Source organism: Semicossyphus pulcher, unplaced genomic scaffold, assembly GCF_022749685.1.
Source record: "Semicossyphus pulcher isolate SPU_LCO1_2020_fin unplaced genomic scaffold, fSemPul1.0.p SCAF_3, whole genome shotgun sequence".
NCBI classification, from domain to species: Eukaryota; Metazoa; Chordata; class Actinopteri; order Labriformes; family Labridae; genus Semicossyphus; species Semicossyphus pulcher.
The window spans coordinates 11,101,686-11,172,177 of NW_027211704.1; the positions used below are offsets into that span (position 1 = coordinate 11,101,686).

At 40.5% G+C, this 70,492-nt stretch overlaps 4 protein-coding genes across 6 annotated transcripts; all 4 read right to left on the reverse strand.

Moving 5' to 3' along the window:
- Positions 1–7,823: 7,823 nt before the first annotated feature.
- elf3 (E74-like factor 3 (ets domain transcription factor, epithelial-specific)) lies at positions 7,824–11,235 on the reverse strand. The gene is made up of 9 exons (XM_069677411.1): positions 11,151–11,235; positions 10,901–11,046; positions 10,093–10,326; positions 9,856–9,963; positions 9,623–9,769; positions 9,436–9,522; positions 9,227–9,346; positions 8,848–9,043; positions 7,824–8,765 (listed from the first exon to the last, which is right to left on the reverse strand). Exons 2-9 carry the CDS (start codon positions 11,037–11,039, stop codon positions 8,660–8,662), a joined length of 1,137 nt encoding a protein of 378 aa, XP_069533512.1. The 5' UTR covers positions 11,040–11,046; positions 11,151–11,235; the 3' UTR covers positions 7,824–8,659.
- Positions 11,236–16,465: 5,230 nt separating this feature from the next.
- On the reverse strand, positions 16,466–37,651 carry LOC138605410 (integrin alpha-7-like). Of its 3 annotated transcripts, none has more exons than XR_011309322.1 (22): positions 37,599–37,651; positions 32,384–32,591; positions 31,933–32,129; positions 31,579–31,667; positions 31,318–31,445; positions 30,532–30,627; positions 30,357–30,418; positions 29,935–30,104; positions 29,674–29,823; positions 28,108–28,223; positions 27,577–27,763; positions 27,419–27,493; positions 27,234–27,313; positions 27,020–27,097; positions 25,556–25,658; positions 25,245–25,460; positions 24,858–24,974; positions 24,555–24,668; positions 23,370–23,468; positions 23,018–23,143; positions 20,123–20,370; positions 16,466–16,500 (listed from the first exon to the last, which is right to left on the reverse strand). XR_011309322.1 is itself a non-coding variant. In XM_069677651.1 (21 exons), exons 2-21 carry the CDS (start codon positions 32,569–32,571, stop codon positions 20,215–20,217), a joined length of 2,547 nt encoding a protein of 848 aa, XP_069533752.1. In that variant the 5' UTR covers positions 32,572–32,591; positions 37,599–37,651; the 3' UTR covers positions 18,053–20,214. The 3 variants fall into 3 exon arrangements, 1 of the variants encoding a protein (XP_069533752.1); XR_011309323.1 differs by lacking the exon at positions 16,466–16,500 and adding an exon at positions 22,418–22,582 and having other exon boundaries at positions 20,291–20,370; XM_069677651.1 differs by lacking the exon at positions 16,466–16,500 and having other exon boundaries at positions 18,053–20,370.
- On the reverse strand, positions 36,737–40,843 carry LOC138606045 (integrin alpha-7-like). Its single transcript, XM_069678504.1, has 5 exons — positions 40,830–40,843; positions 40,558–40,685; positions 39,386–39,465; positions 38,917–39,172; positions 36,737–36,852 (listed from the first exon to the last, which is right to left on the reverse strand). The coding sequence occupies exons 1-5, from the start codon at positions 40,841–40,843 to the stop codon at positions 36,737–36,739; spliced, it is 594 nt and encodes a 197-aa protein (XP_069534605.1).
- Positions 40,844–63,849: 23,006 nt separating this feature from the next.
- Positions 63,850–67,156, reverse strand: LOC138606374 (protein shisa-4-like). The gene is made up of 5 exons (XM_069678840.1): positions 67,039–67,156; positions 66,593–66,749; positions 66,340–66,488; positions 65,928–66,062; positions 63,850–64,961 (listed from the first exon to the last, which is right to left on the reverse strand). Exons 1-5 carry the CDS (start codon positions 67,103–67,105, stop codon positions 64,834–64,836), a joined length of 636 nt encoding a protein of 211 aa, XP_069534941.1. The 5' UTR covers positions 67,106–67,156; the 3' UTR covers positions 63,850–64,833.
- Positions 67,157–70,492: the final 3,336 nt, after the last annotated feature.

Here is a 70,492-nt window from a genome sequence, read left to right on the forward strand (position 1 = left end):
CCATCCATTATCTATACTGCTTATCCTGTTCAGGGTCGCGGGGGGCTGGAGCCTATCCCAGCTGTCATTGGGCGAAGGGCGGGTTACACCCTGGACTGGTCGCCAGTCAATCACAGGGCTGACACATAGAGACAGACAACCTTTCGCACTCACACCTACACCTATGGGCAATTTAGTGTCACCAATTAACTTTACAAGCATGTCTTTGGACTGTGGGAGGAAGCCGGAGACCCCGGAGGGAACCCATGCATTCACGAGGAGAACATGCAAACTCCGCATAAAAGGCCCCCCTTGTTTGAACCCGTGACTTTCTAGCTGTGAGGCAACAGCGCTAACCACTGCACCCCTGTGCAGCCCCTTCATTTCGTTCATGCAGAGGTAAAATGCATCTGAACTTTGGCTGGCCGATCTCCGTTACAGAAATCAGAGGTGTCGAACTGTTACTTGAGTACATTAAGATTGTATTCATGTTTCCTGCTGCAGGAAGTTTAGGGTTAGGGGAGACTGTACCTAATATACTACAGACACTTTTAGTTGTATTATGTAAAGTTTACATAGCTGCAAATTTAATTTTATACAGTGGATTTATTTCCGGATGCATGTTAAAAACGTGTGTGTGTGTGTGTGTGTGTGTGTGTGCGTTTATAGATGACTGTGTTCAACAAAATGAAAGTATAAGAGGTCAGTTTAATGAGTAACTGTGGGCGTAATGACTGTGTGTGTGTGTGTGTGTGTGTGTGTGTGTGTGTGCGTGTGTGTGAGTGTTAGTTCAGTAACAATCTGCTCCTCCCTGTGTGGTATTATTCCTGGCACACACCGAAACGTTTCCAGTAAACTACGTGCTTCACACTCATTCTGGCTCGTGGCCAAACCTACCTGTTTAACAGGTATGTTGACCTAGAAGGAGGAGTGTGTTTTGTGTGTTTTGGCCGCGCTCTTCAGGTATCAGTGTTTCAGGATTAAATCTGGGTTTTGTCAGCATTCTCAAACTTAGATCATTAATGTCGGTATGATTAATAGATTCTTGAATCATTAACTAAATTTGTATATCATTTATAATGTGCTGATAGCACACTTGAATCCTATCAAATCATTACTGCTTAGCTTCAACGATCTCAGTTCTTTAGAAACAAAGTTAAAAGTGATTTGACACTGCAGTGAAACACTAAATCACGATGTCAGTGTTTAATGTTCTATAGCTTTAGTAACCCAGAGGACAACCTGAGTACTGCAGTATCCTAAATAACCTGGTTAACTCAAACAGGCCCATATGTGAAGAGTGGAAAAGGCTCTGCTTCTTCTACACTTCGTATTATGCAGTTGTATGTTTTGACAGTGCACAGGTCTACAGAGTTTAGTTTTGACAGTGCACAGGTTTACAGAGTTTAGTTTTGACAGTGCACAGGTTTACAGAGTTTAGTTTTGACAGTGCACAGGTTTACAGAGTTTAGTTTTACAGCGCACAGGTCTACAGAGTACACACCCTCCACAGACAGAGTTGAGGACACACAGGCTCAACACTCTGGTCCTTGATGTTTACATCCTGTGAGTATTTAATCACTGACTGATTTTATGTGAACAGATAACTAATGTTTTTTTAAGGTGTAGGACTGATTAAGAAAAAAACAAAAGATAAAAACTGCAGTGTTTGACTTTCAGTCCTTAAATGGGTCAAGTTTCAAACAAACACTTCTTATAACTCAAGAGCAAAACTTACTATCATCAACCCTTGTTTGCCTTCTCTGGTGACCCAGCTTTCAAAGCCAACACCGCTGGACTTCATCTGTCCTGTCAGACAAACCAGTAAAAGATGTGAGTTCGATTGTCTCTCTGGCCCTTTTTACACTGCGGTTCAACCTCAACGCCGTAACGAAGGTCCGCCGTCATAACGCCTTTGCCATTTTACATTGGAACAAGCAACCACGCGAAACATGCGTGAGGTGTAAACAAACAGCGCGTGCTTCAAATACACACACACGGTGCTCTTCAGACGTGAGACGTCGTTTCGCCTCTGTTACTACCTCCTTAACATTACTTATGAAGGGGGAGTAAACATAACTGGTCCTCAACAGAGCCAAACTTATTCAGTCAGGTGAGTCCTTTTAGACACAAGAGCTGAACTGCACTCACCATCAGGTTTCAATACCATCCCAGTGAACTTAAACTCAACCCTAACCCCCCGCAGCAATAAAGTACTGAGCCAGAGTAAAGTAAACCAGTAGCATAAACCAGTAAACTAGTAGCACAAACCAGAAGCATGAACTAGTGTTGTGACCAAGTCATCTTTGCTCAAGTCTCGAGTCATTTGGTCCAAGTCTCAAACAAGTCTCAAGTCATTTTGTCTTGGGAAACTCAAGTCAAGTCAAGTCAAGTCACATGTTATGTCAAGTCAAGTCCCGAGTCAAGTCATTTTTTTACCAACCAACATACAGCACTCTTACCTGTGGTATCCGGTCTTTGCAAAGAGAAAAGACAAAGTATTAGTAGCTTGTCTAATAATGATATTTTTGGCCAATTTATATAACTTGTTCAAAAGTATGACAATGAATTGTATCTGTATTATCTTGGCACAGACGCAGCCATGATGATGGTCTGGTCTGAGACCGTATGGAGTAGTAACGGGTACGACTGATGAGGCTTCTATTTGGGGCTTTGATGTTGCGTGTTGCCATATGGAGGAGTTTGACTGCCAGCCAGTCATCCAATCATGACAATCACATACCAGGGAGCTTTTTGAGTCGTCCAATCATGATTCCCAGATTGTGCTGCATACATACTTGATAGTTAGACAGAAACTTGACATTGAATTGACTTGAATTTTACAAAATTCAAACTTATGAACACACTCAAGTCATCCGAGTCATGATGCCTCAAGTCAAGTCGAGTCTCAAGTCATCAGAACAGTGACTCGAGTCGGCTCGAGTCCAAGTCACCAAGTCCACATCTCTGGCATGAACCGGTAAACCATTAGCATAAAGCGGTTTTCTTGTACTTTTTGCTGAAGTTTAAGTGATTACTTTCGGACTGAATGAGCAGATGTGTGTCATTTTTTTCTAACTTTGTTTATATTGGTGTGTTTACTTGGTGACGGCCTGTTTATGTGCAGTTCTCTGTTTCTGTCTTTGCTCTTTGACATAAACATTAAAATCTTTAATCTTTATTTTTCAAGTAATATGAAATATGAAAACACTGACTGGCATGATTCTGATGCATAATGACTACGACTCAAAAGACGGTAAAATAAAACTCAAAAGACAGTTAAAAAAAGGTGAGTGGCAGGAACCGCTTTATGATAATAAATCATATGTGACTTCCCGAGGTGAGACCAGGCACCTACAGATCATTTGTTTTCACACACATCACCCTGATCCTCCACATTCTTTGCCTTTCCTCCATAATAAAACATCCTGCATCATTATGCATTAGTCCAGAACTATTCACATAACTGTCAATCACAGAGACAGGGCTGGATGGTTGTAGTGTTTGGCACTAAAGGAAGTTGTCATACAATAGCCAAACAATCCTGGTGTTATCATACTCTATCATCTCCACAGGCCAGACCTGTCAAATACCAAGCTGAAACCAGGAACCAGAAAATAAAAACCAAATTAGCGTCTGCCTGAGTCAGAACCACAAAAATCTAGTTACATAGTAAAAAAGAGAAATCGAACAATGGCTGATTGATTAGAAAAACAGCTGTCACAAACCATCAAGTAATGCGCACATGCGCACACAGTCCATCCACACAAATTGTCTGCTCTTCTTCATGCTTGTTGACTTTCTCAATGTGATGCTACACGGTCCATTTAAACATGTTAATGCAGGCGTCGGGTTGCAAAATGCAGTCAGGTGTGCAGTTACCAATGGTGCCAGTTAAAAAGGCGATGTTGTGTAATGCTGGCATCTTGTGAAAACATCTCCGTAAGCAGGTCTTACAGGTTTGATGACACCACACTGGTCTTGGTGGATGGCAGAGCTTTAATGCTTCTTTCTCTCTTTACAGGAAGTCTAACAAAGACTCTTTGTAATAGAGGTGACCATTATGTCTTCCACAGTGTGATACCTGTTCACTTCGGTTTATATTCTGCTCTGGAACCACTGAAAGTTGATTCAGCTGGAGCGTTTATGTTCCATCTCTCACAGTAAAAATTCACATTAAACAGCGCTGAGAGAAACTTTAACAGCCACAGTTTCTCAGACGCCTCAGTGAGTCAGGCGGTGGCTAACTTTAGCTCGCTGATGTCATCCATCCAGATTAATGATTTAGCTAAGGACAACACGGGCCTGACTTTAAACTGTAGGTATTCAGCTGGGCATGTTTTATTTTCACTTTTAAGCTGTGGTGAACATTTGCAGTTTTACAGGTAAAATATGAGACTGAGGCTGAATAAAGTTTGAGAAGAGAAAAAAGCTTCGTATTGAACAGAAGAATAAAAAGAAGTTCAGTATTAATATGTCGTTGGTTTTAACAACACAAGCCATGGTGTATATGATACATATATATGATGTATATGTCATGTCTATGATATACACTGCCTGCCCAAAAAAAGTTAACGCCTGGATTTAACTAAGAAAATAAGAGCCTTCCATTGGATTATTACTGCAGTGATTAATATGTTTCAGCTGGCAACAAGTTATTTAACCCTAACCAATCTCCGATCCCATCAGTTTTAGTCTGAGACGATATAGCCTCTGGGGACACCGGTGAACGGGCCGGGCGGTAAGCAATAATCGACTTCCCATCAAGGCTTCCTTTTCCAAGTGCTGCATCGTTACAGAAAGAGAAACAATTTTGTTGTTATTTACTTGTTATTAACGGGTCTTACCTTTGCCGAAATGTCGACATCATGATGCAGATTTGTAAGAAGTACCAATTCAACCTTTGTCAGGTCTGTCTTCAAGAGGAGAAGAAAAATGCTTGTTTGTTGAATGGAGCGCCAAGGGAATTCATCTCAAGTTAAATTTTAGATCTAGAACAGATTGTTAGCTGTTAGCATGCAGATGTCTGTTTATAGAGATTATTAAGAAGCTAAATCGTAGTCAGATAGCCGCTGAAGGGAGCCGGGATGTCATTATGGCGGATTACGTTCCGCCTGCTTTTGCGCTCCTCACAGACTGTTTATCCTGCATAGGCCGCAGCCTGCTGATACGTGATTGGGACTAAACAGCTGTGTAGCCTTAAGAAAGCCACTCATCAGTGAGGCTAATTGGAAGAAAAGACTTCAATTTGCTAGGGAGCATAAAGATTGGACTTTGGAACAATGGAAAAGGATCATATAGTCTGATGAGTCCAGATTTACCCTGTTCCAGAGGGATGGGCGCATCGGGGTAAGAAGAGAGGCAGCTGAAGTGGCGCACCCATCATGCCTAGTGCCTACCGTACCAGCCTGTGGGGGCAGGGTTATGATCTGGTGTTGCTTCAGTTGGTCAGGTCGAAGTTTAGCAATGTTATGAGCCCAAAACATGAGCTCAACTGACCACCTGAATGACCAGGTTTTTCCATCAATGGATTTTTTCTTCCCTGATGTCACAATCATATATGACAATGCCATGATACATCGGGCTCAAATTGTGACAGAGCAGTTCAGGCAGCATGAGGCATCATTTTCACACATGGATTGGCCACCACAGAGTTCAGTTAGTATTTGTAGTATATGTGAACTTTAGTATTTGTGGTATATGTGAACATTAGTTTTTGTAGTGTATGTGAACATTAGTTTTTGTAGTGTATGTGAACATTAGTTTATGTGGTATATGTGAACATTAGTTTATATAGTGTATGTGAACATTAGTATTTGTAGTATATGTGAACATTAGTTTATGTGGTATATGTGAACATTAGTATTTGTAGTATATGTGAACATTAGTTTATGTGGTATATGTGAACATTAGTATTTGTAGTATATGTGAACATTAGTTTATGTGGTATATGTGAACATTAGTTTATATAGTGTATGTGAACATTAGTTTTTGTGGTATATGTGAACATTAGTATTTGTAGTATATGTGAACATTAGTTTATGTAGTGTATGTGAACATTAGTTTTTGTAGTATATGTGAACATTAGTTTATGTGGTATATGTGAACATTAGTATTTGTAGTATACGTGAACATTAGTTTTTGTGGTATATGTGAACATTAGTATTTGTAGTATATGTGAACATTAGTTTATGTGGTATATGTGAACATTAGTATTTGTAGTATATGTGAACATTAGTATTTGTAGTATACGTGAACATTAGTTTTTGTGGTATATGTGAACATTAGTATTTGTAGTATATGTGAACATTAGTTTATGTGGTATATGTGAACATTAGTTTATGTGGTATATGTGAACATTAGTTTATGTGGTATATGTGAACATAAGTATTTGTAGTATATGTGAACATTAGTTTATGTGGTATATGTGAACATTAGTTTATATAGTGTATGTGAACATTAGTATTTGTAGTATATGTGAACATTAGTTTTTGTGGTATATGTGAACATTAGTATTTGTAGTATATGTGAACATTAGTTTATGTGGTATATGTGAACATTACTATTTGTAGTATATGTGAACATTAGTTTATGTGGTATATGTGAACATTAGTTTATGTGGTATATGTGAACATAAGTATTTGTAGTATATGTGAACATTAGTTTATGTGGTATATGTGAACATTAGTTTATATAGTGTATGTGAACATTAGTATTTGTAGTATATGTGAACATTAGTTTTTGTGGTATATGTGAACATTAGTATTTGTAGTATATGTGAACATTAGTTTATGTGGTATATGTGAACATTAGTATTTGTAGTATATGTGAACATTAGTTTATGTGGTATATGTGAACATTACTATTTGTAGTATATGTGAACATTAGTTTATGTGGTATATGTGAACATTAGTTTATATAGTGTATGTGAACATTAGTTTTTGTGGTATATGTGAACATTAGTATTTGTAGTATATGTGAACATTAGTTTATGTGATATATGTGAACATTAGTTTATGTAGTGTATGTGAACATTAGTATTTGTAGTATATGTGAACATTAGTTTTTGTGGTATATGTGAACATTAGTATTTGTAGTATATGTGAACATTAGTTTATGTGGTATATGTGAACATTAGTATTTGTAGTATATGTGAACATTAGTTTATGTGGTATATGTGAACATTAGTTTATATAGTGTATGTGAACATTAGTTTTTGTGGTATATGTGAACATTAGTATTTGTAGTATATGTGAACATTAGTTTATGTAGTGTATGTGAACATTAGTTTTTGTGGTATATGTGAACATTAGTATTTGTAGTATATGTGAACATTAGTATTTGTAGTATATGTGAACATTAGTTTATGTGGTATTTTTGTAGTATATGTGAACATTAGTTTTTGTAGTATACAGTATATTTTGTGTGTGTGTGCGTGCGTGTGTGTGTGTGTGTGTGTGTGTGTGTGTGTGTGTGTGTGTGTGTGTGTGTGAGTGTGTGTGACAAGCCAAAACCTTGTGAAGCACTTAAGTTAAAAGTGTTAAAAGATAGACAGCTCTAAGAGGACCTATAAAATTCATCATGTAATGCAGCCGTTGGATAAGAACAATGATATCCGTCTGTACAGACACATTTAATTTAATTTAATTCAGGTCTTTTGCTACACCGCTGAAGCTACAGAACTTAGTCTACTTGGTAAACTTCTTAGAAAAGTCCTGAAAAGCTGCTGCAGGACAAAAACTATTCAATATTATTTTCTTTTAAGAGTAATGTCTTTTAATTTGACATTGTTATAAACACAGACCAAATCAAGAAGTTTAGTTCAAGATTAACACTGCAGACAATTGTTCTGCATTTTAATATTTTAAACAACAGTTACAGATACATCAAAAAGATCCCAGATCTTTAAGAATAAAAACAAAATATCAACATGTGTTTTATAAAAAATAATAATAATTAAGTATATTAAATGATTACATTTATTTCACACACATTTATGATTTAGTCCAAAGTGAATGAATCATATAACAATCACACAAACAACGTGCAACAGATTTTTGATTTATACAAACTGTGATCATAAAAATAAGTGATAAAGTTACTTTTCATTGTGTAAACACACTTCATAATAAGTGATACCGATAGACATGTAGTGCACATCGTCCTTGAATAATGTGATGAAGAATCACCTACATTCAACTCTTTTTTGCCTTCAGTTTACCAGAAGACTTTACAAAAACGTCACACGTATGAATAAACAATAAAAGTACCAAAAGGATTATTTCCAGTGCCACATTACATTCATTAATGCCTGTATACCAAAACAAACTGCATGGTGGTGATGAGAAAGAGTATTTCCAGCATCAGTACAGAAACACCAAAGTGAAGTCTGTTCAACAAAGTTTGTTAATGATCCTTCAGGTACTGACCAGCATCCAAAACGATGTCCATTACTGTTTCTGTAGTGACCACAATAAAAATACACAACAGGTACAACATTTATATTTTGGTTCATAAAACCTACTAGAGCCAAAAACAATGGCTTACATTTTCTGCAATACCTTCCTTCTGAGAGGAAGTTGGTGTCTTAAACATTTCAAAAGTGTTTCTGTTTTCAGACGGATCACACGAGTCCTTTGAGATATGATGGGCTTCATCTACTCGCTTAGTGACCGAGGCCTCACATGCCAATCTCCTCCGTCCTCCAGCCGTTGGAGTTCTTTCCAAATTTATAGACGAGCCTCCGGCCGTCGACTCGCTCCAGGATGTCCCTCTTGTAGTAATACCTGGTGGGGGATCGGTCAGTTAGTACCAGTGTGAGATACAGATGCGATGAAGAGCTGAGCCTTCGCTGCGATATGAACTCACCTCATGGCCCGGCTGAGTTTCTCGTATGTCATGCTGCTGTTCTTCTTCTTCTGACCCCACATCTGAGCCACAGCCTCAGACTTGAGGAACTTAAAGACACCTTCTTGGCGGTCTTCCCACTTCATCAGGCCCTGGTGCTTCTCTGGGTGGATGAGGATGTCCCTGATGAACTCCCAAAGGTGAGTTCCCCGAGGTGCTGTAGACATACAGAGGACACACTGAGTTCCTGTGTTTTTTTGTGCGCATGGATGTAAAAGCATATCTGAGATTATATCTGTGGCATTATAAAGATGCAAAGTGTCAAACAGCTCAGCTATGTTCATGTTCAGAATGTTTTTTCAGCTCTGTTTTACATACAGAATCCAAAAAGCTGCCTCACCGTGTTTGTGCTTCTTTGGATTCTCATACAAGCTGCTGCTGGGCTCTCTGCTGGCCTTTGGAGGTCGCCCCCGTGGTCGCTTTAGGCGAGACTCTTCTTTCTCTGTTTTGATGTGAACCTCTGTCAACACAAAAGTAATTTAACAGATGTTAGTTAAGACCATAGAACCTGAAAAACCTTATAATATAGGAGTCTTTCTGTTTACTCACTAGAAATCACGTGGTAGGAGAACTCCGGGTCTGATTCACTACTGCCGGACTCAGGTGAGCCAAGGCTGGAGAAGCCGAACATGCCACCTGAACGTTAGAAAAAAATGTGTGAGATGTACAGAAATAATAAAAAACAGACGGGCAGAAAAGACATGGAACATGAGGAACATGAGGAAGGAATACTCACTGTTGGAGGAGGAGCTGAACTCGCTGTCAGACTGATTATCAGACAGGTACTCAGAGTCTCCCAAAGGTGTCATAGGCTCCAGAGTCAGTCTGCTCAGATCACAATCGTCCCCGAAGACAAACTCTCTCTTAGTGATGGCTCCTTCAGCTGTTGGCCGCACACAGCAGGATTAGCCCCAACACTTCCACACAGAATCGACTTTATGCGAGTGAACATATGCAGCAAATACGTACTTTGGCCAATTCTGATGGTGCTGAGCAAAGGGAAGTTCAGGTTGTCCAGGAAGTGGTCCAGAAGCTTGCAGGTCTCATTGAGTTCTGGTCCTGAGAGGCTCTGCAGATCTGTGAGCAAAGACACACCCAGAGATGTTTAACCTTTGACCTGGTTACTCAAATCTTTACACTCGCTTAACATTAACTTCACTGACACTGAGGATTAATTTCATCCCCACATGACGGATGCAGTCTTACCGTATTTGGTCTTGTGTTCCTGCAGACTCTGGAGGAGCTGTAGTGCGAGCTGCGGGCCGAAGACCCCGATCATCTGGTCCTGGTTCATCTGGCAGAGGGTGGGGCCATCCATGGTGCAACAGGTCAGACTCAAGGTTCTGGCATCGATGTTTGTGCTCTCTACTTGATCGCTGATCCACTCCAAGACATTGTCTGTTGTCCAGCAGTGAGGATTGATGTGTCCGTACCACTGACCTGCAGACAGAGGTGAGTTTGTAGAGGATCATTGTGTGTACCAGCTGCAGTCATAACTACAGACGGGAAGGACACACTGATTTACAAACTGAGCATTTTCATATAAATGTTCTTGGTTGGTTCTTGGGTTCTCATGTCTGTCTTTACTAACATCTCTTCTGTTTTTATTAACATAAACAACAACTTGTGAAACTGCCCCGCTCTGTGCGATGAAGGCTGAAACCAGTGATCACATCGGTCTGTGTTTGTGTCTCAGCCAAACAAAGAGGCGGCTGCATTCTTCAGTCTGACCGTTAAACTCAGTTAAACATTAGCAGGCTGGTCAATGATTGAACCGACAGTGACTGAATGAGGTCAAAGCAAAAGCGCAGAGATCTAATGGTGCCGCTGAAGTTTGAAAATAAGGGATGGTGTTTACTGTGAGATTAGTCTTCAGCTGAAACTGCACTCGAAACTCAGACTGGGTTTTAAAGGTCAGCAGGCTGAGATGAACTGTTTGAGCTTGTCACACACATTACACATGAAGCTGAATCTCACATCAGACAAGAGCGCGACACATTTGTGTTTCTCTTACCGCTCATGTTGGAGCTGTATGCTGCGTTACTGGTCTGCACGGTGTTGATGTTGGGCTGCAGCAGGACATCAGGGCTGTTAGCGTGATACATGGTGATGTTAGCACAGGTCAGGACACTGCTGAGGCACGGAGATGACATGGAGACTCTGAGGACACACAACAGCACTGTTACACACAAACTCTGACTAAGATTCTTTCTAATTGAGCATGTTTGATTGTTGTCGTAAAGATTGTAAACATTCACTGTTACCTGATTGGAGCATGAGCCACAAAATGATGCAAAGAAAGACGACCCCGCAGAGTGAATCCTGTGTGGTTTAATGTCCTCTGTTTGCTGCTCTGTGTAACACTCTGAGCTAAAGATGCACCTGCTACCGCTTTTAACACCTGAGGAGGAGGAGGGGGGACTCAGGTGAGTTCAGGGGAATTCCACCTGAAACTGGCCACGCCTCCGTCCCTCCTCCACTTTCCCGAGAACTCGATCAACTAACCAAACCTGCTGCCTCTTGTCTCTGAATGTTTGTTTTTCTTTTTATTATTGCACACCATAAGCCAGTGTTCGATTTTATTTTTATTTGGTCTTTATACAGAGAGGCGAACTGACTGATACACGTGCTCTCATTCTCAAGAGAGACCTGGTGTCTGTATCGGTAGACTCGGTCAGCTTTTATAGTTTATTCGATTATTTCTGGATTCTGTTTTGGCTTTTTTTTTTATACATTTGTTAGATTAAAATTAAAAATGATCTAACAGGTTTACTTTAAGAGGTCTGTAGGTTATATCACTATCTATGCACTGGTTTGACTTTTACAGGTCTTTAATTGTCTCATTAAATTTACTTGGTAGATGTCAGTAAAGGCTTACACATGAGGAAATCTATCTATCTATCTATCTATCTATCTATCTATCTATCTATCTACAAGGTTGTTTATTTGATTACAAAAACTCTGTTAGTCACACTTTCTAAAAATACCTGCGCACACAATGACGACAGCAAACAGACTGTGACGGACAGTTGATGAACTATTTTGGGTTAGCTCCTGGTAAGTATCGGCTCCTGGTTATTAACCAACTGATGAGTATAATGCAGTTCAACAGCACTGCAAACGACAACCTGTAATACCTCTTTTTTTTTTTTTTTTTATATTTGTAGCTGAGGCAGGGATGTGATTGGAGACTAAACAGAGAAACAGACACAAACCTGAGGTCAAAGGTCAGTGAAAGGATTGTTAATAGTATAATGACAGTGAGGCAGACTGCAGGGCACACATACACGCACGCGCACACACACAGTGTCTAAGAGGTGCTTTCAGGTGTCATGTTGCACATGGAGCTGCAGTAAACCTGAGGCTCCATAAACTCACTGCTGCCACCTGCTGGTGAGCGGATAACAAAGCTGTCAAACAGTCAACAGTTCTACAACTTCATATTACTGACTGACTGATGCAATATGAAGACTGCAGCCGTGAAGGGGGAGGGGGGAGGGGGTTTAAAACCTGCTGCAGGGATTTTGTGTTCAGCGAGCATTACTGAGGTCCAACACTGATGCTGCTGATAAGACACGTCTGCTCTGTAAGCCACAGGCAGTGGGTGGAGCGTGAATTTCGTTATGGAGATATCTTTGTGCACCTTCATGTTCAAAGTAAAAAAACACAAATAGAAGAGGTTCCCACAGAGGATCTTCTTCAATATAACTAACGGACATTTGAACATCTGCAATTCAATAAGAAACAAACTCCATCTGCTGATCAAGTTCATGACTTATTATCAAATGCTTCACAAACCATACAAGCTGTATGGCACATACATAAATAATAATTCACAAATTTAGAGTATTTATTCTAAAAACATCTCCAACATGATTTCCAGCAGCTTCAGTTTTCCTGATGGCAGTTCTTTTCATTGAGACTTTACAGATATTGCAGCGTGTTTCTAAATTACACCTCACTTATAAAATACACCGAACCATTTTAACATCATTTCCTTGCAGATGTTGGTTTAAATCAACAAAGAATACATTTGATAAACAGCAATTTACCTCAATGCAGTCGATCATAGTGTCAGTTATTTAGTGTTGTTGTATCCTCACTATAGCCATTTTATACATGATAATGAGATGTCATCTCAGCTCCATATTATATATAAAATATATATGTAATCCTTTCACAACATCTGTATTCATTCATAGTTTTTCATGGATTACATTTTATACTGTTATTTGTTTAACTTCCTATTTTATTCAGGCAGTGACTTTGTCCTGAAACTTCCTCTAAGAAAAGAGTGCCATTCATTTATACTGTAGCCACTGGGTCTGTACTTTGTGTCACCTGTGTCACCTTGCGTCTGCATCTTTTCACAGCTAAAATGCAGTGACTGTTTTTACAGGTGAAGACAATGAGCACTCACTTTTTTGGTCCAGTGAGACATCTGAGAGAAACTTAAGTTAAATATTTATTCACTAATTAAAGCTCCTGTGAGGAGTTTTTCACCAGAAATGAAACAGACTGAAATTAATTCTAATGACTATATGAGCTACAAAAGCAAACCAGACCATCAGCGACAAAATTGATTATTTCTATATAGTTATTTTCAATGCCTGTAACTGCTGGCGAGGGGTAGGTGTCAGACGAAGCAGTTAACTGCACGTTGCCTTTGTTTACATTTTTCAGGGCAGAGACTTAAAGTGAGTGATACATATGACTGTTAAAGAAAGCAGGATGCGATTTTTTGATTAAAACCACCACTGAAGCATGTACAGGACAAAATCAGCAAAGAGGTAAGAGGTACAGGTTTGTCCACAGGGGGCGCCAAAATCAACACAAACCGAAAGTTCCTCACAGGAGCTTTAAACTTTTAGAAACAAGTGTTCTTGAAACTGATAAAAGAAACTTTTGAAACATTTTGTTGCATTCTGAAAGACGTCTGCAAACGTCTCCACTCACGTGCTGCTTTTGTGTTTTATAGTAATTAGTAAAAGTCTAGTATACAGATGATATACAGATACATATTTATTACACAGCAGACATCAATGCAGTATTACACTGTACTGCAATGTAAAGTTTATGTAGCTCCTCCTTTGCTGACGTCCTTAGCAGCGCAGTCAGATGGTGATGTCGTTACAACATATTTCCTATGATTCCATTCAGTTGGCCCTTAGAATGAGCCAATAATGAGCCCCCGCATGTTTTCTCCCGAATTTCACAACATCACTCACGCCCAGTTTCCACAGCGTGTCGGGGAAATCTGAGCGAGGAATGCAGCTCTGCAGGTTTCTGCTCTCTGACAGGCACCAGCTTTCATGGCCAGGAGGCTTACCGGCAAACAATTTCATCACTTGTAATTCAGGCCGTCTCTTTCTCCACCCTTCATTACTCTGCTACACCTGTTGCTAAATGGCGGGGCTTTCCACAGGCTCAGTGCGTGTGCACTGAAGAAGATTTGACAAGTGAGACTATGGAGCAGTGTAGAGAGGTGTGTAAACTATTATGACCCGGTGTTAGTCATGTCATGTGTCTCTGTGTAAAGACTAATACAAGTCAAATTGAAAGATCAAAACCACATGACGTGTGATTCAAAGTAAAGTTTTGTGTAAACAGAGGGAAAAGAATCAAAGTGAAAAAGGGTAAGAATAACAGAACATAATTAGAAAATACTGATATGGCCACATTTTGTATGAATTATAAAGCTTAAAATATCTATTTTAATCAAGCACCTTTTAAAGCTCTATACAGTTAATAGTTGCATTTTGTTGCATGTGTATAAACAGGTATGGCTAATTAATTGTTTTGCACATATGTATTAAACCACAGTACTGTAAAGCTTATTAGATATGTTGTCTCCAGATGTCTACAAGCTCAGGTTCCCTTATCTGATCACCTGCAGATCACCTGCAGATCAGCCCCCCCCCACCACCACCACAACAGCGTTCAAACAGAATTTCCTCAAGCAGTGACAACATATCTGTAACTGAACAGTTTATTTTTGTCTCTGAGTGCTGCTCATCACTTAAATATTTAAGATGCCTGTAATGTTCATGTCTTCATACAGGTGTCTATTGAATAATGTTTAAGCTTAGAGGGCACACAGAGGGTTTGTGAATATTGCTGCTCTCTGCCTTTCTGGGCCTGAATTTTCAGTACATCTAAAGGAACTTAAAAAAGGCGTATTGAAACGTAAGGCTGGGGCTAGAAACCAAGACAAAGTAATTGCAAGGTGTTTTATGGTTCCAAAGTCTTCAGTGATACAGTTAATACACTCATTACTATTGTCCCCAGTTTAGGAGAAGGTCATCTGTACTTACGTCCAATCTTTGCCGCAACACTAAGGCTGTGTCCAAATGCCGTACTATATACTACAAACTACATACTATATACTACAAACTACATACTATATACTACATTCTATATACTACATTCTATATACTGCATACTATATACTGCATTCTATATACTACATTCTATATACTGCATTCTATATACTGCATACTCTATACTACATTCTCTCTACTACATACTATATACTACATTCTATATACTACATACTATATACTACATACTATATACTACAAACTACATACTATATACTACAAACTACATACTATATACTACATACTATATACTACAAACTACATACTATATACTACATACTATATACTACAAACTACATACTATATACTACAAACTATATACTACATACTATATACTACATTCTATATACTACATACTATATACTACAAACTACATACTATATACTACAAACTATATACTACATTCTATATACTGCATACTATATACTACATTCTATATACTGCATACTATATGTTGCATACTATATACTACATTCTATATACTACATACTATATACTACATTCTATATACTACATACTATATACTACATTCTATATACTACATACTATATACTACATACTATATACTACATTCTATATACTACATACTATATACTACATTCTATATACTACATACTATATACTACATACTATATATTACATTCTATATACTGCATTCTATATACTACATTCTATATACTGCATACTATATGTTGCATACTATATACTACATTCTATATACTACATACTATATACTACATTCTATATACTACATACTATATACTACATTCTATATACTACATACTATATACTACATTCTATATACTACATTCTATATACTACATACTATATACTATATACTGCATACTGCGTTCGGCGGTCGTATGTAAGAGCTTTTCAAATTCATTTTGCAGGATGCTAAGCCAGGCGGAAGTAAACATTAACCGTCTCTTCTTTAGCTATAGCGCCCCCTTCTGCTGGAATGCTGCTGCCGTCCGCCAATGCAACTGCTGCTGTGACGTTCCAGCGCTTTGCATTGTGGGATACAGTAGGCAAGGTAGACTGTTCTGATGCATACAATCAGTACGACATCCGGGCATGTTTGGCATACTGCACATTTTGCTTTTGTTTGCATACTACACACTACATTTTGGCCAAATCAGTACGTACTGCTAGTATAGTATAGCATATCCAACACAGCACGTCTCTTTCACACTTCTGCTGGTTCAGATGCATGTATTTGATGTAACTGGACCTAAAGGAAAAGATTGTGAATCAAAAAGATTAATTAGTATCCTGTTCACTTGTTATTGTTTCATTTTAACAACACACACACAAGCAAGATCTACTTATCTTCAACAGGATGTAAAAAGAACGTAATCTCTGTCCTTGTGCTGTATATATCTCTCGTCATGTTGACAAGTCACAACAAGATTATGGGGGACATACGTTTTCTATACATGTGCTGCTATTGCAATGGATTTTGATAAACAAAGAAGTATTACAAAAAGGTATTACAAAGAAAGGGGTATTTATGTTCCCTTATTTTTGGCTCCACCTGGTGTTCTCTGAGTGAAAGGATTAGAAATAGCCTTGGAAGTGTTGTGACCAAGACATTTTTGCTCAAGTCCCAAGTAAGTCTCAAGTCATTTTTTCTTGGGCAAGTCAAGTGAAGTCACAGGTTATGTCAAGTCAGGTCAAGTCGAGTCCTTAGTTAAGGCTAGTCAAGTCCCAAGTCAAGTATGACAATGAATTGTATCTGTATTATCTTGGCACAGATGCAGCCATGATGACGGTCTGGTCTGAGACAGTATTGAGTAGTAATGAGTACGACTGATGAGGCTTCTCTTTGGGGACAAACATCAGGTAGCAGGGGCCTTTGATGTTGCGTGTTGCCATAGCGAGGAGTTTGACTGACAGCCAATGATGACAATCACATACGGGGAGCTTTTCGAGTCGTTGAGTCAGTTGAATTATTTCTTTTAACATTATTTATGCAATTTCATTAAGTCTTATTTATTATGTTTCAAAGCTTCATTTACCACTGTTGATTGCTCTGCGAATGTTGTATGTGATATGTGTGTTTGGTGTGTTGTTGGGTTTGGGTTTGGGTTGGGTTTAAAAAATCATTTTTTATGATTCGAATTGAGTCACATTTGAATGGCCCAGTATTGAGTCATAAATCACGAGATCGATCTTTAGACATGTGTAAAAATGTGTCCTATGACCCACGTTTCTGAGCGCTCCTGAACGCAGCACGACTCAGCACATCCCCCCGAAACACGGCAGTGAGGGAGACATGCCCGGACTAGTTTACTGCAAACTACTACGGAGACATCAGTGATCGCCGGGCTTTTTTTTCTATCGTGTGTGCGTCCATTAATATGTAAGTTAGTTTTGCACTGATGTTTATGTTACTCTCTGTTAGCATCAGCTTTGGCTGCGGGTGTATTTTCAGCAGGTTGTTATACAATATGCCTTTCCCTACAACTCTCATGTGGTCTTGTTCTTAGCGCTGAGATCTCGTGGCCAAATCTCGCGCAAGTTGAACCCCAGTTTGTTTAATCAAAACCATGAGCCAGATGAACAGACTAAAATTCTGAAACTGGAAAAAAGTTCATAAGATGTCTAATTCATAAAATTGTGTCGACTGCTGTGTGTTTGTCATGGTCAATAAAAAGTACATGATGTAACTTATTTAGAGTCAATTCTTATTATAAACATTAATGCTGCACGCTAACCGTTCACTGCTGTACAAGAGTCTGTTGTTTAACTGAGAATGACAAGTCTTGTGTTATTTGAAGGGTTTAATTGTTTCTTTTTATTTTATTTACAATGTTAAAACAGTGCTGCCAAACGTAAAATAAATAAAACATCGAGTCATATCAACAAAAACAAAAAAATTGGGGGGACGTCAGAACAGCAACAGGAGCTTCATGCAGCTAATACAAGATTGTCCAGCAATACCTAAATAAAAAAAACAAGCTGACTCTTCATGCTTTAACGCCACTTCATCCATCAAATTGATCCAAAAAAAAAAAGTCTGTGTGGTTCCTCGCCGGCATATTCCGCTGCTCAAGAAATCTTCTCTCTTCTCTTGATGTTGCTGAAGGGTTAAATGATGTTTATTCGTCCCACAGGCGTCCAACAGAGGGACTCCCTAAAAACACGGTACTTCACCCGGGGGGCGGTGCCTTACATCCTGCATCACACACAGTGTCGTGTGTCTGATGCTCGTCAGCTCGCATTCATCTTGTCTCGTAAGTTTTCAGATAAGCTAGCAAAACCGACTAAATTATGTCCAACAACAAAAATATAGTCAGATGGGGGGTCTGTACTCTGATGTAACTCTTGGGTAACTTCATTCTTTATCCCCACTGGGCAAACATTGCCATGTGAGGCTTGTTTCAAAGAACACCTGTTAATGTCAAGTTAGCTTGCTAAGAGTGCTGAGACGGCTGACGGTCACGGAGCTCTCCGACGCATGCACTGTTACGTCCTGCAAAGCCACGCCCATCCGTGTTTTTAGGGAGTCCCGTCCAACAGATGCTTCAGGGAAGCTTGATGTACTTTGCAAGATACCTTCTGTTCACAGTAGCTCACAATCTGCCACCTTCACCATAAGGCACTTGTATGCAGTTAGAAATGTCAGTACTGGAATTAATGCACTATCTAACACAGGCTGGTATGACTGAAGTACATTATCAGGAACAGGTGGGACAAGCAGGTTAATATACTTTAACTAAAAAGTTTGAAAGCTATACAAAGGTCATCCTAATGTGGGGTGAAATATTTTTACAACTCAGTAAAAAAAATAAAGGTGGTGTTGCTTGAAAATGTCATAATTTAAGTTCTGATTGAGCCATGCCGTGAGACACTTTCTTTCTTTCTTTTATACACTGGGAAAATTCAGCTCTTATCCCGGCTTGTATGGAAATCCCTTACAAGCATGTATATCCATTAAAAAACAATGTTTGGTTCACAAATTTGAATACTTCCTCTACAAATGGCCAGACTATAATTTGAATATTGCTAACATATTTTGGTTTTACATGCAACAACAGTGCTAAAGCCATGGCTGTCAAAGGCTGCATTGTGTTTTTTTTTTGCTCTTATTCAAGTTCACCCAGGCAATAAACTGTGGATGTACAGTACATCTGACTGACATGTAAAAAAAATGAAAACAGATAGACACAAAAAAAGTCTCTTTCAGAAGACATTCTTTTCCTCAGTAAGGGAACATCAGGTGAACTTATTTAATGGCTTTTTCAGCCGACCCAGAGCAACCAGCGAGCCCACACAACGACACATTCAGTGTTCGGCAACATTTCACTCTACTGATATCTTACAGACTGACATTTTCCCAATGTTTACCAGTGCTAACTAGAAAGAAACTCCCCAAAACATCATATAAAAAAATGCATTTTTTCATTGCCCTTAATAGTTGTCAGTCTTACAGTAGTTAAGGCAAAAAGTAGTCTTTGTCACAGGCAGTGGCGTCTTCATCAACAATGTTCAGTGCGTCTCTATGCGTCTAATATTAAACTGTATGTTTGTGCATTCATGCATGTCTCTGAGTTGTGATTTTTTCTGTCCTTCTTTTTCTGCAGTGAAGTCCATGTGAGCATCGGAGCTCCTTCTGCCGGCTGTTAAACATATTGAGCAGCTAAAATGGTTCTAATATTGTTGCTGGCCTTCAGTATTTACTGTAAACACTGATATAGATGTACAGTATAAATAGATTATCCAAGGCCAGCCATAAGCAGGCTACAGCGTGGCAGAATATAGATCCAGTCTCAGTGTACCAGGCCACAGTTATGCCACAAATGACATGAGTACAGTGGGCACAAGATGTCATGATCTCAGTCTATGTGCACCTTTTTTAGTCCATTAGTTCCAATGCAAAGACAGAATGAGTGCCACACGTGGTGTTTTGAATGAATTCAGTCAGTCAGTGCTTCGAAGCGCGTTACGAGGTCCCATCGCTCCAGTGCGTGGCCCATTCCTTTTTATGAACGACTCCGGACTTCTCAGTCTGGAACTGTGGCCGGTCCTCGCGAGGAATCTTCACCGCGTGGTACTGAGGCAATTTGTCTTTGTAGTGGGCCCGCTGGAAGAAGCCACACTGTCGGCGCGGGAGATAGAGGAAGGAAGGGAGACAGGGACGGAGGGCAGGAAGGAAGGAGACAAAAAAATTAACTGGTGACATACATAAGAATGCGATTGCAAATCACCTGCACTTGTTTGCTCTTATTTCACTATATAAAATAGTCAATTTTCCAATATCAGGCAAAGAGATTAAAGTCTCATTTATTCTATTAAAATAATGTCTTTAATTAAAAAAACAGTCAAGTGCAGTCAAGGTGACTTTTTACTGTATAAAAACTGTTACAAAAATGCTCTAAATTCTGGATTCAGCATCATCAAGTGTCTGTGATTAACACACCAACATGCTGCCAAAGTGCCATTATAAAATTACACACATTAATACAAACCAAAACACCCACCGATATTAATGACGAGTTTATTCTGGCACCTGAAAACACCATTTGGTCACAGGATGCACGTGAAATAGGGAGGGTTAATTTATTGAAACGTGCACGACAGGCACAGAGAGTGGTGCCAGAATGAACAAGTGTAGATAGTCAAACTGTAACGCCAACAGCAGAGGCACAACACACAGCACAGCAGGCAGCTGAAAGCCCTGAACGAGAGATGGCTGGATGGTGTTCAATCGCATTCAAAAAGAGAAAACCGTGAAAATGGAGGAAGCCGATTTGATTTATTTTTATTTATTTTTAGCCTTTGCAAAACAAACTTTGTCTGTTCCTCTTTAAACTGTAAATGTTAGCATGACTTGGCAAAATACCTTCAGTATAAACCTGGCTTAGCATTAATGTTTTCAAAGGCAATATTAATAGAAAAGTGCATCTTGTGGGGATACCGGTTGAAAGAATTAAGTCTTTGGCAAGCACATCCAATGTGTAGTGTTTGCTAGCTGTGAAAACTGTTCCCGAATGCTATCAGAGTTTATGCTAACGTTGGCAGCTCTGTCCTGTTCTTTATTAGGTTTGGAAAAGTTTACATTTGAGCATCCCCAGAGAACATGACCTGAGATAAAGTTAATGTTTGCCAAATGCACCGGTTACTTCTCATCAAGACTTTTCTCTTGAAACGTTTTAAGTAAAAAACACTGTTTACGAGCAATAAAGCAAAACGTACAGGTTACTCTCAGGTGTGTTTTTCCAAGTGTAGGACGAGTAAATAACAAGTTGTGCTGTATTAGAATAAATTAACATGTTCCATCATTACACTTATTATTCTAGGACTAACTAGCTCTACACTGCAATATAAAAACACTGCTGCTAATGTTAGTTACAGGTCTTTTAGATCATTGACTGGTGGGGATACAGACTTTTTAGCTTTGGCCTCGTCTTTAGTTACGATACTGTGAAGTTTAACGGGCCTTTCCAAGTGGCTGGAGCAGCTCCACCCGCAGATCTCTACGGCGCAGCTCTGGCTCCACCAGCACAAGATGGCAGCGCCCATCATGGGGCTATTTTGGCTTCAATTTCGTAAAATGAGAGCAGATGGAGACGCGTCGTCCATCTATATTATATAAAGTGTCATTGGTACTTTCACGCATAGCCTTCAAAGTCAAAAGCTTTGAGAGCGACTTCTTTACCAGGTCTGCTGGAACACTAACAAGTCTGCTGGAGATAATATGTACGACATGTTATTAGCTTAATTAGCTAGCTAGCTAGACAGTTGGTTGGTTGGTTGTTGTAGTGTGTGTGCAGTATTGTGCACTTTAATGTTTCTGTCATGTAACAGTAAGTAAGGGAGGCATGTGAGTTTGATTTCAGGGAATTAGCAATAAACATTTTTTACTTTTACAGAGAAATTAGAAGAAATTATTATAAATATAAAAAAAATTGCAGCTGCTATCATTGCTGTGCCACAATGTAATTCCTGCAAAGCACAGCTTATAACTAAGGAAGCTGGGTCTAACAAATGGTGAATTACCCATCATTCCACTGTTACAATATAATATCTGTGTGCTTCTGTTAGTAAGAGTGCCAAAGTGTGCTAATCTTTCACACTGTAATGAACACCACCAAACACACCGGAGTGGGTCGAGGAACAAAGCAATTTTGGGTGAGTATTTTTACCGCTTGCAGGGAGAGGAGGAGGGGAGAGCAGGCCAGAGTGAAATATGCTTTATATTATAGTTCTGACGCCTGCTTCTCCGCCTCCGAGGGTTGGACCCCCAAATGGGCGCGGTAGAACTCCGTCTCATAGTGTCGGCGCCGCTCACTGCGCTTGAAGAACCCACACTGGGCCACAGATAACCACAGGAGAGAGGGAGGGAAAGAAAAACAGGGGGGAAAAGAATGGGAAAAATGAAATAGAAAAGGGATTTAGGGGCAGAGAGAGACCAGATCGAATTGAGAGGAAACAATAGAGATGACACACAGAAGACAAACACAGCAGAAGAGGAAAGGAGCAGATGAGAGTGGAGAAGGAATAAAATGATTACAGGACAGAGCAGAACAAAGCCGATAGAAATAATGAGACTACCATGGAAAGGGATGAGACAGTTTTAATGGCTAGTGACGTGACGGGGTGGGGTCGAAGAAACTCTAAAGCCTTTAAGCTAATCTGAACCTGGCACAAATATTAAAACAAATTACGTACATGTGTGACTTTGAAAGACTAAGAAGGTGTACAAAAGAGGTTACAGTTAGGTATCCTGTGTGTGTGTGTGTTACCTTCCACAATATGCAGACCAGGACAGTCAGCAGCAGGATGCCTGCCAGGACGGCTATGAGGATGATCCACCAGGGGATCCAGTACTGGTCTGTGAGACCAGGCTCAGGATAGATCATCACTGGAACCTGGAGAAGGAAGGAGGGTACAATTGAAATGTAAGAAGAGTGGATGATGACAGGACTCATTCACACATGTCTATAAGGATAATAAAGGGTAAATATATGGGCCTAATAAATCTTTATAAATATGTCTTCTTCTATGGAAAAAAAAGAACCTGAGTGGGTAACACTAAGAATCATCTAGTGGGCAAAAAGAGGATACATGTTGTATGAGCTTAAGTGTTTGGAGAACCTGTGCAGCAGCGTCCTTGAGCAGCAGGTGTTTGATGCTGGACTTCACAGTGATGTTGGCTCTGACCAGCAGCTCCAGAGCACTGACTGATGAGAACTCCTGACAGACAGAGAGACAAAGAGCCGATCAGAAACATAAAGTGTGCTTTGTTCTTTCAGATACAGCTCGTAGTAGCAGATTCTGTTGAAATCAAATGCAGACCGCACTCTGAGGCCTTCTCTATTTATGTTCCAGCCAATAAAAATCGCTAACAGATTTTAGGAAAACATCAAACCTCCAATATGCCTTTCAAACAAGAGGGAACTTTCTGCTCTTGTAGTTTTAGTCATCATTTGGACAACATAATCCCATCATTAAATATAGTATGATAAAAAAGAATCGCCTGGAATATGATTATAAGACCCATGTAAAATATAGAAAATAAAAGTCTGTTAAGTCACTATAAATCGCCGAATGAGGTAACACAATGGTGATTGAGCCTGTGGCCCACTGATGAAATCCTTTGCATTTGCAGTATTTAGTATTATTACGGACTGGGTGGCGACATTCGCGGCGCCCAGTTAGTGACGCGTTTTCCATCACCCAGCAGTGGTTGGTCTGCCAGAGAGGGTAGGCGGAGCTAAGCAGCTGCTTTTCCGGTCTCTGCAAGTGTTGCGAGTAAACAGTAATCTACGATGGCTGAACAAGCAAAGAAAAAATCGATGACTACAGATACAACTTCAAAAATAAGTGAAAATCCAAAGAAAAAGAAACAAATTTGACGCTCAGATGAAGGCAAACAGTCTGAAAAGGAAAGAAACCATCAGCGAGGAAAAACAAGAAAAAGACGTTTCTCAAAATGATTTAATTGGATGTTCTGGGCGGAAGTAAACACCATGTTGGCTGTAATATTTCTTGTTCCTCTTGGATCTCCGGCTGAATACTAAACGAGCAGCTGCAGGCGAGTCAGGGCTCAAAGCTGACAGCTGTATTCACAGTTTGCTGACTGCCTGAATATCAAAGCTTCCACACATCCCTTGTTGATCATTCAGTAAATGCACTTGCTGCAGTTATCATTCATTGACTCGCATTAAATCAGAGTGCCAGCAGCAGCAGCAGCAGCTTTAACAGCTGGACTCGAGCTGAGATGGAGAGTAACGATCAATGTGGTTCTGATGTAATGATTGCATGGAGTCTTTTTTGTACCTCTATGAAGCTGCTGTTCCACAGGCGGGCGTGGATCTTTAGGACGGCCTGACCGGAGAAGCTGTGGAGCGGACACTGAAACACGACACAGCGGGCCGACCCCAAGAGACAATCCTAGAGGGGAAAATGGAAGCAAAGCACTTTGGGGACTTTTTTCTTTCATATAATACCTGCATACAGACATAAAGCAGCTATTAAAGTTCTAATAAAGAACCTGCATCTTTATTTTACATGTTTTGTAGCCTGTATATGAAATTGCAGATGATTAATAAAGCTTCAATCTTCCTCTTCTTCTCCTCTCACCAGTTTGAGCGACTTGCGTCTCTCTGAAGCTGCCACAGCTGGGGTGGTTCGTCCCACGCTGCCTTTTGTCATCACTTGACCTTCCTCCTCTGGGTGGGAGCGCCGCTTTCGCCCACCCTGGTAAAAGAGACCATTCATTGATACATGGAGAGACAGCTCAGGCTCTAAAAATGGCTGATTTATGCACATCTATGGGGGCCTGATGTACAAGTGTACATGCAACACTGAAAGTATGATGTCATAAAGTCTAGATAATAACATCTTTTCATGGCTACCACTGAGACACTTTCATGTCACTTCATAAAAACAGAGTCTGCAGCATATAGATGGAGGCAGACTGACTGAGGGAATCAAAATAAGATTTCCTTTGAGCTCTCTTCTGCTTACATGATTGACAGGCTGCGGAAGATCTGCGGCTGATGAACTCCACTTTAACTCTAAAGGATTCAAGGCCGACGCTGGGGTGCACTGTGTGTCTGGGTGACCCTCGAACTTTAAGCTGGCGGGATACAGGAGCCATTTCTCATTGGCCAGCGCGTAAGGCCACATGATGTTGAGGAAGGCCGAGCCGAGCGTCTGCAGAGCCTGTCCGGGGTTAGACACCTGACGGACAAAATTACATGTGAAGAAATGGTTGGACTGTTGTTTTTCTTGGTAGAAAGAAATTACTACAAATCACACACGCAATCTTTCCTCACCACAAACTGAAAATCCACGGGGCTGCCCACATCCTCCAGACTTCTCATTGCGCTCTCTCCCATCACCGTGCCGCTGAAGAACAGCTGGTGAGGACGAGCCAGACTACAGTAAAACAAGATGAGATGACATGAGCGGGTCAGACAGCTGCGAACACACTTACGGCTTCATTTACGTCTTTTTACTAGACACAGTAGCTGAGCTGCTTAAAGCCTGGGGTTACAGCATGTCTCTTACACTGGCAGAACCATTATCTATATGTAGGCTAGCTTCATTTTATGAACTAACTAAAATATCTGGTGTTTAATCTATTTTTAAATAGCAGACAGGCAGTGGGTTTAGATAAGCAGTGATGTTGAATTGGGCTAACCTACAGAATTAGGCTTGGGCAGTGTCCATTTTTTCATACCGTAACACCTTCTTGACGTAATGCCGGAGTAATAGGTATTTATTAGGGGGGTTGTGAGTGGCTGGTTGGAGGGGGAAGTCGCTGTCACACATGTATGACAATTACTTGGTCATGTTATGCAATTACTTGGTCATCTCTTGCTACACAAGACAGGATTATATGAAATTATACGACTTGCAGATCTCAAGGACGCACACACGAAAAATAACAGCTTAATTGGTCGCCGATCTCTTTTCTTTTCTCTCTGCTCTCAGGGTCACTGCGCATGCCCGGTTCAAGTTTCCAGGGGCACGCTCCCGTTGTAACTCTCCGGAGCCATCTTCCCATTGCAAAGTAGCCTACAATTTAAAGAGCTGTCAGCGTGATACACAGCATGCGGACCACAGTAAGTGTTGCCCAAACCTGTATTATTTGTTACAGTTGCGCCATCTTTCTCAGCTCTGCCGTTCACCCGTTCCTCCAGCAGTAGCCTGACCTCTGCTGGCGTATGATGTGCATTACAAAATAAAATGTATGGATGCATGTCAGCTAAGGGCTTCCGTTGCTGCCTTCAAAGCATCAAATTGATCTAAAATTCATTATGCAACATCCGTCTGTCCTTGTCCTTCTTTTCCCCGGAATATTAACTAGCAACTTCAGTGAGAAGTTTCCACTGCATAACCTACACACCTGATTCATTCCTAGTCTCTCATAACTGCAGGAGAGCAAGAAAGTTTTACACACATTAACACACAGACACGTCTGATAAGTCAACTTCAAAAGACATTTTTAACTTAAAAAATGTCTCAAAGTTTCCAAGACACCACTAATAACAGGCTTAACCTTTGGGAAAACACTTTCCCCAGAATATCTACATGTAGCATCATTGAAATAGCATCAATAAAGACAACAGAATGCATGTGATACTGTCAGATGGCATGTAAAAACATGGTACTAGCCAGCTTAAATCTCGGAGGAAACACAGGGAAATGTGTATGTTAGAGGTTTAAGTAAAATATCCCAAGATAAAGCAGTTTTTTTTTAATAACGGTGGAAAAAAAGAGAAGGTGTTACTCACCCGCTGACAGACAGAGGGAGCTCTATCACAACTTTAGCAAAAGCTGTGACTGGTTCCAGGTCAGGCTGCTCACTGATACTGAGGACAGAAACACGAACAAACGATGAGATCAGAGAGTTATTCTGGTTTGAATAAGTCAAGCATCTGCAACTGAATAATCAGATAATATGCTAATGTGTCATGGTGTCATTTTACTTTGATGAAGAGGGCTTACGTTGTCAGCGAGAGGTCCGCTGTCAGCTCAGTGGTCTCAATTGTGATGTTGGATGTGCTCAAGTTGATGGAGAACTTCAACTGGAAAAGCGTCACATATATTTATATTTCAGGTAAAACAATGAGGCAAAAGGCAAAAAAATAAGATCTGTCTCATCTTTAAATCCTCCTCTCGCGTCTCCTCACCTTAGTATCTCGTTTCACAGGGTTTCCCAGGTCACATTCCACTTGGGAGCCATTCTGGTTCGCCTGGCATCTTATCTACAGTCAGTCAGGATATAACAAAAAAATGTAATCTAAGCCTGCATGTTTCTGGTACATGAATCCACTTCTACAAGACTTACCTGTGGTGGGATCCTGGAGCCGGCATACGACAGAGTGTCAGGAAGTGTGATGAGCAGTTGCGCGGCGTGGGCATCGTCCCCGTCCTCCTCTGGGTTCAGGGGGTCAGAGGGCATGTTGGTGACGGTGATTTCCAGCACCACCAGACGCTGGTCGGACAGGGAGAACACCTGCACATCATCCTCATCTCTACATGAAAGAAGATGGAAGAAGAGGGGAGATGACTAAAGGCTTTATTTATCCTCAGGAAATTCACCAGCTACCCAGTCATATATAAAGTCATTTAAAGGAGCCTCATCTTTACCAGCTGTAACAATAAAATTATGTAACATTAATGCATTAATAATTATAATCAAGTAATATAATACACATTATTCCGAAATTGGCCTAACGACTACTTTACTTCTTGTACTTTATATTTTCATTATTAACATATAATTATATATCGGTCATTGTGTCTGTTGGGGTACAGGTTGCTAAGAAGCAGTTTACATCATCAGCCAGCTCACACAGAGTGGGCTGCAGATACTAACTTTGGCAGAGGGGTGAAGATGTCAGAGGTCATGGGTCGTGTTCCAAACTGGTAGCCCAGCTTCAGGTTGCTCTGGCAGATTCTGTCGCTGCCGCATCCTTCTCGCAGGAAGTTCACCTTCATACAGAGACAGACAGGAAGTCTCGACTTATATCTCAAAGCAAATGCTACATCTACCGTAAAATTTGGTGTGTAAGACGAACTTTTAATACGTTTTTATCATCTAAAAAGTGGGCTGCGTCCTAGATACCAGCACGACCAATATACCAGTATAAAATGCAGAGGTATGTTATTCTGTTACGGTATTTTACCCAGACGATGGTGCTATCCGGTTATTAAGTGGTGATGTCACACCTCGGCATTAACGTCTCCTATTGACAATATGCCGCAGTGCTGTTTTGTGTTGTCCTCTCTGTTTTAAGCTTCGTCACGGACATGCACCGTCATGATCGCCATTGCAGCCGCCACCCTCACAACCATCAGCGTTACCGAAGGCTGCCAGCTACTGCTAGCTACAGCACTGGTAGCTAGCAGTAGCTGGCAGTTACAGCACTGGTAGCTAGCAGGATTGCAAACTCGACATGGCAAAAACAGGTGGTAGGCTGTGATTTGTGTGCATTTTGAATGTGTTTTGAATAAATTTAAATAGTGTTGAAATAACTTGTATACAAGGTTTCATTCATAAATAGCTTTAGAAAACATTTTTCCCTCTGGGAAACCCCCCAAAAACAGACTGCATCTTATATTCCGGTGTGATTTAGCCTGTATTCTGGATGTTACGGTACTTCCAGGTTTTTAATCCAATGTGTCATGGTAAATGACGTGTGATCATTTTACAGACGTTTTGACTGGAATTAGAGCTGAAACAAAAAGTTCATTAACGATACTGAAAAATCTAATGAGGAAAAAAGCTTCTCAAATGTAATTATTTTCCATTTTTCTTCTATGATTTCTAGTTGAATTTCTTTGCGTTTTGGACTGTTAGTATGAAATAAACCAGACCTTTGATGGTGCCAAACTGTTACGGGACTTTTTCGATAAATTGAGTAATGGATAAAATGATTAACAGGAAAAGGCATTACAGTTCTCTACATCAGTTTGCTTGAAATGTCTAGTAAGCAGCAGATATTACAGAGTCAAGACAGATGCAGCCAGCTGATGTTTATGTGAGACAGTAAGACGATGAATCAGCATAAAGCTCCGGGAAAAGATGCTGACACAAAAACATCTCACTTAAGAGTCTGTGTGGAGAATCTTTTCCTGAGCAGTACTGTGTTTAACTGAGGTGTATGTGAAGTAACCATCTCTTAACAACAACATCAATTTGAGCAATCAAGATTCAAATATATTGAATATATATAATATATTCTACGCTAATGATTTGATTGTCATTCAGCAGGTTTATATTAATGTTGTAAGCTCATTTTCCTGAATTACTTTGGCTTAAAACTGTTGATGCGCAGTGTCTTATGAAGCTTGACTTGTTAAGCAGTAATCTGCGGTCAATGGTAGCGCATTAATATGAATCCCCACCATGAAATACTTGTGCTTCCTTTTTGTTACAGACCTCAAAGTGCAGCGTGTTAGATGGAGAAACACTCAGCACAGGCGCCAGCTTCTCCAGCCTCTTGGCCCCTGAGTGTCTGCGTGGCGGCACGGGCTTGATGGTGTGAGTTATGGACAACGAGATGGGACGCAGTTTGTCACGGATGCTCTCCTGCAAGGACAGAAAAGCTTTTTTTTTAATTCAAATGGAGCAAAAAACATCCAATTTTCACCCCACAATAAAAGACGATGTAGACAACATGAACAATTCTTCACTACTGACATGAAGTTGGAAGACGGCAGTGGTGCACACAGGGTGATGCTGCCGATGCATCTCCACTTCTTCTGTCCGAGTGTACTCCGGCTCCAGGGAGCTGCGGCCCAGGAAGTTAACGCGGTGCGGGAGGCCCAACTTCCGGCGCTCTGTGTCGGCTTCAAAGTGCACTACCAGAGCTTGTAAGGAGAAAAACAGGAGCGACGCATGAGGACAGGCTGAGGGAGTGAAATGTCAGGACACACACAGAGAGCACTTAAAGAGCCCACCAGGGGCCGGACATGTATGAAACGTCCATCTAAGGGAATACAGTATTACACAGCTGTGATTTAATCATAATAAAGTCCAATGTGTCCACACAGATAAGGTTACTCTCCACTGTAAATAGAAGTGACTCCTGAAGTCCCACATGAGAGCAGGTTGTGACTTACTCATGTGTGGCGAGTAGTGTTCTGGGTGGGCTCTGAAAATGAAGCAGGCCTTGACCTCCACGCTAAAAAAAGCAGATGGTGGAGAGTGAGAGAAATAATCTGTGTGACAGTTTTTCACACAATCACAGACTAAGACACAGCTGCTTTCTTTCTCTGTCATATTATCAGTTCTCACCAGACCCCCTCTCTGCCTTTGCAGCTTTGCTGCTCCAGATCGATGTATTGAGGCTCGATAGATATCTCTCTGATCACATGGATGACCGGACGTGACCTTGGGGACACATAAAACACAAAGAGATGTTTAGGCAGACAAATTTGTAACTTGAAAATCAAAATGTTTGAGTTCTGTAAAGGGCCAGTTCGCCGATTTTCAACCTCAGTCGTATCATGTTATTATGGGGAGCTAATGCCATTATGGTAGGATAAAATTTCGCTCTATGCCTTTGGAAGATGCTATCCACTTCTCCAATGGGCCCCAGAAAACCTCCGCCAGACTATGTAAAACACGTCATCTGGCGGAGGCCAGGGAGTTAGCTTAACAATACTTCTTCAATCTGGGACGCCCGCCTCCGATGTCACGTCTCGTTCAAAATCATCAGGTTTGAAATGTAGACTGCAGACCTGAAGATTTTTTAGATGATCCACCGGTATATTCTCGTCATATTTCAGATTCTGTACCGCTCTGAGCCATTGCCTGCTGCGATCAATGTCCTTGACTGGAAAACGGTAGTATTTCACTCTGGGCCGTTCCTTTCAGAGGGAGGGGTGCAATGCACGCTGGGTGTTGTAGCTTTGACTGACAGTGGCTTTTTCCAGGGGCGAACTGCTCCTTTAACATTGGCTTATATTTTGAAGCTTCCAACTATAAAACTTTGATGTAGAGACACAGAGCTAAAAATGGGACTTCATGTTTTCTGTCAAGTTCAAATGATTTGGGTTTATCAAATGTATCTTTTCTCACCTGAAGAGAACCACTGAATTGTTGAGAGAGCCCACTGCAAGATCTGGGTATTGGTTATTATCAATATCCAAACCACCTGAGAAGGAGTATCCAAAACGTCTCACGTCAAAGTCTCGGCCATCCAGCACCTGAAGGGGCAAGATACACAGATCATCAGACTGCCTCTCTTGTATTTGTTTACTCTTCCTTTCATTTGGTGTATTTGATTGTTTCTTTCCTTCCTTGTTTTTTGTAAACTGTTGACTGAAACTTGAGACTCACCTGAGCAGGTTTTGTTTCAATTCCCGCATCTGAGCCTCTGTAGATGAAAACTTTGCCATCACCATCGAATGGTGCCCCCACAGCAATATCTGAACACGATTGAAAGTGTACATTATGAGACTCAAACATTCAGTGGCTCGGCCTGCGGGGACTTTATCTGGAGGGTCAATGGTTCAATGCCAAAACTTTCAAATGCTTTACAGTTTACATTTAAAATAGAAAGTGCAATATGATAAGGAAAAGTGGGAAACATGCCACTCAAATTGTGTCTGTTGAAAGTGAAGGTAAAATTTCATGAACAAAACTTCAAAGCTTTGCCAGGCAGTAAACTAAATGAATAACAATCGTTCTCACCTCCGTATCCGTCCTGGTCCAGATCTCCGATGTTGCCGACCGTCATTCCAAACATGGAGTCGTACGTCCCGTTGAGACGGATCGGCCGAGCTTGGTCGTCCCAGTGACCGAACGGGTTCAGGTACACGTACACGGCTCCACCAATCTCTGCCTTACGGTTGAAGAAGTTAGGAGCTCCAACAATCAGATCGGTCCAGCTAGAGACAGAGAATGAATGAATACAGAAGAAGTAATGAAGTAAACAAATCGATGAATCTACAGAGACACTGATAGCATCATCTGACACTTAAAGTACATTTTGCTACTTCCTTTCTTCCTTACATACTTTTACTTCATTAAACTGGTGACATCACGGTGGTATATCTACCTTAACTTGAAAAATGAAATGATCTAAACACTTCTTCTACCTCTGGTCGCCCCCTGTCTATCTACTCGTCCGGCATTTCCTCACCCGTCGTTGTTCAAATCTGCCGTTGCCACAGAGTACCCAAATGAAGACGCCAGCTCCTCCCCCCAGAAAATGTGCTGTGGCACCAGCCGGTACACGTTGTCCTTCCTCAGCAGCATCACCGCCCCGGTGTGATTGGCCCGAGGCGCACCCGCCACGAAGGTCAGCTCCCCGAGGCTCATTATCCCCATGGCCGAGTCCACGGAAAACCCTGGAAGAAGAAGAAGGAGCGAGGAGGCGGAGGTCAGGACGGAGGAGAGGGTCAGGGGTTAGTATTGACCGTGGGGCTCAGAGGCTCATCTCCTCTCAGTGTAGCAAAGTCTGCTCATCTTCTTACTAATGAAATGTGTGCCTTAAGTGACTATTGATTTAATGCCAAACTCATGATGGGTGTAAATGTCCTGTGTGCTGTGTGTGCTGTAGGGGAACGTCTGTGTTTCCAACGGTAGGAGCAAAAATGTTGGTAGTGATGTTAACAGGGGGAGATGTATGGAGCTTGGACTAACGTCTCATGAGATTCATGATGCTGCTGCTTTGTATCGGCGGCCTCAAGTGAAGGCAGAGTGTAAACATAGGGGGCGGACGTTAATCAGATTTATATCCTAAAGCTATTCCTCTTTTGTGTGGGTGTGTATGTGTGTGAAGGAATGTGAGGATGCATATAAATCAGGTAAGGAAAAAGGAGTAGAAGGGGGAGGGTGTGTGTGTGTGTGTGTGTGTGTGTGTGTGTGTGTGTGTGTGTGTGTGTGTGTTTCATAACAAGATTGTGTTAAACGTTCTAATGAAGCTGTGAAAAATAGCACATCACATCAAACATTTCACCTGAGCAGAAGCAACCACATGCATTTGCTTCACCGGTCTAAAATCATGCAGAGGGTGTGAAAAGGGAGGAGAGTCTATCAGGACATGGAGGCGGGGGTAGAGGGATGGGGGTGGGGGGGGTTGGCGTTTGTAGACCTGAGTAAACATGCAGTGGGTGGAGAGGGGGGGACATAACAGAGACAAACAGTGAGCAGCTCCAGGGTGGCAGGTGTGGAATGCAACAGTGTGCACGGCAGCTCCTGTAAAAGCGGACGGACGGAGACAAAGGTGCCACTTTTTCCACACAGGGTGGCTTTTAACACACAAGGTCGTCTCTGTAAAACTAAACGGGGACTAAAAGCCTAAAGAGGCCCTGCAACTGTTCCATCCCCACTACCTCAAGTCTTTGTACGGCCGCTTCATCCTTTACTGTTATTGCACGTATTGATCAAATCTGTGTGTATATAGTTATTATGTACATAATCATATATTATTTACCAATGGTAATTTTATTAATTTGGCCATAATGTGTAATAATATGGGCATTTCAAATCAAGCATACACACTTTCTTCTGCTTGTAATCTTTTGCTTGTCATATAAAGTATATATCTGCTTCTCTGTATAAACACTATTTATATATACTGAGCAGTTTACAAGCCAATTTTGCACACAGTATATTTCTATTACATTTATTAAGTATCTTTTACTGTCATTTGTAGTTTTGTTTCAAAACTGATTATTAGTGATTTTTATGTGGCTAAAAGTTTTTATGTTCAGTGTTAGATGTGGTGTCTTGACTGTTATTGAAGCAGCTGTAATTTCCATACTATCTATCTATCTATCTATCTATCTATCTATCTATCTATCTATCTATCTATCTATCCATCTATCTATCATTCCATCTATCTGTCCATCTATCTGCAAATCAGCAAGAGTGATCCTTTATAATCAGCTTTTTTTTCTCCATGCACTCCTTCCTACTTTTTGATAAAACTGCTGCACCACAAATTGGTTGTTTTCTACTGTAATTTGTTCTTTTTTTTGTTGTTTTATTCTAATCTAATTTAAAATATGTGTCCTCTTTATTTATGTTGTGTGTGTAGCATGTAGGAGCTACAAATCCTGTATTGGGATATAGCCATAAAGCCATAAAGCTAAACATTGAACCTGACTGTCTGCTTTTAATTCATCTCAAATGACTTCTGAAAAAAAGTGATGCCATTTTTCTTGACGGTAAAACAGATCATTTCAGTTGATAGGTAATTATTTTTCCATGTCAAGCACTTAAATTTATACGTTTTTTAATCCCACTGTGGAAGGTGTATTTCAAATTAACCAACACGCAGATTCACCGTTTAACTTTTCCTTGATTTGTCTTTGTTTTATTCTATCGATTAGATTAATAGATTGCTATTTGCTTACCGTTATGATAAATAAGAACAAAAAGATGCTGTAATTTTCTTGTTTATTTTGACAAAAGATGATGAACGCAGATGTTGTTTTGAACGAAGCATTGAAAATAAATAACAGTGACAGCTGATTGTTTGTCTCATTCCTTTCTTTCTGAAATTACGACCTGAACAACATTTAAATTGGTTGCAGCACTGAGATGTGGCATCAAGCCTTGAGAAAACCTGGCTCCATTCAGCTTGGGATAGAGACAGCCATTCTTCTCTCTATGATGGATTTAATTTGGCCTTGATGGGCGTAAAAAGGACGGATGCTTTCTGATTTTAGTTAGCATGCAAAGGTGTGCCATATCATCTGGTTAGGATCAATGGAAGCATGTGAGTAATAAATGAAGGCTAAAAGGTCATGAGGGAATTAGTGTTGTCAAGGAGACGGCTCAATATGGAGAGCGGGAGGGTAAGCAGGCTGGAGGTATGTGAATAAAGAGATTTATGGCAGATTCACACACTTAGTGAAAAGTAATAACTGTAATCCTGCAATAACAATGAATATGTCGCGCTAAGCAGAGGAAGCGTCTTCACACGGGAACAGATTCATAACAAAGCTTCAATAACAAACTGAAGTCCCCGACTTTGGTCCAGAATGATATATCTCAACAACAGTTTGATGGAAAATGATAACGTTTTTTACACCCGAGGTCCTCAGCGGATGAATGCTATTGACTTTGGGAATCCCCTGACTTAGCTCAAGCGCCATCTACAGGTCAAAGTTTTCACTGATCCAGTGAAATATCTACGTCAACAAGCTACAAGCTGGATTAAACTAAAATATTATAGACATTTGTGGTTCCAAGAGGATCAATCCTATTGACAGAGTTATTCCCCGTCAGGTTGACATTTGAGGTTTTATATCAAATTTGTCAACAACTAGTTTATGGATTGCTGTCAAAACTTAAAGGGGGGGTATTATGCTAATTTCAAGCTTCATATTTCACTCTGTGATACCTGTGGAGTAGCTTAGCATAATGTACAGTTAAATGAACTAATAATTTTTTGCTCTGTCCCTTTAAGAAACCCCACCCCTACAAACCCACTTTTCTCTGATTGGTCAGCTCTCCAAAGCCTGCTGAGGCCGCACTTTGTGATGTCATAAAGTGTAGAAAAAACTGTGTGAAACCTGGCGTTCACAGCAGCCTGCATACTGAGCTGAGAAGCCTGGGGACTACTCCAACATACTTTTACCTACAGATTTGAAACTTCACCAACGTTTAGTCTGGACATACAACATTGTAACATTATATAAAAGTCAATACCGCCTCTTTAAATATATATATATATATCTTTGGTGCCTCCTCCACCAAATAGGCCATCCTTGAGTCAAAATTTCAGTCACATAAGTTACAGTTATGACCAGATACCCAAAGAACATATCACATTCCCATTAGCCTCAACAAAGCTTTGTACGGTGGCCCTGAGGGTCAAAACACAACAACATATGAAAAAACTTTCATTTGTGTTTTCAAACATGTTATTTGGTTTTGTCAAATATCGTGTTTGATCGAATGTTGTTTTTAGAAATGTTTTTGTGTTTTGAGAAATGTGCTTTGACCTTTAGAGCCACCGTAGCTCCGTTGTTTGCCTCAAAGAGATGGTAACATGGACTCTGGCTCCTGTTTGTTAGTTAAACCTTTAATCAGTAAATCTAATTGGTAGAACTATGACGAGTAGAAAGAAAACCGCCACCACCTGGAAAGCTTCGTACCGACACACACATGCAGATTGAATCGACACACTACAGACGACAGAGATCTACAGACAGAACAGACAAACACCCAGCTGCTATTTAAAGAGACAACCATCTAATTTACATTTCCAATGTCGCAGAAAATGAAACAAAATCATCTAAGGAAAAGTTAATTAAATCAGGTAAAATTAAATCAAATCAAATCATAGTTACAAAAAGTTTTTGATGGCTGTCTCTTTATAACAGCAAAGGTGATCAACCCCAAAAAGTACATAGATTATAACACTAGCAATCTATATACGAAGACACAAATTGGAATTAGCAGAGAGACGGAGACAAAGAAGAGGGTAGGACTACTTCCACTACAAGCCCAGTCCGGTCCAAACAAAAACACCGCACGCCTACAAACCTAAGTAGCTATTATGAGCTACATCCTCAAACGCTGTGTGCCGGCTGGAGGGCTCCAGAGTTTTGTACAGCAGCGCATCTTCAATGGGGCTAGCCATGAACAAGAGCCCTATGGCCCGAGACAGGTAGACAGAGACAGAGAGAGAGAGAGAGAGAGAGAAGCGGGTGTGTAGGAGGGGAGTGATCGGGTGGTGACATGGTGAGGGAGAGAAATGAAGAGTGAAAAGAGAGAAAAAAAGAGGAGAGGGAGGTGCAGGTGAGACAGGCTGTGATTGATTGGTTTTTATCTTTGTGGTACTGAAGCGGTTTTCTCCTGCAAAACCACCTGGTACCTGGTGGAGGGATGACGTTTAAGGCTCAGATCGTACCCTGACACTGTACATTAACCGCATAAAACTTTGGACATGTCTTTCTCAACTTTGTTTTCAGAGGAGGGCGTTGGATGGGCTGAGAATGACATCACTGTTGTTGGATAGGTTTCTTTTTGGTCAATGCTTCCCCTCGTTTTCCAAAAAAAAGAGGGAGGGGCATGTTTTAGCTAATACTGGCATTATAAGAATTCAAGTCAGGCCACAAAAAGCTCCGCACATTTTTCACATGTACACAAACATTCTCATGGGAAAATGTTTAAAAATGAGGTGGGGTCGGATTCAGAGCTGTGTGAGTGTGAGTCACACACAGATATGCTCATCCAGAAATAATCCTGACCAGTTAGAGGCTACTGTTGCAAGCTGCCTGCGGTTTATGTTAGCTATGTTGGGGTACATTCTGAGCCCTGATGTCGCCCCCCTCACCCGGGCCCTCTCTTTCTCTCCTGTGCACAGGCAGCAGTGAGCAGGGAGGGCAACATCCTACCCAGGTAACTGTGGTAGGGCACAGGGATGAGCTGGGAATTAAGTTGTTTCTGATCTGCCACCTCGTAGGGTCCGTCGTCATAGAAACCGAGGTCAAGCATTGTCTGGTTTAGAAGCTGGACGCGCATCTCGCCTGGAATGGAAACAGGTGAGGGCCACAGCAAAGACACAACGACACACTGGCACACGTTCACTTTTCAAAACTTTCATACATGGCATGTTTAAAATCTGTACATACTGATCATTATGCTGTTTTGGCAGTTTGTATACAAAGAAATAAATATAATTTACCTTACTCTAATATCCCTTGAAAATATGACTTTGAACAGAGAATGCACAATTAAACTTCATAAAGAGCTAAAGAGCTGGGCACCGCTTGTGTCGTAGAAGACTCAAATTCAAAGGCTTTCATCAGTGGGACATCGGCTCAATCACCATTGTGTGACATCATTCGCCGATAGATAGTGACTTAACAGACATTTATTTAAATTAAAATCTTCAAGATTATCACTTTAAAACCACTAGAAACTGCACTGTGCAGTATGAATTTAGAGGTACTCAAGATACTCACTTAAACAGAATCACACTCTATCTTACTCTATCTAAATAAATGTTCTGTATGGTGGAAACAGTAGAAACAGGCTTTATAAATACATAACATGCAGTTGAATCAGAAACATGAACCACATCTACCTCACACAGCATTGATCTCATGTGGCAGCGCTAAATAAATCACTCCAGTCACTGACTTCTGCAGCAGATAAATCTTTGTGCCTTCTCGATTAAGTGCACGCCGCTGCTCTGCATAATTTCTGTGTCCAATCACCCGATTGCTTTATAAATCAATTGGAGTTTTTTAATCCCTCGCAGAATTGTCCTCTTATTAGCACTGTATTAATCACACAGCAAACATGAATTGGCTCTATTCTCCATTCTTGTATGTCTTTAAATTAACTGTTAAATGCTACAGGACTCATCTAATATCCTTAAATGCAGGGATGCAATTTCTGTCTGCTTTATGTGTATGCATGCATCTCTAAATGTAGTGGGCGTCAGGTCAAGTCGTCAAGTTATATTTACACAACCGAGAACCTCACCACACAAGTTTTACATAGCTTAAAATCTGGTAAACACAGGACACTCTCTGTCTAAAGACCCTCAATTCAGGAAAAGGACTGTGCTTGTCTCATAATAGTTAAAGCAACTGCTACATCACCATGTTAAAAATCCCTCCAGAGACAGTGACATGCTTGAATAATTGCCTTCAAACAGCCAACTATCAGTGATCCAGCCCTCTGCAGGCTAATCAGACACCTTACCTTTCCAGTTGTATGTTCCCGGAGCCCCAAACAGAATGAAGTTGTTGTCGGGGGTGAAACTGACGGACAGGCCCTGCTGACAGAAGCCAAACTGCTCGTGTCCCTGCGGCCGGCCCTCGCAGAACTTCCACTCCCCTCCATCCAGGTCATCTCGCTCTGTCAGATCCTCGCTCAGGACGTAGCAGCGGCCAATGGGGTCCCGAGTCTCTGAAGGTTGACTCACACGTTGCCTGAGCTCATAAAGGTGAGCGCAGGTCTAGTAAGGAGGGACAGGAAACGGCATTAGAGTTTTAAGGCTTGACCCTGGGACTCATATCTAAAAGTTAATAACGGAAGAAAAGTAGCTGAAAATGTGGCATGTTTGTTCACTAATCCTTGCGTCAGAGGGAGAAGAACTTTTTTATTTCCAAACACAAGAAGGACCTTGCTTCCTGCACTGATGCGTTTACAGGCTGCGGTCTGTACTTACCACCACCTTCCCTCCAATCCCCTGACTCTTCACTGTGACTCCCAGCCACTGGTTGTCTTTGCTCTCTCTGTCCAGATTCACTGAGGGGAAAACACACAGAAGGAAATAGCAACCATCAAGGTTTCCATATTGTAAACCAATTAGGATCCAAGCCACAGTCTGTAAACAGCCCTGTGTTATCCAATGAAGTTACTCAACGTCTAATTATAACGTGAAAACAACGTAATGAATCCAATATTACGAGAAAATGAAAGGTGTTTTTCTCTAAATACTTAGAGTGCCATGCCAGCGTCCAAATGATACAAGCTGAAAACAAGGAATTTCCACTAGCAACAGATTGTACTTCAATCAAAGTCCAAAACAGGAAGGAAATGTATCCTGTCGTCCTGTTTGAGATTACATTAAGTTCGGCTCTCATCATTTAAAGAGGGGGTATTATGCTGTTCCACATTTTAAGACATATACAATGTTGGATGTCCATACTAAACGTGGGTGAAGTTTCAAATCCCAAGCCTTTTTTTCTCCTGATCAATTTTCCTATAACCCCAAGTTCTTGACCTTTTGTTTCTTGAAATAAACTAAGCCTGTTATAAAGTGAAAACCACATTTGTTCTCTCAAGATAAAGACATAATTAACTTGGAAATAAGAGCATAAAGAAATTCATACAGGCACAGCTGTTTCAGCTTCAGGAAATAAGAAACATGATAATCAGCAATTGATTGAATTGAAGGGCCAATTCAGCCGATAGTCCTATCGTGCTATTATGGGGAGCTAATGCCATTATGGTAGAAAAAAAAATGCAATTTCGCTCTGTGCTTTTTCGGGGGCGCTATCGGCTTCTCCAGTGGGCCCTGGAAAACCTCCACCCGACTACGTAAAACGCATCTGGCGGAGGCCAGAGAGCTTGCTAAGCTACACTTCCTCAATCTAGGACGCCCGCCTCTGATGTCTGCAGTGATTAGCTGAAAAAAACACATACCGTAAAACGTAATCATTTGTTCTGCGAGGTGCTTTGAAACGCTGCCTGCCCATTCTCCACAGCTATGGCAGCAATTTCAAATATTATTGCTTCTATCGATTACAGAGAACACCAGCTTTGACTGACAGTGGCTTTTTCCAGGGGCGAATTGCTCCTTTAATTGATGAATCGACTGAGCTCTACTTTACTCACCTTCTCCATCAATATCCACCCTCTCACAGTCGTACTCCTCAGGTGTGATTGGACACCTGAACAAGGCTCCTGGTCGAGTGCCCTGCAACAGGCCCTGCCCTGCTGCCTGCGGCGCCCCCACAAGGATCCTGAGGAAGCATCACTCACAGTTAACTGGAATGCCTGAGATACATTTCAGATTTCACAGGTGTATTAATCATGGTTCACGATAGAAAATAAACATACTATGTTATTCTTTCATCAACAATGAAACTGAATTATCCCACACCCACACATGGCCTGCCATGTCTGGTCGCTTGCCCTTTGTACATCCCCTGCTCTCGTATTATTTCCCACGTGACTGGTGGCCCATTTCACACAATGCCTCAGCTGACCTGAGCTGCCATTACTGTTAAGTACAAACACCTGCAACTCGAGCAAGACTATTCAAATCCTGCTGAGACCACCTACAGGTTAATATGCTGTCATGTCATCTTGACTCTCGACTGATTCAGAACAGCTCTGCCCTCTGTATGTACTGTATCTTATTTGTGCTAACATACTGTAGATTTCTCTAGTCATCACTCACTATCAAGGATAGCAAATGTTTTATTCTCAGTGAGGTGGTTGCTGATATTTTGGGGCCAGTGTCACTTGTCTCTGCCTTATTAGGAGTGACCGATTCAGGCTAGGATGCTATTTAAAAACCGAACGTTGAGCCACATTCCACCCAACACCGTCAGCCATGGCATATGCATGGAAGCGAGACGTGGGGAAACAAGAGGCACAAGAGAGAGAACGGAGAATAGAGAACAGATTGTAAGATGGAAGGAAGACAAAAATGTGAGAGGGATCAACCTTAGACTGGGTGTCACAACTGATGCAGTTAAAAGGAGCCTGCTGCTTGCATATAATTATAACAAAAATGTTGGCAGGGAAAGTGCTTGGCTTAATAGTATGAGTAACAACTGGCTCCAATGCCTGTGTGAAAAGTTCCCATCAGCAGCCCCCCTCATATCTACCTTGTTATGTCCACACTTAAATTAGAGTTATCTCTGAGGCTGGGAAGTATTTTGTCTATAAATACGGCGTAGCAAGCTGATAGCACTGCGTGAACCCTGCACAGACAGAGGAGTAGACGTCTGAGTGGACACAGATATCACCCAGCCATAACACAACTGTTTGGTGCACATCATCTCATGATAATACTTTAAAAATTAAGATTTCTGTTTGATACAGCACAGTGTATATATGTAACAACATTTGCTCCACTCTGTTCTGGGTCAAATGTACTGTAAGTCCTTCATTTGCTGCTAATCCTCATCTGCATCTTTTTAAGTTGTTAGCCGCTGACAGCATGACCTTTGGAAAGTTATGTTGGTTAGTAAGTCAGTGTAAGAGTTGATAATAACATGAAATATATTTATTTAAATTTTGTCTAACAGTGATGTGACGGCCACCAGTTTGTCAATATGTTTGCTAGAAGTTTTCATGGCATCAATGAGCATAATGCTAACTGTATGTCAATATAACGAATGTACTACCAATGACGTAACGTTGTACCATCAGCATTTGCATTTAATGTAGCAAGCACATAGATATATGCTCACAACACGTGCTAATAAACCAGTGTTAATTCTGTTAAAATGCTAACTGGTTGCATTTCAATCATAAAACAGCTTGATAACAGGCAAAACATTAGCATGTGATAATGTAGCCTCATTTAAATGTGGTGATAAAATCACTGCCAAGGAACTGCATACCCAAATTTAGCTAGTAGCTTATGGTATTGTAGCTAGCTATTTACATTAACAATGCAGCATCAGCATTAGCATTGAATGTACCCAGTGAATATCTAACTATTTTTACACATTATTGCTAATGAACTAATGTTTATCATGATATAATGATAGACCTCGGCAGTACAAACACTAAACAGCACAATAACATCCAAAAACATTAGCATGCGCTAACAGAGCCCAATTCTGATTTGTTCACATAGAGTTCCCCTCTTTTCCTACCTACCCGCGAACTGCATACTGAAATTAGCTAGGGCTAAAAGCTAAAAGTAGTGGAATATTTGTATGTTAACACTGTAGCATTAGCATTTAACATAGCTAACAAACTAAAAGCTATATGTTCACATCACTTGCTTACAAACTAATGTTTGTTATATTAAATTGCTAACTGTCAGCAGTACTAACATTAGACAGCATAATAACAGGCTAAACCATAGTATGTGCTAACCAAACCCCATTCTAATGTAAGGTAAGGTCACATATTAGGCATGTATTGTATGTATTTTAATGGCACATATGCTACATTGTATCAATACAGCATGTGTTAGCAACAGAACACTAATTTTACCACAAGACGCCAACAGTTTTCTTGGCACTTGTCACAGAGAAGAAACCTCAGAGCAAACATAGCTTGTAGGTAATGGGAAAGAGGCAAGTCGACAAAGTGTACCAGACTGCAGCACATTCAAACATCTTACTTGTATAACGCCTCGACAATAGCGGCCACCCTGACTCAACATCTTTTCCTCAAGTGTCAGAAAATGCTTTTGTCCTTACTGTCATTGTAGACCTCTTAATACTCTCAAACACAGAAACTACCAGTGAAGCAGACGGGAATGCCAGACAGCTCTACTTTCTATTTTCTGTCTCCTGACAAGTGCTTCTGTTGAGGTGCAGCCGGGCATGCCTCAGGAATGACTCCCTCCTCACCTTAATGACTTACACCCCAAACAGCCACCCAAAGTGAAATAATGACTTCCACACATCACTGGTGGTCCACATGACAAACCTGAGCAAACAGTGTTAAGCTAACGCGAACACACGATAAACAAAAGGGGTCTGATTAATAGGACGTACTTCTCACTTAAGAAACCTGATAAGATCTGATCCCTTATATAGCTTAAAATTCCAGGGAGCTCTGGTTTATGTTCAGGAGTTAAGGTGATACCAAAGCCCCCCCTCTTACTACCCTATATGTGCAGATACACAGGCAGGTGTCGGGGTGTCAGGTGGGAGGTCTGTAAAGCTGTTATACCGCCAGTATTTAGAGGACAGAGTTGGATAGCTCCCAACCTGTCCATGCGCTAAATGTCATCAACATAATTTTCAGGCAACTTTGGCAGATTCAAGTTATTCTTTAGTTAGGACAAAAACGTCAGAAGACATAAGGGATATGTAAGGATGAAAGAATTTGAAGCCATCTTTTACCAACATAAAATAACTTACATGTGACAGGATAGGCATTAATCAGAAGTGGAAAACATGAAAAAGATAAAACTTCAACTAGCAGCCAGCGCTTGGAAGATGAATTCATGGAAAAAGAATGAGGGTGGTTACAGAATGCTATAACATGTTAGGCCACAGAATTAATCAAATGATAAAAAATAGTGGAAATATTCAGTAGTTGCAGCCTCATTCCATTGATCACTCCCTTAAAAACAAGGATCTTTGTTTTGTGTAGTGATTTAAAAATAGATTTAAGAAACAAGGACATGTTGTCTGCGTGTGGCACAGTCCTTAACATCTTGTGTGAATCTATTTGTACAACGTTGAGTGACAAAGAGGCACACATGTCCCAAATTTGACACAGTTAAGATGTCATGGCTGACTAAGTCTTTCAGCTGGTTGCCCTTTACCCACTTTTTACCTCACTTCATTGTTCAGGATTGAGTCAGACAGTTTGATCCATTGCCGTACTCATCTTTCGGTAAACCCAGATTTGACATGCAGTGTGTGTGTGTGTGTGTGTGTGTGTGTGTGTGTGTGTGTAATATGAGTGATTGTGGGTATGGGCCAGGATGGGAGATATCAGGGTGTTGAGTGTGACCGTGACGGTGTGTAGTGAAATACCCACATGATCCCAGACGCTACAGAGCCGGCACCAGCATGACAGAGGTGTGTGTGTGTGGGTAATCTACATTGCTTAGTTGCCTACACAGATTAGATAATGCACCTGGCCCCGTCTCCATCAGTGGCAAACTGATTACATCAAGATTAGGGGTCTAAAGGCATGCTAGCTTCTCCATTTTAAACCTAGAAGCTAACATGATGCTAACATGCTCACAATGACAACATTAACAAGCTGATGTTTAGATGGTAAAATGTTAAACATGCAAACCAACTTAGTTTAGCTTTTTAACATGCTAACACTTGTTACCTTTCACTTGACACAGAGGGAAAGCTAAATCTGATGGGAATGCCATTTGTTGTGATTTTAGTTGTGGAGGAGTTTCTTTTGGAAGAAGAAAATTCAACATGCTAGTGACACAACAGAAAGTCATTAAACCACCAAGGTCATACGGATCCATCTTCTGGGAACCATGCCTGTACAACATTTTGTGCCATCATGATATTTTAGTCAATAAGGCAGGTGAAATGATGAACATACCCACCGACATTGCTGTTCTCAGAGCCATGACAACAAAAGACATGGTAGCTCATTAGGGGACGATTAAGCCAGCAGTCGTTTTTCAATCAAGTCATTCACACCAATCAGAAAGAAAAAACCCACTTTACCAATAGGGATAAGAAGGAATACACTGCATGTAAAGCGGTGTGATTAGCTTATGTCACAAGGGCTCAAATCAGGCCTCTAAATATAAGCAAGGGCGTACCCCAGGGTTCAATTCTGGGGACACTCCTTTTTTACTGTTTTCAATCATTCTCATTTTTTCTGTTTTTTTGGTTTTTTTTGCGCATTTAGGAATCTTTGTAATGATATACATGGTCCATGTTGAAAACAATTACAGTGTATTTCAACACATTGCCAAACCCCCCATAAAGTCACATGCTTCTGCTCATTGGATTATAATTTATAGCCCCACCCTTCACGGTCGTTAAAAAAAACATCCTTGTTTTTGCAGCTAATCATCACAGACACAACGCAGTCACACACTGGACCCTCATTACACTGCACTCACACCCATGTGTTCATTCAGGGGAGCATGTGCAGTGACCCCCAAACTAATTCTCTCCACGATCCGGTCCACCCCTCCTCCATCTAAACCCCATACACACACACACACACTTAGACACACACACACACATACACACACACGATCCCATCCTCCTTCACTCCTCCCCCACTCTCAGGAGTCACATCCCTGTGCACAGCTTCACATTCAGGGAGTGAGAGTGACAGAAAGGCTGGACAACAACACATCACACGTTACCAGTATGCAAACCAGTATTCTTTATCTAAGTATGGAGAACAGAATGCAGTAAGAAAAATTGCTACGCCCAAGATTGTTGGTTAGTTTTGTCTTGTTGAATGACTGACATCCTTAAAATAAGATTACAGCCTGGCCAAATACATCTGCAGCTTGTAAAATCCCTTTAAGTCAATATTTATGTTTCTGTTGTACGATGCATCCTCTTTAATGGGTTTACAAAATTGTACATACTCCATAGTCCAATGGCATTAAGAGTGCCCTCTATGGTACATGTGACACATGCAAACACACTTATACACGGACAAACTAGCTCGCAAACATCTGCAGAAAGGTATTTTGTGATGCCAAGAGAATTCCTGAATTCCTGTTCTTTTTGTTTATAGAAGGAGAGGAAATGTGAGATAAATGAGATACAGAGAAAAAGACTGGGAAGCAGTTCAGGCATTAATGTGCAAACGTTTAATTTATAAAGGGTCTGACTGCAGATCATCCAAACAATTTGCTCAAGGGGGAATAAAGCTTTTTTTTTGCAATTTCAGAGACAGAGAATATAAACTTTTTTTTTTTTAAACCAAACCCTTTCCTGGAATTTTCCAAGCGTGGGCTGTCACAGACTGATACAGTTCATGAAATGATAAATCACATATGCACTCTAACATTTCCAATATTTAATTTCAGGATCATTTCAGTTGATCCCGCCTGATCTGTGTGCTCACACCATGTGACATCTGTCCATCTGAGAGCAGCGCGAGGCTGTTGCTCTATAGACGGTGGCTCTACAGGATCAGCATGGGGGCCAGGGGCTCTTTAGGCCTTCTGTTGCCCTGAGGCAAGACTATGACCTTTGACCTGGATACACACACATACATATACATGCTAAGAACAACATGTGCAAGCATGCAGACATTAACAGAGGATTGAATGTACAAATGGACCTGAGTATTTGTTCATAGAGTCACACACACAGACAGCAGAAGGCCATGCAACAACTGTGTAAACTATGGATCATCACACTGACCGCAGCCTGTCCAACAACGTCCACTGTGACAATCCTGTCTCATAAAACAGAGCTTTAAGGGCCTGTTCCGCTCACACCTGACTGCTGTTTCTCCTCTCAGTTTTTCCTGATGAGAAAATGACAGCTGAGAATGAGGTGACCGAGCTGTGAATCACCGTGTTTTTAACATCTCAACTCTCACCCACTTGGGCAGAAGAGAAAAAAAGGGGTTGGGTAATTTGTGTTAAAGGGCAAAAAGAGAGACAGAAACAGCTGCCAGGTCCATGCAAAAACTCCTTTGGGATATTGTGGTTCACTGCCCACGTATGTGACTCAACTTCCTGCTTAAGCGATTTGTTCAAGCTGATCACAGGGGCAGTTTGATGTCAATTTCACAAACAAAACAGCTGAAAACTATTTCAGCTCTTATCAAACACTTCAAGTATGTTTCAGGAAATAGAAGGCTATAAACAGCTTGCTTTTAGAGGACAATGGTAACCCCATCCTCACTTCACATGCATCTTTAACAACCCCTCACAAGCTCACCACCTGGCACACTGCTGATCAATAAGTGAACAGCCCTTTCCAGACATAGATGGGGTAATGATTGGCCCTCAGGTCCAAAGTGTAAAGAGGACATAACCCCGACACTATCCCTCCCCTGTTCCTTTTTTTCTCCTCCCTTTCTTCTCCTCCTTTATCCGCTCATCCATCTATTGATTTGTCTTAAGATGCACTTTATTTGCTTCTAAAATCCTGCCTCTTTTTAAATCACTCGCTTTCCTTTTCTTATTACTGTATCAAAAGTGTGAGATTGTTATGGAGTTTACAGTACTGTACAAAGTCTATCCGTCCCTTTAAGGGGGAGCTGGGATAAGTGAGAGCTTGGACAGGTCTATGCCACAGACAGACAAACACATTCTGTAAGTCACACCTATCATCATTAAAGGTTTAAAGGTCATCTGACCTCAATGCCTTGTCTTGGAGGAAACATAGAGTTACAAAGAGATAAAGATACATAGAGTACAAAGCGGGGGGAGTAAGTTAATCAGACTACTGAGACAGAGATTTATTTTCTACATTAGTAGAAAATTAAGACAGAAGTAAAAGGCTATTAATGTAATTGCCTCATTAAGATTCTAGTCTGCTACATTAGTAGGATTAAAACTCTCACCCCCAACAAACAAAGACAATCCTCATTACAAAAAGACTAGCAGCAATATTTAACGGTTGACAAATAGAGCCTTGCCTAATCCTGCCCTCCTGTGCTGCCATTGACTAGTACTCATTCAGAGTTTGCTTTAATGGTTTCTGCACAGAATCTTTCACCCAGTGTCCATGCACCTGTTTCACCCTGGATTACAGGAACTCCACTTTGACATATTGTTTTAAGCCAAACCATGAGCGTTACCTAAAGATCAACCAAGTAGCGTTGGTAAGGTCTTAGTACAAACGCTACTTAGTAAGGTTTTGGAAAAGATCACTGTTTGGGTGGTATTGAGACAACGCTGACAATTGGTTCCCCACGGGACACTTACTGCGATGTCCTCGGTGACAGTCCTGAGTTTGACCTATTGGCTTTCCTGGCCAATCACAGCGCAGGAGTACAAGTCCTGAATTACTCTGAAGCAGCTATTTGAAAAGCCGTCATCAAGTTTGAGCATAAATTCCTACCTAATATGTTAACTTTAATGTGTAAAGTTGATGTAGCATCGCAGGCTAACAACTGACAAAATTACAGTTTTAGTGGCCAATCAATGTAGATAAGGTAGGTCAAGGTAGATACAAAAAGTGTAACTAAATGACTATGTTGATAACGTACTCTTTTTAACTAGTCATTTGGTATGGCTAGCCCTTAGCATTAATCTTATTAGCTTAATGTTTTATCATGTAAGTTGTCTTGTTTTTTTTGTTGCAGATTGTAATTTAAGCTAACATTTCCATTAACATATTCAATGTATGCAACCATCTTTATATAAGTATTTGTTTGCAACAGTGACTCTTGGCAGCTACGTGGTGCAATTATTTACTTCTCTCTCTATAAGAACTTTTGCTGTAAAGCCTGTGAGGATTTAGTAAAGTGTAACACTGAGGCTACTTAGCAAAAATGACAGCTATAGTCAAGGTAAGGCTGAATTTATTATGAGCTGATGTGCAATAAATTAACTTTGTGCAGGTTATATCTGTGACAGATTTAAACCATTGTCTTAGTCCACGTTTTTCATAATTCACTTCAATCTGACACAAGTAACCGACAATGATGGCACATGCTAACATCCGTGGACCTTTTCAACCCTTAGCTGTTTGAGGAAATTAGAAAACATAACCGAGTGACACTCCTAAAGCAAAAGGCTTCAAATTTTCAATTAATTGAACTTATCAAACAGTAAATCTCTTATAATAAATCCACACAAAAAGCCTCCACATCTCTTTTCATTTCCTGTTCCTGTCGGCTTTTCACAGCTCGTTTCTGTTCTCAGTCCTGGATCAGCTCCGAGCAGAGATGCTATCCACTGATTGATTAAACTGCGTCTTTACCAGAGTCAACCCCAACAGCATGGACACACACACACACACACACACACGTATCTAATCAAACGGAAGGCCTGCAGTGATTTATTCATCCCTGCAGCTCCCGTCCCCATCAGTCCGTCCACCCCTCCCCCACACACACATCATGTGATATTCATATTCAACTTAAGATAATGCTTTAACCACTAAGTTTGCATCAAGACACAATCAAATAAAACCTTATAGCAGAGTCATGAAACAAGACAAAAACTCAAAACTGAAAAACTCGACCCTCTCAGGACTTAATCTGCCAATTATTTCTGAGAGGCAGAAAAAGCTTCTCTTCCTCCTATGAAGCCAAACTGCACGTGTTTTCTGCACCTCCATCAGATTTAAGTTGTATTTTTCGCCCTGACTCTGCAGATAGTCCCTGCATTGAGCACGTGGTCCGCAGAGTAATATTCCTGAAAGCTCTCTGCCAGGCAGCGCCGCTTCCCACCGAGCTTTTGTCCGGCCTGGTGCGGAGGAATGGGAGAATGCTAAATAGACAGAGAGTAAGTGGGAGCTAGTAAAGAGCATTAATCGTGTGTGTCCATGTGTGTGTGCTTGCGAGATTGCAGAGCCAGTGCCATATACCCTTTGCTCTTTCTGATCTCTCATATAAATAAGCTCTGGAAGAGGGTGAGTTCTTACATTTACAAGGCTTTCACATGAATGGCCTCCAGGAGATTTAGCAACAAGAGAGAGAGAGAGAGAGAAAGAGGGAGAGGGAGGGAGAGCAGGAGAAAAATCATGAATTGAATAAGGGAGGGAAAGGGGGGACGCTTCATTCTCGAGACTGAAAAAACAGCTTTATATGGCTATTTTAATGCAAATTAGCCCCCAGAAATGTTTCATTGTGTTATGATAGTGAGAAGCAGTGACGCTGGGCCCCATTTACACACATTTATATGTGTATAGACAAAAACTCATGTACTGGAGGGTAAAGGGGATGCTGTGTTTGACCCATGAAGGCAAAACGTGTTTTTCTTTTCAATTATCTGAAAAATTAAAGTCATCAACTATTAATGTGATTATTAATGAAAGAAAAACGCTTAATTGCTTCATTGCTGAGGTTAATATTAGAAAATTGATACCACTCTTGTGCCTGTATGGTAGATGTGAAGCTACAGCTAGCAGCCGATTAGCTGGAAACGGGGAGAAAAGCTAGCTTGGCTTTGTCAAAGGGGAATCGACTTACTAGCATGTCGATAAAATACTGTATCATGTTTAATTGATCCGTACACAAAGGAAGTTTCTGTAACGGGTCAAAAATATAATCCTTCTAAAGACTTGTTTTGTTGCACCTTAAGTTTTGTACAAATTACACAAATAAGATACAACGTGTAAATAGGTAGGCCTTAGAGCAGGGGTCTCCAACCCTGCTCCTGGAGAGCTACCTTCCTGCATGTGTTAGGTTTCTCCGTACTCTAACACACCTGATTTGAATGATGTGCTCGTAACAGAAGCGTAACGGCGTCTGTGTAAATAGCGGAGCCAACAGGGCGTAACAGCGCCGTGTGTGTAAGTAAAGCAAAAACACACACTGAGGCGCCTTTACGTCGGCATTGCTTAGTCCAATGTAAAATGGCAAAGGCTGCATGATGGCGGAGCTTCGTTACTGCACTGAGGTGGAACCACACTGTAAACATGGCTAGTGTTAGGCTAGCTGTTTCCTCTGTTTTCAGCTAAGATAACCTAACCGCTTGCTGATTTTAGCTTCATACTTAGACATTAGCGTGCTAATCTTATACAACTCGATAAAAAAGTGGACATGCATTTTTCCCAAAAGATCAGACTGTTCTAAAAGATACCTCCTAATAACTCAAACCATAAGAGCGCTGGAGTTCTTATCTTTTGCATTTTACCTCTAAAGATCTTTATAGCCTTTTTGGACGCCATCCAAAAGTCCCTTCCACGCTCCCCTCTTGTTTTTTAAGCCGTGTTATTCGAGGCTCCAGCTCAATGAGAGGATTTGTTCAGCTTCAGAAAGCTCTGTTTTAGATTCTTACTCAGCCAGTGAAACCGAACTCCAGACTAGATGTCGGGGATTATACCGGCTACCTGTGGCCCCACTGCCAGTGAGACGGAGTATCTCTCCTCAGAAAGGCACCAAAGCAAAGACCGTGGTAAACATGAAGCTGGCTGCAACCTGAGACTTTCTACTTTCCCCAGGACAGCAATGCAACACAGCCAATTCCATGTCAATATTTATCTATGCTGCACACAAAAACAAATTGACATGGTTGCCAAAAATTCTTAATGCTAGGCTCAAAACATACCACAGAGAAAGGTTAACAATTGGGTCAAAATGGAGGAAAAGCACAATAGATGTCCGTCAAGGCCAGATAGAGATCCCTCAGAGACAACAACAGGTGATTTATGACCCACATCAGAGTGGCAGAGCAGACCTGCCATCCCCCCCATCTTTTCAAAGCACTCTAAAACAGAAAAGATTTTACATTAAATCATGAGGCTGGGATCAATGTAAAGAAATTACATGAAACTGACAGACTAAAGGCTTTTCCATGCTTACATGTTAGATTCAGTGTGATTCATGTGGCTCTTTCAGTGAGCTGCACATTTAAAGATGCAAATATCTTCCTGCTGTGAGGTTGTTCTATGTGTGGCACTAAAAGCTTGCAGTATGTAGAATCAGCAAATCCTGAATATAGATTATCAGAAGTGTGCAGAGTGCTGTTATTAGCCATGCTAGCATCTTGGCTCTAGGTATGATAATACATGTCTGGCAGTTCTCTCCAGATGTAAATGTGTCAACAACAATTGGATGGACTGCAATGAAACTTTCTTCAGGCCTTCATGGTCCCTAGACGATGAATCCAACTGACTTTGCTCATGCTGTTTCTCTTCCTCTAGCAACTACATGATATTGATTGTATCTGCTTAACCTCAGCTTGTTAGCATTGTCATTGTAGGAGACAAATTCGGGGTTCCTTTCCTCGAAGGGCTTATCGTTTTTGACCGCTAAGTCACTTTGGAGTTTGTTGGATTTACGTTGCCATGGACTTTATTCACTTGAATGCACTAAGGGATTAAATAAATGAACTGTTTTACTAAAATCCAGTCTGGCTGTGTGTGTTTTTGTAAAACCCCAACAAAGAATGTTTTGTCGTTAACGGCAAATCAAAGTGAAACGCGTCAGCCAGGTCACTCCTGGAGCTCCTTTAACTTGCATTGTTAGCATGCTGATGTTAGCATTGAGCCTAAAGCAAGGCAATGGCAGCATAAGGCCTCCCAAAGCAGCTAGCATCAAACTTAATGTTGATGGAAACGTCTCTCGTTCAGAATCTTAGCGGCATCAAAAGGAGGCAAAGACACTGACAGGATGTTTGGTGAGGAAGCGACGCACAGAGAAAGAGATAGCGGCCAGATGAGAGTAAATCTTGTTTAAAAACTAGCTTAAAATACATTGGCTGTTTGTGTGCTACTTCAGAAAAGCTTGTACAATGTTTGAATAGCTTTAGAAACTCCCTCCCCAACACATTTTTAAACTCAGAATACAGGTGGTATATTTCTTTTTCAAACCTACAATCCAATGTTTCCACCCAATGTATGCACAGTTTAACTTTTCATGTGAACAACCAGCTGCAAATCTATGAAAGTCTTCAAGGACAGACTCAAAATGTGCAGACATTTCCCTGGCTTTTAACAATATTGCTTCTCCTACGTCTGAACAACCAGCACCTTTTTACTCCCTTATCAAGTTATGGAGATCAGACAAACTACAACACTTTTGATGTCCGCAAGGTTGGACAACACGTCACATATTTTTGAACTCTACTTTATATATTTCTTTTTTTTTTTCTTTTGAATTCTATTGTTAGATGAATCTGTTATTCATTAATATATTTGAAAGACTCATCCTGGAGATTGCCACCAAATAATTTCCCTTTATTTTGAACGGTTTATGATTGTATATGTGACAATAAAACTTGATTTGATATCACTACATTTGCTATCACAACCTTTTCAGCCTTAAATATCCGAATCATGATACTTAATCATATCCTAAGATATAGACTCTTATTTACTTGTATATACTGACTTACTAAAGTACAGCACCCTGCAGTAGTGGAGTTCAGGCAGATTGGCAGTGGTGGTGGGATTAAGCTCTGGGGGCTTCCTGTCTTCACCAGGGAGGGAACTATTAGCGGAAGCACTTCTCATAGCTGTATAAATAGCAGACGCACACATAACTCAAACTGAAATACCCACTCGCCTCATCCTCTGTCTGGTATTAGCAGCGGCAGGAGAAGCCCCCTAAGTTCAGCTTGGAGGCCTCTGTTTCAGGTCAAAGACACGCTGGACAGATAGTGCAGAAGGTGTAACAGAAGCATGGGGAGCTAGATCAAGGCTGAAAACAGCGTACTTGTACCTCCTCCAAACATGTCACTGAAAAGGATCAGTACATGAGTTAGTATGAGATCACTGTGTCGCATGGGTTGACCTTTGCCTTGGCCTTTGTTGCCACACTGAAAAGGAGCAGTAGGGTTTAAGGGACGCCATAAGTCTGCACTGAAGAGAGACTGTAAAGCTGAACAAAACGACATTTATCTGAAGCTCTGACGCTGAATGTTCCCCAACATTTCATCGCCCTGCCTTTGATGAAACCGACAAAACCCCTCTCAAGCTTCAGAAGAAAAAGTTCCAACCAACAAACTGTGCAACAACAAAACCATCGAAGAAGAAAACGCCAGAAGTGTGACAGTATGACTAAGCTGATTTCTATGAGCACTTTAACGCTATGGGTTGTATGACACAGCCGTGAGTAAGCACAGAACAAAGAATCAAAGCAGTAATATCATTTTCACCAGTGAATCTGGTGGCATAACACACAATAAACCCAACACAGAATGACCAGAGGGAGGAGTAACCCAAACCTTCATGATATAAAGAGAAAATGAGTCAACAGCATCTAATTACTGTAAGTTAGAGCTAAAGTGTTTGGAGCCGGTACATCAGAAGAGCAGACATGATAATGGGAGCACCTTGAAAACTAAACACCCAAATGTGAGCCGCAGTAACACAGACAGAGCACTATCATGGAGCTTAATGGGAATGTATTATTCAGACAGGAGGGATAATTGCTGTGATGCTATCTGAATAATACATTTCTCCCTATAATATCATCTATTCGGAATGTGCTTAGATCCCTCAGTCCAGAGTTCAGGTGAAATAATCATCGAGTTTTCAGGCCTTTCGTGGTGTTGATGTTGCGTTCATGCTCTCTGCATTATGTCAGGGAATTTTCACTTTCAATTTTTAATGAGGAATTCAAAAAAATGCATTCTACATTGGTGTAGTTAATTGTAAGCATTAATCACAAACTGTTTTGATAATAAATTGTTTACATTCTTTCAAGGGAAAATGACAAAACTTGGTTGGTTACAACTTCTTCAACGTCAGATTGATTTGCTGCTTTCTTTGTCATAAATGACAGTGAACAGAGAGTTCTGGACTATTGAACAAACAGAGAAAGTGAAGAATGAACTCAGGTGAACTGTGATGAGCAATTTTTGTTACATTTTAAAGACTAAATGATCAATCAAAAATCTCAAAAATTACCCGGAGATTAATGGATTATGAAAACAAATATTACTTGGTGGGTATCTTATAAGATTATAGGTATATTATATATACATTTTACAATTAATATATTTATTTCAGATGTCTTTTATGACATGAATTACATTTTGAAAAAATTAAGTTATATATCAAACAGAACTTAAGTCCTGGTTTTCTGCAGTCACTTTGAATTTTTGAGATAAACTAAAAATTGCTTCACTCCATATTTTTAGAACAACAATGGTAAAAATAAGAACGTGAAAACAATGGGGCATTATGGAGGAGGTGAATCTATATAAAGCTACAGAGAATACTCTGTAAGTAACTTATAACTCAGCTGTCAGTTCTGCAAATGTATTATTTCGGTTGGTTCTTAACCCCTCAGAGCTCAATTTCAACTGTTAATTATCTGCTAAGCACCAACTAGCAGACACACAAAGTTAGCCACTAGCTGTGAACATAGCGGAATAATAAGCAGCTAAAGAGCCAGCTGTTTCCTGCTGGAGTTGGTGGCGACCAAAAACAGAGATAAAAGAGAGGGAATATACAGTATGTCCACTACTGCTGTGTGCAAGTTTGTTATATCAACTTTTAAAGCAAGGATATGCCTTTAATTTATATTAAGAATTAATTGTCACCTATTTAGATGAGACGTTATTCCCCTTTACCCACTTAAAAGGAAGTTGTATTATCAGGAAAATGTCTCAAAGCTGAAAACAGGGCTACTCTTTTAAGCTAGTTAAAATGTAAGGTTGTAGATGAACAGATCTCACAGGACAAAAACTTTATGTGACTTTGATAATAAAATAAAGAGGTTACCTGAATTAATAAAATGTTGATCCAGGACCCAGCCTCAGAATTTTTTACAAAAATGTGAGTCATTAAAAGTTACGGGAGCTCTTTGACAGGGCTGAAATCATTATAAGGTCATCTCTGCATACAGTAGATGTGATGTCACAGCATACTGGCAGCAGCATTATTCATCCCACTCTCTTCCAGTAGATGCATCACATCAGCACATCAGGTTAGTTTATTGACTGTCTTCTCCTGGCACTAACTCCACTGGTGCATTATGGGTTTTTTCTCCTGAGTCTCTGCTCTGTTTGAAACAGGACAAAATAGTGGGCATACTTTACTCTCATACTTTAGGCTCATAGTCAGTTATCAGAATAAGCTCCAGGAATGCAGCTGGACAGTGAGCAGGTTTCAGAGGTGAGACCTGACTCTCGCTCCGACTGTCTGCGTGTCTCTGACGCTGATGTCACTGGTCTCACCAGGCGACAGGGCGACTCCAGCGGCAGTAAACCGAGGAGCCGACGGTTAAATATGGAGCTCCAAAACAAGGACCTCTAGTAAACTAATTCCTGTATATACACTTTACACAACTTTACACTTCACAGGGGCTTTACTTCACTTCATTTAGCTTCTTAGCAGATTAAACTCTAACAATGCTACATACATCATGATCCTTTTTTATAAAATATGAAGCAGTAAAGATATTTACTAAAAGTATGATGGCGTTAAAAGTAGCTCCACAACCTACTACAGCAGTAAATTACTAAATACAGCATGCATGCATGCATACAACTATCAGTCTAATACTATAAAACACAATAAGGTAAAATATTGCTCTCACACAGGCCATTTTTGCACAACAGACACTTTCAGTAGTTTCTGTTACTATTGTTTCTGTACCTCTACTTATTTGTGGGACTTTAAATTACGGACTTGCATATAATGACATACTTTTAAAGTAGTACTGTTAATTTAAGTAAGTTAAGGTTCTGAATACTTCTTTCACCACTGGTTTTATACACTCATCCAATTCCTGTTTTAAGTTATAAATATAACTAAATATAAATTATTCCTGTATTATATAGGAATGCTTATGATGGCTATAAATGTGCCAACTAGAGTAGAAAACTCTTCTCTCTCTCTCTCTCTCGCCTTTTTTTTCATGAAAGGTCAATTGGAAAGGTTTACAATAAGACCTGTTGTTATAATTTATTCATGGTTTCTGGAGGTCGGGAACAGGGCTTATAAGTGTTCCATTCGCACTGAAAGCCACATCAAACAGCTGTTGGCAAACAGCAGATCAGAGAACAAACATGGTCACATAGACCAGGCAACTTTTTCTCTTCCACAACCACTAAATTAAATTAAACTAAAGTAGACCACAGACCCCCATTTGAAAAAAAACATTCCCAGGGTCCTCCATCTGATTTTTGCTTTAATATATTTCATTGCAGAAAGCGTATGAAACCAATGACCGAAATAGTCATACCTTCTGTCATTGTGTTACTTATGTTTGGAATTGCAGTGAATATAATTTCTGGGGGACCGCTTAAGGTTCCCTGTGGGACGCCAGACCCCACTTTAAGAACCACCAACATAGACAACAAGTTCAATTTATCTATGGCCACATAGACACACAGCCCCACTCACTATAAGACACATGACTATCTCCATTCCCCTAGTGCAAAGTAAGATCATGTTCCAGAGAAAAATCCCTTAAAAAAGCTTTTTCTTTTCTCTTCAGAAATCACTGCCTGCCTGCTGAATCGGCAAGCCTTCTCCCATCAGCTCTCCACTTACTGTAAATCATCCTCTATTAACTCAGAGCTCAGCCTGCTCTTACTGCACATAAACATACTAAAACCTCCTGCACCCAGTTCAGCACAGAGTTATGGGTGCAGCAATGATTTAGCAAATGCAAGGACTAAAAGGCACGGAAATGCTGACTCAAACCTCAGCTTTTAACCGCCCTAAAAAGGGAAAATCATGGTACACTGAACATTTTTATAAGGAGCAGGTGCCGCATGTTTAAATATGTAAGGTGCAACAAAAAGTCACACACACACACACACACACACACACACACACAGGACATTGAGGGCAAGCTCAGTGCCGCATTCAGCCACTCACCAGCTCTGAGGCTCGGGGGTTAGCTGCTGGTGAAGTGCGAGAGAGAAACCAAAAAAGGTGCTCGGGTCTCCCAACTTATGCAGCGTGTGAGTAGTATCCAGGTTAAAGCCCTGCACTTGGCTTATAAGGGTCAACAGAGCCCAGAGGAGGGTAGTCCAAGGATGAGAGGAACGAGATGAGAGGGAGACAGTGTTCCCATGTCCCACCGGGGCTGCCATAGCAGGGTGCAGGTCCTGGAGCAGAGCAAGTTCAGGGGGAAGATTCCTTTTGTGGCTCCCAGAGAGCTAAAAAGAGGGGGGAAAGGGAAAATCCTGCGTTCTCGCCTGTCCTCTCCTCTCCTCTGTGGATTCTTGTCCTCCCTCGCTCTATCGCTCTGGCTCTCAACTCCGTTTGCTGCTGTCAGTCTGAAGAGCAGGCTGTGAAAATGTGGCCGCCACTAGTGCATGTGTGTGAGAGAGTGTGTGTTTCTCTCAATGCATGTGCGCCTCCCTCCTCCTCTAAGCTCAGAGGGAGACAGAGGACAAGTGCCTTGAATAGCCCGCTCACTCCTCCCCCCCATCCCCTCTCTCTCTTTCTCTCTCTTTTACCCCCCCCTCAATCACCCTCCCTCCTCTCGCTCAGCTGACATCAACACTCAAGGGACTGCTGCCAAAATACCAGGCAAGGTTGTCAAGATACTTGGAGGCGATTGAATAGAGAGCAAGGGAGAGGGTGAAAAGACAGCAGACTGTTTTATCTGTTGAGTTCACACGGTCCAAACGGCCTCTTTCTGCGGCTGCTCTTTGGTGCATGTGCTTGTACATCAGAGGAATACAAAAGGGAGGTACAGTTTCAAAGTTAAAAAGCTACAGAAATTTAAAGGGTTTTTTTGTACCCTGAGCGTGAAAGCCCGGACGTCTGAGGTCTGGTGGCAGCGATCTGGAATGAATCTGGGAGACAAAGGGGGTCAAAATGTGCACAGTGACCCAAGAAACTTTATTACAGACCTTTAGCTCTTCAGGAAAGGGAGAGTGACAGAAATGGATGAGCTGTGACACAGAAATGTTAATGGTGATGTAATCAGGAAAATTTCCATAAAAAGGGACTTTTTTTTTTTAATTCACTCAATATTTTACCCCCAATTTCTTTCTATACAAGTGGCACAAACAAACGTAATGTCCCCTTAACAACAGGTGCAGTTTTAACCAGTTCTCCTGACTCAATCTGCGCGCAGCTGTCAGTGTGACACCTCAACTGTTCCACACAATAAACCTCACACACAGCAGTTGCACACTGACAACATGCAACACTTAATTTTAAAGTAAAGATTTGTCCTAATTTGTTTAATCTTCTCAGTCAGGATTTGTTGATTAAGAGGGAGATTCATGTTTCCAATTAGGTGTTGAACATTGTCTCGATTGAAGCTAAAACTGAAAGATCTAGTTTATAAGTTATCCCACAGGTCCAGTGGGGGAGATGTGGGCAGGTTAGATAGTTTGTAGCAGATGCTAAGGATTTTGACAAAACAATAAAAAAAAAAATAATATAATAGAAAAATGATTAAGCTAACCCTGGTACATAATAGGAATGTGGGATAGTAAATGTATATTGCACAATTAATCCTGTACATTAGCCTACTATTGAACAAAACAAATGCTTCAACAATACCACAACCACAAGCACGATCCAAATCAAAGTCACCACACAAAGCATCTGACTGTAGCACTGGCTAGACTTTAATACTTGATGTTATAGCAGAGTCATCTTAGCTCACCATGGAAACCATAACACACAACTCCAGCTAGATAGCAGCGGTCCGTTAGCTGTAGCTAAAGCTAGCCTCAGGCACACAGCACATGACAGAAGTAGCTTACTTGGAAGGAAACTTGCAGTATTAATGCCACTCGCTCAGACAGTCCTCTTCTTCATCTTCTCATTATCCTCGATGTTTGGCATCACAGTGTCGCGTCGCCACCTACATTAGCAATTAGCATCATTGCTTGAATTAGCATTTTCTGATGTTGACATAATCTGGTCCCTCATGTCTCGATAACAAAAGTAACGTGGTCCATAATCGGCTCGTTAGCACAAACTAAATGTATTTCACCAAAACACTTCGACTTTCGGAGTAACTCCAATCCCAGAAATTGTTAGATTAACATATATTTATGTTGTCCCATATATTCAATCTCATTAGCAACAATGTGAACCCACCAATCAAACCCCAAACAAGCAGCTAAGTTCACCATCAGTCCCGTCACTGGAACATGATGTAAATTTAAAATATGGTTGTATAAAATGTTTTTTTACATCTCCTTATACATTATTTTTTTCATTTCATAAATATAAATAATGTCATTTTAGGATGGTTTGTTTTCTTGAAGTGGACTAAACCTTGCAGTGGACTTAGTGATGGCGTTTACAAAGAGCAAAAATACCTTAACAAAACTTGCACATTAAGAAAGATTAAAACTGACCTGAGATTAGCGTCTCTGATCATCAAAGTCTTCACACATCAGGTTACTGAAAGGATGAGGTTGAGTCTTCTCATGTGATTCGGCTGGCATCACAAACCAGTTTCTGGTATCAATCACTGTCTGCCCCCTGCTGCCCTCTTGTGGTAGTAAAGAAAAGAAGGGATGTGCTTTTACTATTAACTCAGGTGCCAATTTATCAGGTACACCCACTTGCTTAAATTACTGTGATTGTGTTGAATTGCATTACATTATACTGGCAGGTGTTCCTACTATTTTGTCCACCGCAATTATATCAATAATGGATAATTAATTACTGGTAACGTTTCACCGCTTGGTAATACAGTTCAGAAGCAACAAAACTACACCAGCTAAAGTGATCTCAAAGTTGAATGTTGTAAGCTATTAGACTAGCTAACGTAAGTGTTCAACTGTCAATTAAGTGTATAAGTTTAAAATAAACTATTGTGAGATCTGTTTTTGTCATCTTGATCTCCAAAAGTGATATTCAATCTTAATAACAAGACCAAGAGTAAACAGCTATGCTAGCAGCTGTTCTTTGAGCAATGCTTTAAACTTAATGCTAATTTTAGCAAGCTAACATGCTCACAATGACAATGTTAACGTTTGCTCATGTTTAGCAGCCGGAAGGCCAACAATACTAATCACGTTTGCCACCTTAAATTGGCTTTTTAGTATGCTAACATTTTCCTATTAGCACTTCAAGCCCCTTTGAGGAGTTTTTCGCTGGTTATGAAACAGACTGAAATTAATTCTAATTACTCTATATGACCTACAAAAGCAAACCAGACCATCAGCAACAAGATTGATTATTTCTATGTAGTTACGATAATGCCTGAAACTGCTGGCGGGGGGGGGGTAGGTGTCAGACGAAGCGATAAACTGCGCGCTGCCTTTGTTTACATTTTCCGGGGCAGAAATTTAAAGTGAGTGATACATATGATGTGCATGTCCTCACAGGAGCTTTAACGTAACACAACACGAAAGCATATGGGAATGTAATTTGTTTTGTAGGTATTTGGTCATAAGCTAAAGCATGGGAAAAATAATGGTACTTTATGACGAGTCATCAAATCTCCAGAATTAAAAAATGTATCCTGATGGGGTACATAAATGTGTGTACCAAATTTAATGGAATAAATCAGATATTTGATTTCACCAAAAGTGGAAAACTGTCATCTTCTTGCAATCAACAAATTCTGTAGGCTTCATCAAGAAATAAAAACATCCAAACATAAATCATTTTATCTCATATGCTTTTAAAATATTGAAAAAATAAACAATGCCTCACAGCCTGTTTGTGTTTCCGCACGTTTCCTTATGTGGGAAAGTTCGGCATGTCTGTATCTCTGTGGAGCATCTTGTGTGGTTGCTCCAGAGAGCAATCATCAGGGAGTTTGTGCTTTTGTCAGCAGTTGCACCCACACACACTCATAGTTATCTAAAACCTGATCAAAAAGTTGATTTCTGATATCCAATGTCCATTCTTCATGTGCTCAGCAGCTCCCATTTGAGACATAAATACCACAGAGATTCCAGTGAGCAGAACAAAAAGAGAAGAAGAAGAAAGAATTGTGTGTGTGGGATGTGCAGAAAATGCTGAAAACATCTTAATGGCAGCTCGGGCAGGAGGCCAAACAAGAATGCCTTCAGACAGAACAAAGCACAGTCAGAGTGAGGGATGGAAGAAATGAAAAGAGAGAAGAAGAAAGGGATGAGGAGGACGAGAACAGTGGTGATGGCGGGCTGTAAAGATTATCTGCCACAGCGCCCATGACACTGGAATCCCTGATTGAGCGCTCATTAGCAGTCTGAGCCACACTTCAAGGAGAGATCTTATTTTAGACGGAGAGCAGGGAGAGATACGTTCAGGCGGGGTCATCTTTCCTGTTATAGCCCTCCTACACTTGACTGAGATAGCCGCAGTCAGCACTATTACTGTATTGATTAATGGAGAGCGTGGGATGCTATAAGAGGGAGTGGTGCTGGTTATTATGGGATTAAATGTAAGAACACCCACTGCGGCCGTTTAGCCGCACATGATCCCACAGGAAGAAGCCAAACTGAGCACTGTGGTTTTTAGAAAACCATTTTGTCTCACTGAAACATTAAGTTCTGACATGATGGATTGTATAACAAACTCTGATTTCATTGGAAGAAACTTTCAGAATGAAGCTACTGAATGTAGTTTTATTTGATGCAGCGTTAGAAACCAAAGCCTTGAAACAGCAAAACTGTTTCTATGTGCACAACGGCAAAGCTCCAAAAGCCTTTGTACTCTATAAACTTCTATTATAAAGAAAAAGCACATACTGCAAACACAAATGGTAACTCCTTACTTTACGCAGTAAAAACCAACAAAGCAAATAATAGTACATTGTCAAGTATTCAAGTTATACTCATAATGATTTATGAACATTAAATCAGGGAAATGTACTAAAAGCAGAGATGTGGACTTAAGACTTGGTGACTTGAAGTCGACTCGAGAGACCGTTTTGATGACTTGTGACTTGACTTGACAAAAAATAATGATTGGACTCCTCGCTATGGCAACAAGCGACATCAAAGCCCCCACTACCTGCTGTTTTTTTCCCCCAAAGAGAAGCCTCATCAGTCGTACTCGTTACTACTTAATACGATCTCAGACCAGAGCATCATCATGGCTGCTTCTGTGCCAAGATAATACAGATACAATTCATTGTCATACTTTTTGAACAGGTCATATAAATTGGCCAATCATATCATTATTAGACGAGCTACCAATACTTCTCTTCTCTTTATAAAGAGTGGATACTACAGGTAAGAGTGCTGTATCTTGGGTGGAAAAAAAGTGACTTGACTTGCCTTAACTAAGAAGTCGACTTGACTTGACATAACCTGTGACTTGACCTGACTTGACTTGCCCAAGAAAAAATGACTCGAGACTTGCTTGAGACTTGGACCAAATTACTTGAGACTTACTTAGGACTTGAGCAAAGATGACTTGGTCAAAACACTGACTAAAAGTATTCCGGTAAAAGTACATAATGTGGAAACATTAAACCTGTGGCTGTTATATTGTAATTGGTTGTGGAGCTAATATTTATTGAACATATTAGTTTTTTCATTCTGGATTAATCTGAGGTGGACCTCCCACATAGACACCGTCAGGAAAAAGGCCCAGCAGAGGATGTCCTTCCTGCGTCAGCACAGGAAGTTCAACCTGCCTCAGGAGCTGCTGATCATGTTTTACACCGCCATCATCCAGTCTGTTCTCTGCACTTCCATCAAACAGGACAGAAACAGACTGCAACGAACAATCAAAACTGCAGAAAAAATCACCGGGTATGACCTGCCCTCCATCCAGGACCTGTACCAGTCCAGGGTCAGGAAGCGGGCAGGTAACATCACTGCAGACCCCTCATACCCTGGACACAAAGTGTTCAAACTTCTCCCCTCCGGTAAACATAACAGAACACTGTACGCCAAAACAAGCAGACACAAAAACAGTTTCTTGTCACTCTGATGAACGCTTAACAGCCACAGAGCGTCAGAACAATCAGTGTGGAAAAACCCTGTCACCTGTAAATAAGATTTATTGTTCATCTCATCGTATGGACACACTTTTTTATTCATGTAAATATCATCCGTCATCTGGCAGAAATTATGCATTGTTGCACACCTCATATTTGCACAATTGTCTTTTGTAGGCTTGTAGATACTAGTTTAATATTAAAGCAGATCCCCTGTATGTGAACATACCTGGCCAATAACGCTGATTCTAAATCTGATCTGCTGATACATTTTTCAATTAATAGATTGTTTGGTTTGTAAAAATCTTGAAAAAAGGGAGAAATGCCTTCAGAGTTACAGAGAGGACAACTATTGCTTGCTTCATCAATATGACAAAAAAAAAGACTTGGTAGAAGCATACATTAATCCTCCTTCCTTACAAAATAAAAGTGGGACAGAGGCGACCTCTAGTGGCAGTTAGAGTTTCTTAAAAAGGAGCATTTTAGGTGTTGGGTTATAATTTCTGTGTCTCTATTAGTGCCACTGATGAAGTCTCCAATTGTAGAAGGAAAATCCCCAAAACACACCTGTTATAATTGAAGAATATACCAAGACTGAGTCAACAAATCAAGTCATCTCTGTTAAAAGAATCTGAAATGTTTAAAAATACAGAAACTTTTCTGCCCATGTTTTAGGTTTTTGTCCTTTAATAAAAAAAAATACACTCATGACTTTAGATGTGTGTTTTGGTATTTGTTATTCGTATTTTTTTTACATTAAACACTTGCATTTGATACTGGAAACTGCTGAACAAATGACTTAAAGGAGGCTATTCTTAAAAAGTTTTACAGAATAACAGCAATGAGCTAAAATAGCATAAATCATGGATTATTACCATGCAAATATGGATTCCAATAGATGTATCGTATTCTTGCAAAGGGGGTTTCCTCTGTTTTAGTACAATGCTTTTCACACATTTCACACAGTGCTATTTATACTAACCTTAACCCCAACCCCATGAGTATAGTGGTGCAAACAGAGTTTGAAGACATGCAGTCTTTTGGTCCTGTAAGCTGTCAGGTTTACTGGTAAGAGGGGTTGTAGGGCGGCTGTGCAAACCCGCCAGGATGTGTTGGTTGTCCATAAGGCTGGTTAGGGAGGGGGTACATCGGCTGACCCGGACCAAATCCAGCTGAAGGGCCAGATGGATCTGCGAAAGAGACAGATATTGCTTGCTTACAAATATGTTTGCTTTTCTTTCGAAGCCTTTTCTTTCCTACTGAAGTTAAAACATCTTTTAAAAATAATGTTTTTTTGTCATAGTCTAAATATTTTTCCAAAGTGCCTGGGCATTGTAGTTTTAAACTAACTATACTCTATTTTGGATGAATAGGGGCGTTGTTGGGGCACATACAGTTAATACAAATTTGGATCACTGTGCTTATATACCAGGTGAATGAAAAACAAGTTACCCAGTGCAAAGGCGTGGCTCATTTTTTATAGTTGTGGGGGGGAGGGGTAGTTACATGAGTTGTTCTGCACAGTTTTGTACTTGTTAACATTTTTATTAAATCATATGTTTGGTTTTACCAGAAACACAGGGGTCATTTGACATGAGGGCCACCTCTTAATACTCCAATACCCATGATTCTCAGCAATGTAACCATGGAGAAGCTAGTCAAAGGTGTGAAGTAGAGCTGTCGCAAATTCAAAACTATTGGCCATTCCAGTTGTAAACAAAACACGGTGCTATGAGCTATATCTTGCCCTGATGCACCTTGGGAGTTGAAGTTGCGTTCTAACGCATAGATCTGTGAGTAGTGTTTTCTAATCCACTTGTTAATCTTTTGTGTCTTGAGAGTTTAAAGCTGATCCAAGACAGAAAAGAGCTCCAACTGGCAGTCACATACATTTGTTTTTTGTACTATTGTGTCCACTATGGAGCTAAGTGGCACAGAGGAACGTTGTATCAGGCTTAAGGTACATATGCAGTAATTGTTAGTGAGATCAATTCATTGATCGTTAAAGTTACAAGTATTACATATTATTTAATAAGTGATTATTGCTGTCAGTACATGCTAATAACAATGATTTGTTCATAGGATCAGATGATTAATCTTCTATCACAGTAAAAAACGGTTTAAAATAAGTGTATAAATATCATGGAATAACTCACGGCCATCATAGTATGATGGAGGTGGCATGGGCCGGCCTCCATGTCCAGGCTGGACAGGTACAGGCTGATATCCTGGGTTGGGCGGATGAGGTCCGGAAGGGGAGTTTTGCCCGATAACAACGGGGGCGTTCGTAGCTGTAGGGAAAGTCATGAAAAAGAGTTTTAAGGAAACACAGTTAATGGTAATCTCTTTCTGGGTTTATTCTATATCGTCTAAAAAGTCCAATAGTATGGAAGCACATGTGATTTATAATCATAATCAGGACAAGTGTTAACTACAAAATAATGACATGCCAAACCTCTATATTATGTCAAACGAGAAGCCATATGAATCAGATGTAACTAGCTGCCCAGCCTCGCAGCCTACCACTTACAAAAGTATAACAAAATAAATGAAATAGACTTTGTTTACTTCTGCCGCCTTTCCGACACTTCTTGTAGAACAAGCAGCAAGGAGCACAACAGCAGATGACGAGACCAACACAGAGAAGGATGGGGAATATGGACCCTAAGATGCTTCCCAGAAGTGTACCAAGTTTGTTTTTTTTGTCGTTGTGAGAGCTGGGGGAAAAGACACAAAAAGCAATTATTTCTTATTTTAAAACAATGTTTTTCTTATGTTTGTGTAATGTAAAGTGAAAGAAAAGTTTGAAATGTGAGCGCACCTGTCACTACAGCTTTGCTGTTCTCTTTCAGTTAGACGATACGTGCTGTCCCTGCAGCAGTACATTTGGAAACAGTTTCCGCAGCAGTACTGAGAGCCACATTGCTGAGCATCATGGCGGTAGCCATTAGAGCCTATAAAGGCGCTGCAGTAATTAGCTGAGACATATAAAACACAGGGTTACAATGAAGAGAAGTTAGAGATTAAGGAGTTACAGTACAACATAAGATGATCAGATTAGCAGGTAAACTTCCATTTATCTTTTATGATAGATAAACATATAAGCATTATTTCCATTGGTCCAACTGAAAAGTAAAATAAAGTGTAGATATGAGACTGTGGCACCTGAAAATTAACTTCACCTGTGCTTAAGGTTTCACTTTAAGACAATGAAGTCCTAAATATCCCAAATTATTTTGAAAAAAAAATCACCAAAATAAAACTTACCCCACACGGCCGGGAGCAGGACCCCACACAAAACGCACAGAAGAATTGACAAGAAACGTGAAACCATAACTGCTGTCGTTTAGTCAAGTGAGAAAATGACTTTGACTTTGCAGGGAGACAACTGTTTCAACCTGTCTGTCTGACCCACCCTGTAGCACGTAGCCAAGCGGCATTCCTGACTTCATGTGACCTTATGAAAGGTTTTTGTATTTGAGAGAGCTTCATTCAAGTAAATTAAATGTAATGCTCATCAGTATTTATTTTATTTAACCAAATAGACGATTTGAAGATTAGAATTTTTTAAGGTGTAAGAAGGCCAAAGCGGTAGCATACAACTGTTACAACTATTAATTCAATACAGACAATCAAGCCAAGTAGACTTTTATCACAAACTAAATGAATCAGTGTGCTGGTTATGTTTCTCCTCTCAATAGCTGCAAAAATACAGTCAAACTGTACACTTTTTTTGCATGCTTTACATTAATTTCACCCACTTAATATATCAATAATGCAGCCTGTGTGCAAATAAAAGAAAGCTTTGACATTGAAACCAACTCAGGCTACAAGTATGTACAGCATTAGTAAACGTAAGTCTTGTTTCTTGTGCAGTTCAGCTATACAGCAACTGGATCCAATGCTGTGAACTCCACCCAAATTTGTTTGAACCTGTTTTGATATCTGTCTCCACCGACACTCTGCTGTCCTTTAACACTATACAACTTTCCCTATCTTTGCACAACCCTCTCCACGCCCCCATTAAATATATATGGATTATCTGCCGATGTAAAACGCTATATGTTTAGTAGTTACCTCAACATTGGCTGCCAGACATGAGAAACCAATTCACTTCACACTTAGCCTCTACTATTCTGCCTCCAATCCACAATGTTTACAATGTATTCTGGCAAAGAGGGTTAGCTAATTAATATTTGTGAAACATTAAAATAATACTGGGGTTTTCAGCTCTTATTCATGGCTAAGAGAAGGAAATTTCTAATGCGTATCTTATGCTACATGACTGTAAAAAGTAATAATAACTTTTCAGCTTCTTCACATACTTGTATTTCGGTACTATTTCATTTTAGCCGTGCTAGCAATGCTAACCAAAACTATTGTATTTGTGTGTCTTGGTTTGCCTGTTCCCATTAGTGAAGGGGTCTCAAACTCAGTCAGAGAGGGGGCCGAAATCAAAAACTGGGTCTAAGACGAGGGCCGAACGGGGTCAACATTATTTGAACAACAGACATAAATAAACCGCGTGTTTATCAGAGGCGTTATGACAAATTAGTCATACAGAAATATGAACTTTACTGCTCCAAAGACATCTAAATATTCCGTATTTTTCATTCACAACACCATCAAGAAAATAAGAATATTTCAAATGTGATCAATCTGGTTAAAATGTGCACATATTTCAACCATAAGCAGTCTACCTGTGATTAATGGAAGTGGTGCAAAAAGTAAATATATTTAAGTGCACTTTGCTCTTATGACCGTTTGCTAGAGCCAGATGCTTTGCGTCTTTTCTTGGCTGTAGGAATGAAAGTAATGTTTGTGGTTAGGTTCTGAGCTGTGGACACTCAGGGTGGAGTGAAGGTGTGCTTACACGGATGGCTTCCAAACATGCAGCGCATTCGAGCAGCTGTAGGCGAAACTTGGGGCATCGTTTCGGAGTTCTGTCAGCTCCATTTGGATGTTTACAGGTGCTCTTTCCACGTCAACTACAAACGGATTACTGCGCAGTTCCAATTTTTATTTCTGAGCTCCAAAGTCAGCAAATAGCCGTGTGAACTCTGCCAGGTCCGCAGTTGTTCAGTTGGGAACACGGTGGTGGAGACCTGGTTTGTCATTGTCTGGCAACAGGAAAAGTGACCCATGTTTCCTTGCTGCACCTGAGTCTCCCACAGGCGCAGCTTGTCTTGGAAAGCTCTGACACTGCGTCTGATGATCGCACGGTCCCTACCCTGAAGCTCGAGGTTCACACAGCCGGTGCTCGCAAGTCTTGATTGGCGCGCCCGCTGTTGCTGTGCATTCTGGGATTTGTTGTATCAGCGGTGTGCGTGCCGTATACCGGCGGGCCAGTTATGATACACATATGATATTATCTCGCGGGCCGGATGTGGTGAACTTGCACACTCAAATGCTAAAAAGCAACTAAATGAAGTTAGCAGGGAGACGATGACAATGGCCTACAGTCAGTCAATGAGTGAAACAATAACTGTGAGTCATCGGAGTCTTGAGAAAGAAAGAAAGAAAAAGTAATGCTAGCATAGCATGAGTCAGCATCTTCATCTTTTAATCACGAGTCATAGATGAGCACATTGAGTATTTTCAAAATAAGGCACAAGGGCAATTATGCTATATAGCATATTGTAGTTATTCATTGTATAACACGTTTGTCAAGGAAACGATTGTAGGTCACCTGTTTTTGGCACCTTTACTCTTCTGTCGGAACCAGGAACTGCCAAACCACACAGAAGCTTTACCGTTGGCTGATGAGGAGGCGATCCCAGGGGAAGGCGCCAAGTATGACAAAGGTGAGGGGGTGTTTATTGTTGCTCAAATGACAAATGCTATTTTAATCGTCTTTTGAGTAAGTACGGGTCTGAAATTTGTTTCTATTTGTTTTATACTTCATTTTATATGTTTGAACATTGTATAGATGAAATGTTTATCTTTTTTTGAGATAATTATTACAAATGACTTTTCACTGTCTATTGGTAGGACCCACCTGCTATAAAGCAGGAGACCCGAAAACCTGACAAGGTGTTGTCAGCGTCAAGAAAGTCAAACAAAGATAACTGTGTGAAAACTTTTTATTAAAAAAAGAGAGCATTATTTACTTTGTAAGTCACAATTTGCATTTTGTTAATTATTCACATTCCCTTCTTTTGCAAGTATAAGTAAGTACATCTTCTTTTGCCACAAAACATCAACATGTGAGCATTTTATTAAAGTCTTATAGTCAGATTTTCTGGGGGGGGGTTTATTGACTGTGCTAGTCATCATGTGCAGCTAAAGCTAATTCTTGTAAATTCATATATGGAAAGCTAACGGTAGGTCCAAGTCTGTGGAGGCAGAGAAAACTACTTTAAGACAGTTTGGCACAAGACCGTTATGGCTCTGATACTTACTATAAGAAAGCATAGGAGAAAAGTAGTAGGAGTAAATAAGTTACTTTCTGTTCCTTCTTTAATAAAATATAGTTAAAGAGAGAGAAATAGCCTTCTAATTTAGCTTTTAAAAAATGGTTTCTGTCTGTGAGCTGTATGACCTTGCAGGAGTTATCAATTAAGATTTGGTGCTCAGGTGACCTTTATTTGCAGTTAAATGTCATACCTTTGTTGATTTTGCCATCACAGCTGGTTATTATAAGCTAACTGTATTTTTAATTAATTTGCATTAGTATATTGTTTCAGTTAAGGTAGTTATGGCTGAATAAAAAATAGCTAAA

Bases quoted from the DNA above. Each gene is read 5' to 3' on its own strand.
- LOC138605410 (XM_069677651.1), bottom strand. From the start codon at position 32,571: ATGGGGATAATGAGCCTCGGGGAGCTGACCTTCGTGGCGGGTGCGCCT. The intron at 24,669-24,857 runs GTGAGAGGAGAA...TTTCCCCTCTAG, and splicing joins GACGCAAGTCGCTCAAACTG to GATTGTCTCTTGGGGTCGGC. The intron at 23,144-23,369 runs GTTCTCCAAACA...TTCCTTCTCCAG, and splicing joins TCAAGGACGCTGCTGCACAG to GTTCCAGTGATGATCTATCC.
- elf3 (XM_069677411.1), bottom strand. From the start codon at position 11,039: ATGTCATCTCCGTGCCTCAGCAGTGTCCTGACCTGTGCTAACATCACC. The intron at 10,327-10,900 runs GTAAGAGAAACA...CTCTGTCTGCAG, and splicing joins ATACAGCTCCAACATGAGCG to GTCAGTGGTACGGACACATC. The intron at 9,770-9,855 runs GTACGTATTTGC...TGCGGCCAACAG, and splicing joins CACCATCAGAATTGGCCAAA to CTGAAGGAGCCATCACTAAG.
- LOC138606374 (XM_069678840.1), bottom strand. From the start codon at position 67,105: ATGGTTTCACGTTTCTTGTCAATTCTTCTGTGCGTTTTGTGTGGGGTC. The intron at 66,489-66,592 runs GTGCGCTCACAT...CTTTTCCCCCAG, and splicing joins CAGCAAAGCTGTAGTGACAG to CTCTCACAACGACAAAAAAA. The intron at 64,962-65,927 runs GTGAGTTATTCC...TCTCTTTCGCAG, and splicing joins TCCATCATACTATGATGGCC to ATCCATCTGGCCCTTCAGCT.
- LOC138606045 (XM_069678504.1), bottom strand. The intron at 39,466-40,557 runs GTGAGTAAAGTA...TTTTCCCCTCAG, and splicing joins GGTGGATATTGATGGAGAAG to TGAATCTGGACAGAGAGAGC. The intron at 39,173-39,385 runs GTAAGTACAGAC...CCTCCTTACTAG, and splicing joins GGATTGGAGGGAAGGTGGTG to ACCTGCGCTCACCTTTATGA.